Source organism: Lolium perenne, chromosome 4, assembly GCF_019359855.2.
Source record: "Lolium perenne isolate Kyuss_39 chromosome 4, Kyuss_2.0, whole genome shotgun sequence".
In the NCBI taxonomy this organism is placed as follows: Eukaryota; Viridiplantae; Streptophyta; class Magnoliopsida; order Poales; family Poaceae; genus Lolium; species Lolium perenne.
In genome coordinates this window covers 38,876,154-38,948,242 of record NC_067247.2, presented here as the reverse complement: position 1 = coordinate 38,948,242, position 72,089 = coordinate 38,876,154, and the positions used below count along the sequence as shown (strand labels likewise).

At 43.5% G+C, this 72,089-nt stretch overlaps 2 protein-coding genes and 1 non-coding gene across 3 annotated transcripts; 1 reads left to right on the top strand and 2 right to left on the bottom strand.

Annotated features, from left to right (window-relative positions):
• Nucleotides 1-43,430: 43,430 nt before the first annotated feature.
• Nucleotides 43,431-44,307, top strand: LOC127348311 (dirigent protein 15-like). Its single transcript, XM_051374378.2, has one exon. It carries the CDS (start codon nucleotides 43,462-43,464, stop codon nucleotides 44,122-44,124), a length of 663 nt encoding a protein of 220 aa, XP_051230338.1. The 5' UTR covers nucleotides 43,431-43,461; the 3' UTR covers nucleotides 44,125-44,307.
• A 17,901-nt stretch (nucleotides 44,308-62,208) lies between these two features.
• LOC127297833 (U2 spliceosomal RNA) lies at nucleotides 62,209-62,405 on the bottom strand. The gene has a single exon (XR_007849521.1). It is a non-coding gene; the product is annotated as a U2 spliceosomal RNA (small nuclear RNA).
• Nucleotides 62,406-63,059: 654 nt separating this feature from the next.
• LOC127292223 (calcium-dependent protein kinase 8) lies at nucleotides 63,060-67,469 on the bottom strand. The gene is made up of 8 exons (XM_051321576.2): nucleotides 66,503-67,469; nucleotides 65,863-65,986; nucleotides 65,141-65,284; nucleotides 64,908-65,060; nucleotides 64,579-64,694; nucleotides 64,275-64,442; nucleotides 63,961-64,194; nucleotides 63,060-63,505 (listed from the first exon to the last, which is right to left on the bottom strand). The coding sequence occupies exons 1-8, from the start codon at nucleotides 67,001-67,003 to the stop codon at nucleotides 63,353-63,355; spliced, it is 1,593 nt and encodes a 530-aa protein (XP_051177536.1). The 5' UTR covers nucleotides 67,004-67,469; the 3' UTR covers nucleotides 63,060-63,352.
• Between the last annotated feature and the right edge of the window lie 4,620 nt (nucleotides 67,470-72,089).

Genomic DNA, 72,089 nt, shown 5'->3' with positions numbered 1-72,089 from the left:
GTAGAATCATGTAATTTCCAAAACAGAAACACATTTATGTAGTGAGAAAAATAAGAAAAAGTGCATAAGAAATTCCATGACTGTTAAAAGTAGTGTATGAGACATGCCTCACTAAAACTGTTTTCGCATCGAGGTTTATATGGTGTTGCATTTCCTTCGTTAAGTGAGACATAAACTATTATCAACGGAAGATAAAGTAGAGCACTTCTTTGTTATTTCAAAGGTTTAAAGTTGCTGCATATCATTAGAATACAACTATATCACGAAGAACAACTACCTTTTTTTTTTGTTTGGAATGGAATATAGCCTGCAATTAAAAGTTTGGTTGTGTCAGAGTCCTCCCCTTCCACGAAGGCAGCTGCCACGGCATCGCCAGCTTCCGTATAGGTGGGTAGCGCTCGCCCGCCAGGTTGGTGAGCTTGGCCCAGGTCGTGGTTTTGTGGCGAGGCATGACTGCTAGCTAGGGTGTGCCCTCCAAAGTCCGAGTGTTTCTGTGGAGGTTGGTGAAACAGTCATTGCCTACCAATGAGCTCCGGCATCACAAGTCCATGGCAACCTCAGATCAGTGCGCGCTTGGCGGTGCACGGGACTCCTGGAGGCATGCTCTACTGGACTATACGATGAGCAGTTGTGTATGGGCTATGGTAAATGAACACATTACAGAACACATGCAGCAATCAGAGGAGGTTTGCGCGTGAAAGTGGCCGGCCCAGATGATGGACACGCTACCGCATGATGAAATTCATCGTCTTTGTTACTCTTTTGGCGGTTTGGCACGCCAGGAGGAAGACAATTCACGAGTAGATTTTTCAGAGCCCGCTATCTATCCATCATTTTGTGCAGAAGGGATTTGGACCTAAGCAGAAGGACGGTACAACAGCCTTCCGTTGCTACGTTGGTTCAGGCACCGGCTTGGATTCCTCCACCGCCGGGTATGGTGAAAATCAACGTCGACGCGGCTGTTGGGAAGAACCTGAGGAGGGGTGTAGTAGCGGTGATAGTGAGGAGCAGCGACGGTGTCTACCTGGGAGCCTCGACACTCATATACACTGGAGTTACTGATGCTGAAACCTTGGAGGCGCTTGCATGCCGCGAGGCGTGGTCTCGCCAGGGACATCTATGCATCCAGGGTGCGTGTTGCATCGGATTGCAAGACGGTGGTTCAAAATCTGGAGCAGGCGAACCAGAGGGGTTTATTCCCATATTGTCTCCGAGATCACAGAAGCTCGACAGATTTTTAATTTTCTTGAGTTTAAGTTTGAGAGTAGAAAGTCAAATAATGAGGCTCATAAGTTAGCTAGGAGTGCTTTGTTTGATGTTCCGGGCCACCGTGTGTGGCTGAATACCCCGCCTGAGGGCATGTGTATCCCACTTGTTATCGAATAAAAGGACGGTCTTTTTCCCCTCAAAAAAAGCTAGGGTGTGCCTGTCCACCCTGCTTCGGTGTGGGCGGTAACACGAGTGACGTGGGCGGAAATGATCTCCCGGAAAACATGGACGACGCCCCGAAGTGGCCGTGGCCGTCAGGAACATGATGTACGTGCTTACGCCGGATGGCGGAGCGGGAGGCCTGCAATGCATTACAACGTACTGCGGCGATGACGATGAGAAGCCGTGGAGGTGGCGGCCCTTCTACGGCTCCTCGAGGTGCTTCTGGGGTACCGAGTTTTTCCACGACAGTCCTCTGTTCGGCGGCCTCGAGGCCAGGGCGCACGCGGTGCACCCGCAGGGGTGCGCCTTCTTCGTGTCCTCCGTGGACAATCGGAGCCCAGACGACGCCAGCTTCTCCTACGACACGGTGAGCAATGACTGGACACACGTAGGCGACTGGAAGCTGCCGTTCAGAGGCAGCGCCGGCTACGACCGCGAGCTGGACGTGTGGGTCAGGCTCCACGTGGACAAAGACGATGAGGAAGATGTTGGATAATTAGGCACAATTTCCATGATTAATTCCATACTATTAAGCATGACGACAGTAACTACTAACATGCGAAACTCGAACATACTAGATGTATTAATCAACATGAATAGTAACAGGGCAAACGGTACAACATCCATCGCTAAACATATCGAGATATGTCGCACGTACCGATCTGGTGGAGGTTGCGGTGGTGGTGTAGCAGATGATGTCGCAGCAGTAACGTTGTTGATGACAACGTTGTTGACGACGGGTCGAAGTAGACGGTAGGCAGCACCGCCCGACTTGGATAGAAGGCGGCCCGTGATGAAGAGCTTAAGTAGTCGCGCAGAGCGCTTCCTAAAAACCTAATTTTCCCTCTCCCGTACAGGATCGCAAAGGCGAGCGGTTCCGGAGACCTGCTCTCCCGTTCGCCGGTGCACGCCGGCGGGCGGGATGGAGTAGGCTACGATGGCGGCGCAAGCAGAGAGAGGTGGAAACCCTAACTCGTGTATTAGATTTTTTTCTGCAGTAGCCGGGCAAGAGATTATATAGGCTCAGAAAACCCTAGACAACGTGGGCCACGCCCACGTCACACGCACATTTCGAGTCGATTACAGATAGTCCACGGTCCGGGAGCGACTCGAACGGACTAACTACAACACGTCCGTCTAGGCATCTATTCGTTTTCCTGAACTGCAAAAAGAAAGGAAAGTTTTTTTTTAGAAAAACAGGGGGCTGAAACCCCCAGCTCCATTTTATTATAAATGAAGCAAAGTTTTTGACAGTGTAGCATGCGATGGTAAAAACAGAGTTTGTAACCCTAGCTATGTTCCAGCACTACCTAATATACCGAGTCCATCCAAATGCAAAAAGGGAGGCATACATGCTGAGTTACATTCAAACTGCTGAAAACCAGTTTGTGTTTTTGATGAAGAACCGCTCCCGCTCTCCATCTATGTACCAGTGTCTCGGCTCGAGGCTCAATCCACTCACCACGATCGCGACGCGCGTCATGACGTGCCGTGACGTGGGAGACGAGCGAGCGAGGAGAAGGAGGAGCGCGTGTGTTCCACTCCTATTCTCACTCACTTACTAGTGGTGGAACAACCCACCTTATAAGGTGCTCTAACTTCCTCCCAATTTTCCATGTGAGACTAAACTTCCAACCTCTTGCCACTCCCTAGTGAGCTGCCACCAACTTGGGCTCAAACTCACAAGGCTGCCACTATATGCGCTTTGAGATTTATAGGAAAATCTGAAATCTAGTATGGGGAAATTTAGTATGGGCTACTAAATGTGAGCCCAATATTTCAACAATCCCGCACCAGATCTCAAATACCTATTTAGAGATTTACCAATACTCGCTGCTTGTTTATATACCAGTGTTTCAGTAGAGACTGTTAAGTTGAACTTCCGCCTAGAACTTTAAGCTACATCCATTCACACTTTGAACAATGGATTGAGCCTTGAATTGCAAGTTTTGCGTGAACATGTTTCACTCAAAGCCATAACTAGCATATGGCTTCCAGTAGCCTACCCCGTGGGTGAAGCATATGCATCGTACTTCGTGGTTTCTTCATGAGTTTACTAGAGATCACTCAAATCTCAAAGATTGCGACGTTTAACAATCAGACTTATATAAGTGTGTTATTTCAAGAATGCTCTGTAGGACAACATCTTTGCTACAATAGCCAACATAAACACATTAAGGCTTGTTGCCAACCTGTCTTACATCAACTGAGAGTTGTGCATCTTCACATTGAGAGGATTACATAATACTCTCCTCAATGAAACCACTAGTTTGTTCTTCCCAGGTCCTAATTCACGGGATCTCCAATCACAAAGGTTGCTTACCACTATGATGTAACATCAACGGATCTCAAACCCATCTCCGTCGATGCACTTTCTATCACATTACGTGATAGTCCATTTGTAAAGGGATCTGCCAGGTTTTTGTCTGTTTGAATATATGTAACAGTAATTACTCCGAAGTTTCGCAATTTCCTGACAGACTTCAAACGTCTCTTTACGTATCTTGATGACTTCGCGTTATCCTTGGAATTGTTCACCTTGACAATTACAGTTTGATTGTCACAATTCAAAAGGATCACCGGAACAGGTTTTTCAACCACAGGCAAGTCCATCAAGAGCTCACGTAGCCATTCTGAATCAACATCGACTGTTTCTAAAGCAGTATGTTCTGCTTCCATAGTTGACCTCGTCAATATGGTTTGTTTGCAAGATCTCCATGACACTGCGCCACCTCCAAAGGTAAATACATACCCACTAGTGGCATAGAGATCAGCTACATCAGAGACTCATTTCGAATCACTATATCCTTCAAGCACAGCTGGGTGCCCTGAATAGTGAATCCTATAACTCATTGTACCACATAGGTAGCGCATGACCCTATCAAGTGCATGCCAATGATCAGTACCAGGGTTTGATATGAACCTACTCAACTTCCTAACAACAAAGGAGATGTCAGGTTTAGTCGCACTCGCTAAGTATATGAGTGAGCCAACGATATGAGAATATCTCAATTGATCTATGACAATCCTGCGGTTCTTGAGTAGTGTCACACTGGGGTCATAAGGTGTTGGAGAAGACTTTCTATCAATATAGTCGAACCGGCTCAAGATCTTCTCAACATAATGGGATTGCGTTAGAGTAATCCCACTCTCGTTCTTAATCAGCTTGATGTTCAGGATCACATCAGCTTCTCTCATATCTTTCATATCAAAGCTATTTGACAAGAAAGACTTGACTTCATTGATTACTTCCATGTTTGTACCAAAGATCAGAATATCATCCACATACAAACATACTATAACCCCTTCGCTCCCACCATGGCGATAGTACACGCACTTGTGAGCCTCATTAACAGCAAAGCCGACAGAAATTAAAGTTCTGTAAAATTTCTCATGCCATTGCTTAGGTGCTTGTTTCAGGCCATATAAATATTTCAGCAACTTGCACACCTTTCTTTCTTCAGCTTTTACTATAAACCCATCAGGCTGATCCATATAAATTTCCTCTTCCAACTCTCCATTAAGAAAAGCTGTCTTTACGTCCATTTGATGAAGGATAAGACCATAGGAGACAGCCATGGACAGTAGTACTCAAATGGTGGTAAGTATAGCGACAGATGAATAGGTGTCGAAGTAATCTTCGCCTTCTCTCTGTGTGTAGCCTTTCGCTACAAGCTGCGCCTTGTACTTCTCAATAGTACCATCAGGTCTTAGCTTCTTCTTGAACACCCATTTGCAGCCCACAGGCTTGCATCCATGGGGTCGTTCTGATAGCTCCCAAGTTCCATTAGAAAGAATCGAGTCCATCTCATTATGGACAGCTTCTTTCCAGTCATCTACATCTGGAGATGCATATGCCTCTGCAATGGACGCGGGAATATCATCCACAAGGTACACAATGAAATCATCACCAAAGGATTTTGCAATCCTCTATCCCTTGCTCCGTATAGGAGCTTCATTGTCATCCTTCTCAGTAACATTCTCATGTGATTGCTCAAAATACTCATTAGATGTACTAGATTCAGGAATTATCTCAGTAAAAATTCTAGCAATGCTATGCATATCTTTCATAGGAAACATATTCTCAAAAAATGTTGCATCACGAGATTCCATAATAGTATCAACATGCATATCAGGTACCTCAGATTGAACTACTAGAAATATATAGCCTACACTCCGCGGAGCATAACCTAGAAAGTTACAATCCATTGTCTTTGGTCCAAGTTTGCGCTTCTTACTAATTGGAATATTGACTTTCACCAAACATCCACATGTGCGCAAATACGAAAGTGATGGTTTTCTCCCAACCCACTCCTCGTAAGGGGTTTTATCTTTATTCTTGTTAGGAACTCTATTCAGGACATGACATGAAGTCAACAAAGCCTCCCCCACCATGCGTTTGATAAACCAGCAGTGGCTAACATGGAATTCACCAAGTCATTCAGCGTACGGTTTTTTCTCTCGGCAACCCCGTTTGATTGGGGCGAATAGGGATGCGTCCTCTCATGAATAATGCCATGTTCCTCACAGAATTCATCAAAGATTTTAGGAAACTATTCACCACCATGATCCGACCTAAGACGCTTGATCTTTCTCTCTAGTCGATTTTCAACTTCAGCCTTATAAATTTTAAAGTAGTCTAAAGCTTCATCTTTAGTTCGTGATACGTCCAAAACGTATCTACTTTCCCGAACACTTTTGCTATTGTTTTGCCTCTAATTTGTGTATTTTGGATACAACTAACACGGACTAACGTTGTTTTCAGCAGAATTGCCCTAGTGTCTTGTTTTTGTGCAGAAACTCAACTTTCACAAAAATCTCCGGGATTAATTCCAATGGGCCTATTTTCACAGAAGATTAACGGAGCCAGAAGACCAGAAGGAGGGGAGCCACGAGGTGCCCACCCCACAAGGCGGCGCGGTGGGCCCCTGGGCCGCGCCGGCCTATGGTGGCGGCGCCTCGGCCAGCCTCCGACGCCCCCCTTTCGATTACTTAAGGGTTTCGACCTAAAAACGCACTGGGGCTAGACGAAATCACCAGAAGACATCCAGAACACCGCCACCATCGCGAAACTCCGTCTTGGGACCAGAAACTCCGTTCTGGCACTCCGCCGGGACGGGGAATTGGAGGAGATCATCGCCGTCATCACCACCGACGCCTCTCCATCGACCAGCCATGTTTCCCCCATCCATGTGTGAGTAATTCCCCCGCTGTAGGCTGAAGGGGATGGTAGGGATTGGATGAGATTGGTCATGTAATAGCATAAGATTGTTAGGGCATAGTGCCTAGTATCCGTAGTTGGTACTTTTATGATATTGTTGCAACTTGTTATGCTTAATGCTTGTCACTAGGGCCCGAGTGCCATGATCTCAGATCTGAACATGTTATCAATTCATGATGATATTCATTGCTTTATGATCTTACCTGCAAGTTGTATACACATATTGCTGTCCGGAACCCGAGGCCCCAAAGTGACAGAAATTGGGACAACCGGAGGGGAAGGCAGTGATATGATGATCACATGTGTTCACGGAGTGTTAATGCTTTGCTCCGGTGCTATATTAAAAGGAGTACCTTAATTACCAAGTATATTCCCTAGAGGCCTGGCTGCCACTGGCTGGTAGGACAAAAGATGTTGTGCAAGTTTCTCATTGCGAGCACGTACGACTATATATGGAACACATGCCTATAATTGTTTAGTACTTGGATACTGTTTTATTACTATCTGCAAATGCCCTACCTTGATTGTTACATGAGTTCTCTTATCCATGCAGCGCCCGTTCATCCATCCCTGTGCCTACAGTATTTTAATCCTGTTGTTTACTATAATCATTACTGCTGTCTTTGTTGTTTTACTGCTTATATTTCACTACTGCTACTGCTATAAAACTGTTGCTACTGATAAACTCTTGCGAGCAAGTCTGTTTCCAGGTGCAGCTTAATTGACAACTCCGTTGTTAAGGCTTACAAATATTCTTTGGCTCCCCTTGTGTCGAATCAATAAATTGGGTTTTACTTCCCTCGAAGACTGTTGCGATCCCCTATACTTGTGGGTCATCAAGACTATTTTCTGGCGCCGTTGCCGGGGAGCATAGCTTTATTTGCAAGTTCACTTGGATTGATATTGTTCGCTGCAAATTCTCCATCATGGGTAAACCTCGCGATACTAAAGTTGCCATATTACCATCCACTACAAGAAAAGGTACAACTCTGAGTACCTCTGCTGCTCTTGATTCACCATCTGTGATAAGTCAACTTGTTTCACCACCACAAGCTTCACGTGTTGGTACTTCTACTGAAACTGAAAATTCCTCTGATAATTTTGATGATGCTTCTTCTGTGCTTGATGATAATGGTTCATTAGGTCCTTTTCTAGATGCTACAATTGCTAGGTCTAGACAAATTGAAAATACTGAAATTCCTAATGAAAGTACTGTTACACCTGTTAATTCACCTGAGTCTGTTGAATACTCTAGTGATGATCTTGATGAAGATTATGTGGAACTTGATGATGATTTTATTGATAAATGCAATGCTACTACTGGTACAAGTAACCTTAAAAATCTTATTGCACAACGTGCTGTTAGATATAAACTGTCTCCTGATCCTAAATTTGTCACACATCTCCTATAAACATTAAGGATAAGAATTATGATTTTTCTCTTGATTTTTCTCATATATCTATTATTGAGAAAACACCTTTTTGTGGTACTGAAAAAGAAAGTGCTGTAGAGCACATGAATGAGCTTTCTACTTTGAGTAGCTTGTTTTCTGATGATATTAAGAAGCGTACTTATTTTGTTGCTAAATTTTTTCCTTTCTCATTAAAGGATGATGCTAAAATTTGGTATAATAGTTTGCCTCCTGATTCTATTGATAGTCCAAGTGGTTTGCTTGATGTTTTCTTTCGGAAATACTTTCCTGCTAGTGCTCAACATATTGCTTTGCAGAAAATTTATAGTTTTGACCAGGAAGATGGATAGAAATTGCCTGAAGCTTGGGCAAGATTTTGCTCTCTTATCAGAGCTCGGCCTGGACATGATTTGGAAAAGCATGATTTACTTGATATATTTTATAGTGGACTAACCATTGAGTCGAGGGCATACCTGGATAGTTGTGCTGGTTGTGTTTTTAGGAAAAGAACTCCAAATGAAGCGGAAGAATTATTGGCTAAAATAGGTCGGAATCATGATGATTGGACTACACCTGAACCAATTCCAACGCCAATATTGAAGAAGAGGGGTATGATTAAATTAAATGATGAAGATATGAGGGAAGCCAAGAAATCTCTTAAGGAGAAAGGTATTAAATCTGAAGATGTGAAGAATTTACCTCCCATAGAAGATTTATGTAAGATAACTCCCCCTTCATCCATGATTGAGGTACATTCTCTTCAACGCTTTAGTAGGGAAGATATTCCGTACTCAAAACCTCCTGATCAATGTTTAGATGAGTTTGATAATTATGTTGTTAAGCAAGATAATTTTAATATGAGAGTAGAGAATCATTTAATGAGAAATTCTCAAGCTATTAGTGAATTGCATGATATTGTGGAGAGAACCTCCAATGATGTTAAGATGCTTGTTAAACATTTTCATATGGTTCAAACTCAAATTGATCAACTCACTAAAGTGCAAAATGACTTGTTGAAAAATAGTTCTAAAGAAAAACATGCTTATGAAGTAACAACTAGAGGTGGTGCTTCTACTTAGGATCCTCTATATCCCGAGGTGCATCCCAAAAGAGTTGAACAAGATTCTCAACGAACTGAAACTAGTGCTCCTTCTAAGAAAAAGAAGAAGAAACATAAAACTGTTGTAGAATCCTCTGAACCTGTTAATGATCCTAATAGTATTTCTATTTCTGATGCTAAAACTGAAAGTGGTAATGAACATGATAAAGATAATGATAAGAATGATGCTTCTGATAAAGAAAAGGTTGAAGATGAACCTGAAAAGCATGCTAAAAATAAAAAGTACACTAAAGAAGATTTTATTGCTAAGAAACATGGTAATGAAAGAGAACCTTGGGTTCAAAAGCAAATGCCTTTTCCTGCTAAGAAACTAAAATCAAAGGAAGAGGAACACTATAATAAATTTTGTGATTGGATGAAACCTTTGTTTTTGCAAATCCCTTTGACTGATGCTATTAAATTGCCTCCTTATTCAAAGTATATGAAAGATATTGTCTCTAACAAGAGGAAAATTCCTAATGAGGAGATTTCCACTATGCTTGCTAATTACTCTTTCAATGGCAAGGTTCCAAAGAAGCTGGGCGACCCAGGTATACCGACTATTCCTTGTTCTATCAAGAATAATTATGTTAGAACTGCTCTATGTGATTTGGGAGCAGGAGTTAGTGTTATGCCTTTTTCTCTTTACAAGAGACTTGATTTAGATAAATTGATACCAACTGATATATATTTGCAAATGGCTGATAAATCCACTGCTGTTCCTGTTGGTGTATGTGAGGATGTTCCTGTTCAAGTTACTCAAAACTGCTTAATATTAACTGATTTTGTTGTGTTGGAAATGGCTGAATATGATAATATGTCTATTATTCTTGGAAGACCTTTTCTTAACACTGCAGGGGCTGTTATTGATTGCAATAAAGGAAAAGTTACTTTCAATGTTGATGACAAGGAACATACTGTTTATTTTCCCAAGAGGATTGATAAAGTATATGGAGTTAATACAATTTCTAATTTGAGATCTATCAAAGTGGGAGATATTGATTGTCCAATATATGAGCCTAAAGAAGAATATCAAACTCTTGTGATTGGATCCATATCAATACAATATAAGGTAACATGATTGATTTGAGGTTTATTTCTTCTTATGACATGTAAAAATTATTTGGTGGCAAGACTTGATCAACCTTGTTAACAAGTATATTTTATATGCATAGAAGAGCTAAACAACTTTTTTTTCTTTCTCCACTTGTTTTACTCGTTGTAGCACTACTTGTTTTGCAAGATGCTTAGTTGTTTAGAGGTTTGAAAAATCTTTTTCTGTCCTATAATAATAATTTTAACACCCAGAAATGTGCGTTTTTCGAAATTCTCAAAAATTTACAAAAATTATACCGTTGGTCTTATTTTTCGAAGGGCAACCTGGGAGTGTCTGGGGCTGACCAGTGGGGCACCCCAGGGCTGCCCCCCATTAGCCGGCGCGGCCAAGGAGGGGGGTGCGCCACCCTGTGGTGTGGGCCCCTCCTTGCCCCACTAAGTCATCTCTTCCTCCCATCCTACTCTCTCTCCCGAAAAAACTCGTACCAACTTTCTCTCACTCGCGTTTTTGCTCAAGAGCTCAGGATTCTTCGATCTCTTTGCTCAGCCCAGATTTCTGTCTGAAATTTGGCACATTTGCTCTCCGGTATGTGACTCCTCTGATTATCCAAATAGAATTTTGATTGGTTGAGTATATCTTGAATATTTTGCTGCTGTAGGTAACATGATAAGTGAGCTTGCATGCTTGTTCTAAGTTGTGAAAATTAGTTTTGATGCATGTTTAGTACTCAACCAAGTTCCTATAGTAGTTTCCCTCATTTATATGTCTCCAAATCAACTTTTATATTGTTTGTTGAAAAATTTCAGAAAATGGAGTGGAATAGGCACCAACTGAACCAACAAGAATTGGAGGTGCAAAGAGTTAAGAGAGTTCACCGCGAAGAGGGAGTATACCCCTCCTATTACCCATGCACTGATTTTATGAGAAGTGCAGGAATCTTGCAAGATGTTCAAAATCTGATTTCCAATGCAGGGTTGGAAAGTTTTGTTGTTGGTGAACCTTACCAATATGCAAAACTAACCATGTCAGTGGTGCAGGATTTTGAATTCCATTGGTCCCAACCTAACCCCATGGTTCAATATAAAATTTACAATAAAACTGTCAACTTGCCCTTTGATGATTTTTGTGCAGCTATTAAGGTGCCACAGTGGGGATCGCGTGAGAAGATCAGGGTGCTGCCATCGGAACTCTTGAAACTTTACGAGATGATTTGTCAAGGGAGAAGTTTCTCGGATGAGAGTGGTAAAATTCGTAGCATTCAACTCCCAGCTATTCGCTACTTTGCTCACTTCATCACCAAGTGCGTTCTTGCTAGAAGGAATGCAAATAAGTTATCTATCCAGTATTTGGCTTTCCTAGCTGCTGCATTGCAATGTGATAGGACTTATAATTTGGGAGCTTTGATAGCCTTTAGACTTGCAACTAACCGTGATAAAGGAAGAATTTGTGGAGGTCTCATCGCCTCTCGTTTGCTAGCTATGCATGGTGTAGAACCTCACCCTCTTGATGTTCAGCTCTCCATAAAGAAACTTGATATTGTTTCCATGATAAAACATGACTTTGTTTTTGATTGGTCTAATTTGAGTAACCTATCTTATAAGATAACATTTTACAAGAAAAATTGGAGAACAACTAAAAAAACTGGAAAGCTAGTAGTATTGCCTGCACCTGCTTTGTTTAACCTTGATTCCAGGAAAAATTGGTCGGTCACGGAAGATGAACTAAATGCATACATAGAGGGGGATGGCCATCATGCAAGGGACGGCACGGAGGAGGCCGAGGAACACCTCGACTTGTCATCCGATGCAGCGAGTTCTTCACATCAACATTTTGGGCATGTGGAGCCTTCACCCTTTTCTTCTGCACAGGGACCTTATTATGACCACACCATGTATGATCCACCGGCGTGGAACCCTGACCCACGCTGGGGTTGATCTCCACTTAGGCCAAAAGCCTAAGCTTGGGGGGAGGTATGTCGGCATCACTCATTCATTGCATATTACAACTTCCGGATACTTGTACATACTTGTTTAGCTTCTTAAAGTGGTTTCTAATAAGGGGGAGATGATATTTTGGGAAGTGCTGTTTGAAAACAGATTCTGGACAGATACGAAAAAAAATTCCAAAAACATCCAGAACAATATTTTGCAAAGCCAATTTTTGTGCATGTTCCCCAGGTTATTATCTAACTTTCATTAGTTGAGCACTTTTTGAGTTGAGCAGCGGATGATTTTCGTAAAAATAGATTACTGTACTGCTGTCAAGTTTGACGAATTTCTGCTACTTTGTGTTTATGTGAGTCTTTTAGTTTTCATTTTCTTGTTTTTGCTTTGTTTCTTTCCTAAAACACAAAAAGACCAAAAATATTTCCGTTGTTTCTCTTTACTATTTGTTTATTTTGGTTTCTTGCTCTTATTTTGCTTTATTTGCTATCGTTAGTTTGCTATGAGAAAATCCAAAAAGATTTTGCTTTGTTTGCTTGTTTCCTTTTTGTTCTTGTTTCCAATTCGAAAACATCAAAAATATTTGTTGTTCTTCTTTGGTTTTGTAAAGTTCATTATGGAGTTCAGCGGTCTCTGGTGGCTGGAGCTTGGTTTTCATTCCATATTGTTCAAGCTACACAAGTGAAAGGCAATAATGACGATCTACAACAATTTGACTGTGGTGAGAGGCTGGTATGCACTCTATTTGTTTTCATTTTTGTACATATACTCATCCATGTGAGCATGCTTAGTTGGTTCATATGAGGTATATTTCATTTAAGAAAGTCTAGTAGTTCATGATCTCTCATGTTTAGCTCCAATTTATTAATATGAGTAGCATGTCATAAATATTTGCTTGTATTGTTTTATTCATAGATAGATATGACATTGTGATATCCTCCTCCGAATAATTCACTTGAATCGACTTGGCACATGCTCACGCATGCATATGACTGAACAAAAGTCAATTAAGCCTCGATGATTTACTTTGCCTCAGAGTTCTTGTATCACTTTTATGCCTCTGATTAATTTATTTTGTCGCAAGCATGATTATGACAGTTATTGCTCTCTTGATTGTCGCTTTCCAGTCTATTGCTAGCCTTCACTTGTACTGAGCGGTGATACGTTCCAAACGTATCTATAATTTCTTATGTTCCATGCTACTTTTATGATGATACTCACATGTTTTATACACATTATATGTCGTTATTATGCATTTTCCGGCACTAACCTATTGACGAGATGCCGAAGAGCCAGTTGTTGTTTTCTGCTGTTTTTGGTTTCAGAAATCCTAGTAAGGAAATATTCTCGGAATTGGACGAAATCAACGCCCAGGGGCCTATTTTTGCACGAAGCTTCCAGAAGACCGAAGAGGATAAGAAGTGGGGCCACGAGGCGGCCACACGCTAGGGCGGCGCGGCCTGGGCCTTGGCCGTGCCAGCCTATTGTGTGGGGCCCTCGTGTGGCCCCCTGACCTGCCCTTCCGCCTACTTAAAGCCTCCGTCGCGAAACCCCCAGTACCGAGAGCCACGATACGGAAAACCTTCCAGAGACGCCTCCGCCGCCAATCCCATCTCGGGGGATTCAGGAGATCGCCTCCGGCACCCTGCCGGAGAGGGGAATCATCTCCCGGAGGTCTCTTCATCGCCATGATCGCCTCCGGATCGATGTGTGAGTAGTTCACCCCTGGACTATGGGTCCATAGCAGTAGCTAGATGGTCGTCTTCTCCTCATTGTGTTATCATATTGTTGCGGTCAGAAACCCACCGGCGAGCAGCGACGGGCAACACAGTAGAGCCGGGAGGCTCCCAGGACTGCGGCTGGCCCTGGTCCCTCCGAGCGACGGCCCGCAAAGACTCGGCACGCACGTCCGATGCTGATGCAAGGGCGTGCCACCTGACCTATACCTGGTAAGGAAGGTGTTGGATTTGCCTCGCTTAGTTTCCTGCATGGCATGCACGTAAACATTAAATACGAGCCTCGATCGGCTCTCAGGTTGTCCTGTGAATCGGCTCAAGGAGCCGATCCTCCCATGATCCGTACGAGGTGTACGATCAGATGGTGGTCCTGCTTGATCAAAATAAAGCTAAAATGACCTACTACGATTTAGGGTTTTCACCACATAATCGGAACATCCTACTCGTGATTGAGCCTGGCGGCCACACACGGTGATCGTAAACCGACCCTAGACAAGGCCTAAAAACCAACATAAAGCTGATCCCCGGAACATCCTGTCTAGGGCTAGCAAACTACACCCTACGCGTCACTGGATCCTTCAACCCGTTTGTAAGGCCTAACTATGTAGATATTAAACTAATCCTTGAAGAACAAGGAGCAATCATAACGGATCGGATCTACTAAATAACGATCAAGCGGGGTGCCGCCCTTACACCTAAGATAGGTGTAAGGGCAGCTAGATGTCTAAGGGTTGCACGGACGAAAGCATATGATACTATGAAACAATGCTAACCCTAACACATCTATGATAACTACGTTGCTCGCCATCAAAAAGGCTTCAGCACGAGCAACGCATGAACAACGAATAAACGTATACTGCCTAGATCGCAAGATGTGATCTAGGCAGCATGATGCTTACCCGGAAGAAACCCTCGAGACAAGGGAGTTGGCGATGCGCCTAGATTGGTTTGTGGTGAACGTGATTGTTGTTTATTTCATAAACCCTAGATACATATTTATAGTCCGTAGACTTTCTAACGTGGGAATAATCCCAACCGGGCACGAGCCAAACTCTATCTAACCGACACGTATCCTACTATATTACAGATACACGGGCAAACTAGCCCAAACTTTGCACATAAGGCCGATTCATGTATTTCTTCCATGTATATTCTTCAAGCCCATCTTCAATCGCGGCCCACCCCTGATCCGGTCAAATTCTGGTGATAACACATGCCCCCCTGGTTTTGGAAATGACAATTCCAAAATCACTCTGCTTTTTCTTCGTCGGGTCATGTCGTGGCAGAGCAGAACCGTCGCAGTATCCTTCATCATGATGCCTTGCCTCTTCCACTTCTCCGCGTGACCTGGCAAATTTTTTTTCTTTTGTTGGGCACCACTTCCTCGGAAACCGCTGTGGCATTGAATCTCCACTATATCCCCTTTTATTTAACCGCTCCAAACAGTTTGCTTCTTCATCCCCTTCGCATTAGCACTCCAAAAGCCCTCCTGCGCCACCATGTCTTCTTCCTCCTCTGCCTCATCGGGTCTTTCCACCCAATCCTCCTCCTCCCGCGAGCCGACGCCGGAGTGGGACCCGGAGGAGGCCCATGTGGCCAACATCCGCCGCGCCATCGAAGCCGGGGAGGAGTCCAGTCACGACTTCTCCGTCCGGTCTGAGGACGACAAGTCCTTGACCGACGGGGAAAGTGACCTCCGCTTCCTTGCCGACGGGGAAACGGAGGAGGAGAGCGATGACGATCGCTTCTCCTGGGATAACTTCACCTCCTCCGAGGAGGAAGAGGAGGAGGAGGAGGAGGAGGAGGACGACACCTCCTCCGACGAACCGCCGGCCAAGCGCTTCTGCCCCTGGCCGGGGAACCTCAGCGACTTCGACAGCGACGACGACGATGCTGACGAGGAGGACGAGGACAATGAGGGCCCTGCCGGCGGCCGCTGCAGCAGCGACGACGAGCCCGCCGGGAGTAGCGCCGATAGCGGCGACGACGGCGACGACGAGGGCAGCGACTGCCCGTAGATAGGACCCTTAGCATAGGATCAGTAATAGTAGATGGGGCAATGTATCCCCTAGTACTTCCTTTTGAGAGCAATCAGCTCTTTATGTAAGAAATCCTGTTTATCAATGAAGAATTTCCCCCAATTTGATTTTGCCGATTTCCTTTAAGCTAATTTAGCCGATTCCCCTCATACTGCCTTTGCCGATTGTCCACTTAGCCAATGCTCAATGAGCCGATGGCAACGCATCGGTCCTTCACAATCTATCTTTCAACTCTTCGACTGATGACTTTGAGATCTGGTGGATAATGTAGAAGACCCTTGCCTTCAAGAGAGCCCTTAAATTCCTCCCACCAGCTCCAGTGATCCTCTTTTGCAAGAACTCATCATCTTTGAAGAAGGTTGCGACGCAGGACCAACCGATGATACCCCGATCGGCTTCTAAAAATAGAGCATCTACCAGGTCAGCTGCCCCCGAGCCTCAGTCAAGGCGAGAATAGCGGTGAGGACGCCCAGTTCAGACAAATGGACCCAAGCTCGAGCAAATCTGAGAAAACCACCATGCAAAGCCAGCTAGAGCCGATCACCTTTCTCCCGTTGAAAGCCGATGTTGCAGATGATCACCAACGGCTGTATGAGCAAAAAGCTGCCTTGTATGCTAAAAACACCTCTGACGGCACTGCTGAACTGGCGACCTTACGCACAGAGTTGGAGGTCCTCGAAGACCGACTTGGTCGAAATCCGCGTCTTGACCCGTGTAATTTGTACTAGAGTCGATGGCTGTGCATCGGCTTTGTTCCTCAGCTCTAAAGTCGATGCCTGTGCATCGGCTGTACATTGCGAGAAGCATCGTGAAAATTTTTTACTGGCCGATTTTTTATCGGCCCCAACTATTTTCCTGCACATGTATCGCACATGTTCCTCTGCTGGACATGTATCGCACATGTTCCTCTGATTAGGTGCCCCCCGAGCCGATTCTGTCAGGTAACTGCGGATATCGGCTCTGTAGTTAGCCAAGGCATTGTATTTGAACGTCGGCTCTGTTAAGACCAATGTTGACTTCTTCCAATTCATCAGCCGACGTAAACCCGTTGCCCATTAGATTGACGTTGAACACAGGCAGAACGTATGGTGAGGATAATTTTGGCCGATTGCTGGAATCAGCCTCCATGTTGATTGACTCGCTTAATGAAGGTTTTGCGACGTTCGTCCATAGATCTTTGGGGCCGATCACAAGGATCGGCCTCGCCACGTTTGCTCATAGACTTTGCTCTTGTTACACGGACAGACCGGTGGATAAGACCAGCCTCACCCCGTTTCTCGTCACGTCGATGCGCTCGCAGTCGTCCAAAGTGATGCCTGAGAGTGGCTCTTGGCCTGCCGTCTCCCAAACATTCATGCCAGCCGTTGAAATCTCGGCTGAATCATCTGTGTGGACGACCTCTACTTCATCTCCATCCCACTGTATTAAACACTGGTGCATCGTGGATGGGATGCAACAGTTGGCATGGATCCAATCTCTTCCCAGCAGGACAGCATATGTGCTCTTGCTATCGACAATAAAGAACGTCGTAGGGATGGTTTTCCTTCCTACGGTCAGATCCACATTCAGAACACCTTGTGCGTCAGATGCTTGGCCGTTGAAATCGCTCAGTGTCACGTTGGTCTTGATCAGATCCGAGCTAGAGCGTCCCAACCGACGTAGCATGGAGTATGGCATAATGTTGACTGCCGCTCCGGTGTCCACCAGCATCTTGTTGACAGGCTGCCCATTGATATAGCCTCGCAAGTACAGGGCCTTCAGATGCCTGTAGCTTCTTTCTCGTGGCTTCTCAAAGATAACCGGCCGTGGGCCGCAGTCGAGTTGTGCCACAGGTGCTTCGTCTAATCCTGGAGCACTAAACTCTGTCGGAAGGATGAACACCATGTTTGTGCCAGCCGATGTCTCATCATCGGCTTTCTTTTGTCTGGGGCGCCACTCTTTCCTTTGTGGCCGCCCTTCTTCGTCCAGGGTTCGCTGAATTTTAGCGGCCAGATCAGGCCGCGCCTTCCTCAACGTGTGCAGGTATAACCTTTCGGCTTCCTCCAAACCACGTAGTCGCTGTACCCTACGCTTTTGGGAACGGCTGAGTCCATCAGGGCACCACCTTGGCCGGTGGTACTTATCTTCTTCTTCTTCATCGTCTTCCAATTCCTCGAGATCTTCCACCCGAGAGGACTCAGCGTGCTTGTTCCGAGGCGGGAGAGGCCCTAGATGTTTGAACACGGACACGTTAGCTGCATCCTTCTTCTTCTGTCTACACTCTGGGCAGTTGCCAATTGTAGGCAATCGGCTCATTCCTGAATCTCAGCAGTGTCTGAAGAAGGGACAGTCCCAGTGCCTATCCTCATCGTCTTGCTCTCTCGACTTTTCCTTGGCGTGGCGCTCATATCTCTCCTCGTCGCGATCATGCCGACGGTGTCTCCTGGCGTCCCTAGCCAGACGCTCTCTTTCATCATCGTCGTTGAATCGTCGGCGTTGGTCGTATTGACACACATATTTGTTGAGGAGGTGATCAGAGAGAGGTCGCTGATATCGCACATTCCTCACTTCTCCCTCTGTGACGTAGCGCTTGCCATCGTGCCGGAGCCGATCGCGTGGAGCGGCTTCCTCTTTGTCCTTGTTATGAGAGCAGCTGCCCTCGTCTCCGTCCTTACCAGTGTGGTGCCCCGGTCCTACCATGTTGATGTTGAACGAGAATCCTGGCTGGCACCCTCCAGGGTAAGTGCACTCCACCATGTTAACGGCGGGGAAGGGGTGTGTGTCGACCTTCATGGCGTACTGGCTGAAAATTAGACGTCCTTGTTCTATCGCCATTTGGACCTGCTGACGCCACACCATGCAGTCGTTGGTGGCATGGGTGAACGTGTTATGCCACTTGCAGTATGGCTTTCCGTTCAGCTCCTGAGCCGTGGGGATCTTGTGGCCTTCGGGTACCTTTAGCTGTTTCTCCTTAAGTAAGAGGTCGAAAATTTGCTCAGCCTTGGTGACATCGAAGTCAAACCCTCTTGGAGGACCTTGTGGCTTAACCCACTTACAGGACACGGGGCTTGCCCCCCGAGTCCATTCAGCCACTGCTACCTCTTGATCTCCCGCAGAACCTTCATCTTCATCTGCCTCAACCAGGACCACCGCACGTTTGAATTTATCCTGGTATACATCTGGGTGGCGATGTTCATATACTGACAGCTTCTGCACCATGTGCGCTAGTGAAGGGTAGTCTGCTTGGGAGGCCACGTCCTTGATCGGTGATGCGAGACCCACCACCGCCAACTCGACTGCTTCTTTTTCAGTCACACGAGCCGAATGGCATCGGCTCCTAACGGTCCTGAAGCGCTGGACATATTCTGACACTGTTTCTCCGCGCTTCTGTCGTACTTGTGCTAGATCGGCAATGCCAGCCTCGGAAGCCTCTGAGTGATACTGCATGTGGAACTGCTCTTCCAACTGCTTCCAAGTCCGGATTGAGTCTGGTGGCAGCGATGTGTACCACCCAAAAGCCGATCCTGTGAGGGACTGTGCGAAGAACCTCACACGCAGCTCATCTGATGCTGAGATCGTGCCTAGCTGTACCAAATATCGGCTCACATGCTCGATGGAGCTGGAACCATCTGATCCATTAAACTTGGAGAAATCAGGGAGCCGATATTTGGGTGGTAGCGGGATCAATTCGTACTCGTTGGGGTACGGCTTGGAATAGCCGATTGTCCTCCTTTTCGGCACCATGCCGAACTGGTCTTTTAAGATGGTACTAATCTGATCCGCGGTACTGGCTGTAGGAATCGAACTCTGAAGATTCGCCGGAGTGGCATACTTAGCCAGCCATGCTTGCTTTTCCAGCTCTGAGCCAACTGCAGGAGCTGAGCTCTGGAGGTTTGTCGGAGTGGCATACTTAGCTAGCCACGTCTGCTTCTCAAGATCTGTTCCCGAAGTCCCTCCCCGCTGTTAAGTCCCTCTTTGTTGCGATCTGGTTTGTGAGTGCCCGATTCAGTCTGGCACGTATGTGCACGTGTATCTGTGAGGGATCTCCTTAGGCGCCTCATGCAAGAACTGGTAGTCACTAGGGTCACCACCGATCTTGTAGACGACGTATGCCGGTGAACTCGGCACTTCTGGCGCTGCCAACACGAATGGCAGCGGTGGTCGGGACTGGAGTGGAATCTCTCCTTGGTGAGTCCCTAGAGCTGGTCCTGACGGAGAATACTGATGGCTCATGATTTCCTGGATCACCCGAAGAGCGACACGCTCCAAAGTGTTCACCAGGCTCTCAGAATGGCGGTGCAGCGAATGAGCCACCATGAAATTAATCTCCTGACGCAGCGACCTGGTGCGTTCTTCTGAAGGGGTAGACGGTCCACTCCATCGAGCGCGCCTTCAGGCGAGAACCCCTTCCACCTGATGCCGTGTGAGCGGGTTCTCTGGAAAGAGCCGATGAGGTCGGCTTCGAGGATAACTTTGACCTCGTCATACTTCTTCTTGAGCTCGTCAGTCAGATCCTCGTACGTGACTGGGGTGCCTTCCGCCATCTCAGATGTAGATGGCGATGCGGTTGATGTCGAAGATTGTCCCACCGGGCGTGCCAGAATGTGTTGCGGTCAGAAACCCACCGGCGAGCAGCGACGGGCAACACAGTAGAGCCGGGAGGCTCCCAGGACTGCGGCTGGCCCTGGTCCCTCCGAGCGACGGCCCGCAAAGACTCGGCACGCACGTTCGATGCTGATGCAAGGGCGTGCCACCTGACCTATACCTGGTCAGGAAGGTGTTGGATTTGCCTCGCTTAGTTTCCTGCATGGCATGCACGTAAACATTAAATACGAGCCTCGATCGGCTCTCAGGTTGTCCTGTGAATCGGCTCAAGGAGCCGATCCTCCCATGATCCGTACGAGGTGTACGATCAGATGGTGGTCCTGCTTGATCAAAATAAAGCTAAAACGACCTACTACGATTTAGGGTTTTCACCACATAATCGGAACATCCTACTCGTGATTGAGCCTGGCGGCCACACACGGTGATCGTAAACCGACCCTAGACAAGGCCTAAAAACCAACATAAAGCTGATCCCCAGAACATCCTGTCTAGGGCTAGCAAACTACACCCTACGCGCCAGTCACGATGGCAATTTTATCCACGGATCCGGGTATTCACGGATATCCGGCCCGTCGGGCACGGGTATGGAAGGTCGATTGTGTCCACGGATTTCATGGGGCGGATATCCAATAATTAATGGAGCGGGCACAGGCAAAGGTTTTGCCCCATAGATACTCGATGGATATTCGGGTAATATGTCGGACCCACATGTCAGTGATACGTAGGATTTTAACTAGTCTAGCTACCCCTCATTTATAAGGCCCAACTCACCAGAAGCCCTTAATTTAAGCATTACGATTTTATACTCTAGTAATCTAGTTGTACCAACAGCCGCATGCCTTAAAAAAACAGCCGCACGAGCATGACTTCATGAGGCACGAGTCTCCCGTGAGAGTCCCCTCGATCTCCCTATCGGTAATTGCTCCGCCTCCTCGATCTCCCTAATCCTTAAACCGCTCAACCTCCCTCATCGTTAAGTCGATGGATTCTCCTCCCGTGAGAGTCTCCTAGCAAATACTCTGCCGATCCTCTCCCACGCCGCGAGGGATGGTGTGATCATGTGAGATTTGATATATTATAAGTACTATGTGATTGATATATTGTGCCTTTGATATTCCTATGAATTTTCGACAAAATTATTGCTGAAATGCTACTGAAATAATGTCGAAATGCAGCCAAAATATTCATATTAGCCTATTATTGCTGAAATGCAAGTGAAATATTGCTGAAATGCTACTGAAATTTTATGGGCATGGATATCCATGGATATCCAGGTATCCAGCGGATTTGGATTTGGAGTGACATCCATGCCCATGGATAATTTCATGGGCGGAGCAGAACGAGGTTGATGGATTTGGACATGGATATGGTTTTTCTATATCCATCCAAACCCGCTCCATTGCCATCCTTACGCGCCACTGGATCCTTCAACCCGTTTGTAAGGCCTAACTATGCAGATATTAAACTAATCCTTGAAGAACAAGGAGCAATCATAACGGATCGGATCTACTAAATAACGATCAAGCGGGGTGCCGCCCTTACACCTAAGATAGGTGTAAGGGCGGCTAGACGTCTAAGGGTTGCACGGACGAAAGCATATGATACTATGAAACAATGCTAACCCTAACACATCTATGATAACTACGTTGCTCGCCATCAAAAAGGCTTCAGCACGAGCAACGCATGAACAACGAATAAACGTATACTGCCTAGATCGCAAGATGCGATCTAGGCAGCATGATGCTTACCCGGAAGAAACCCTCGAGACAAGGGAGTTGGCGATGCGCCTAGATTGGTTTGTGGTGAACGTGATTGTTGTTTATTTCATAAACCCTAGATACATATTTATAGTCCGTAGACTTTCTAACGTGGGAATAATCCCAACCGGGCACGAGCCAAACTCTATCTAACCGACACGTATCCTACTATATTACAGATACACGGGCAAACTAGCCCAAACTTTGCACATAAGGCCGATTCATGTATTTCTTCCATGTATATTCTTCAAGCCCATCTTCAATCGCGGCCCACCACCCCTGATCCGGTCAAATTCTGGTGATAACACATATTCGATCTTGTGAGCTGCCTATCATGATCAAGATCGTTTATTTGTAATCCTACATGTTGTGTTTGTTGGGATCCGATGGATATTGAATACTATGTCAAGTTGATTATCAATCTATCATATATGTTATTTATGTTCTTGCATGCTCTCCGTTGCTAGTAGAAGCTCTGGCCAAGTTGATACTTGTGACTCCAAGAGGGAGTATTTATGCTCGATAGTGGGTTCATGCCTCCATTAATTAAATCTGGGACAGTGACAGAAAGTTCTAAGGTCGTGGATGTGCTGTTGCCACTAGGGATAAAACATCGATGCTTTGTCTAAGGATATTTGTGTTGATTACATTACGCACCATACTTAATGCGATTGTCTGTTGCTTGCAACTTAATACCGGAAGGGGTTCGGATGATAACCTGAAAGTGGACTTTTTAGGCATAGATGCATGCTGGATGGCGGTCTATGTACTTTGTCGTAATGCCCTGATTAAATCTCATAGTACTCATCATGATATATGTATGTGCATTGTTATGCCTTCTTTATTTGTCAATTGCCCAACTGTAATTTGTTCACCCAACATCTGCTATCTTATGGGAGAGACACCACTAGTGAACTGTGGACCCCGGTCATATTCTTTACATCTGAAATACAATCTACTGCAATTGTTCTTTACTGTTCTTTGCAAACAAACATCATCATCCACACTATACATCTAATCCTTTGTTTACAGCAAGCCGGTGAGATTGACAACCTCGCTGTTACGTTGGGGCAAAGTTCTGTGATTGTGTTGTGCAGGTTCCACGTTGGCGCCGGAATCCCTGGTGTTGCGCCGCACTACACTCCTCCGCCATCAACCTTCAACGTGCTTCTTGACTCCTACTGGTTCGATTAAACCTTGGTTTCTTACTGAGGGAAACTTGCTACTGTGCGCATCACACCTTCCTCTTGGGGTTCCCAACGGACGTGTCAACTACACGCATCAAGCAAATTTCTGGCGCCGTTGCCGGGGAGATCAAGACACGCTGCAAGGGGAGTCTCCACTTCCAATCTCTTTACTTTGTTTTTGTCTTGCTTTATTTTATTTACTACTTTGTTTGCTGCACTAAAACAAAACACAAAAAAATTAGTTGCTAGTTTTACTTTATTTACTGTCTTGTTCTCCATATTAAAAACACAAAAAAAATTAGTTACTTGCATTTACTTTATCTAGTTTGCTTTATTTACTATTGCTAAAATGAATACTCCTGAAAATACTAAGTTATGTGACTTCACAAACACTAATAATAATGATTTCCTATGCACACCTATTGCTCCACCTGCTACTACAGCAGAATTCTTTGAAATTAAACCTGCTTTACTGAATCTTGTTATGAGAGAGCAATTTTCTGGTGTTAGTTCTGATGATGCTGCTGCCCATCTTAATAATTTTGTTGAACTATGTGAAATGCAAAAGTATAAGGATGTAGATGGTGATATTATAAAATTAAAATTGTTTCCTTTCTCATTACGAGGAAGAGCTAAAGATTGGTTGCTATCTTTGCCTAAGAATAGTATTGATTCTTGGACTAAATGTAAAGATGCTTTTATTGGTAGATATTATCCTCCCGCTAAAATTATATCTTTGAGAAGTAGCATAATGAATTTAAAGCAATTGGATAATGAACATGTTGCTCAAGCATGGGACAGAATGAAATCTTTGGTAAAGAATTGCCCAACCCATGGACTAACTACTTGGATGATCATCCAAACCTTCTATGCAGGATTGAATTTTTCTTCGCGGAACCTATTGGATTCAGCTGCTGGAGGTACCTTTATGTCCATCACCTTGGGGGCGGCTACAAAGCTTCTTGATGATATGATGACAAATTACTCTGAATGGCACACGGAAAGAGCTCCACAAGGTAAGAAGGTAAATTCTGTTGAAGAAACTTCTTCCTTGAGTGATAAGATTGATGCTATTATGTCTATGCTTGTGAATGGTAGATCTAATGTTGATCCTAATAATGTTCCTTTAGCTTCATTGGTTTTCCCAAGAAGAACATGTTGATGTGAACTTCATTAAAAATAATAATTTCAACAACAATGCTTATAGGAATAATTCTGGTAACAACTATAGGCCATATCCTGTTGTTAATGGTAATAGTTATGGTAATTCTTATGGGAATTCTTAAAACAATAATAGGAGTGTACCCCCTCGTCTTGAAGCTATGCTTAAATAATTTATTAGTACACAAACTGCTTTTAACAAATCTGTTGAGGAAAAGCTTGATAAAATTGATATTCTTGCTTCTAAGGTTGATAGACTTGCCTCTGATGTTGATCTTTTAAAATTGAAAGTTATGCCTAATAAGGATATTGAAAATAAGATTGTTACTACAGCAAATGCCATCCAAGTTAGAATTAATGAGAATATAAGATTGATGGCTGAATTGCATGCTAGGTGGGAAAGAGAAGAAAATGAAAAACTTGCTAAAGAGAATAATGTAGCTAAAGTTTGGACTATTACCACCACTAGTAATGATAATGATTCACATGTTGCTACACCTCCTACTATCAATGGTAAAATAATTGGTGTTGGCAATGTTTCTACTCCTAGTGCAAAGCGTGCAAAATTACCTGAAATTGCTAAAACTGCTGAAACTGCTTGTGATAAAACTGCTGAAATTTTTTCCAACATTGGGGACAATGATCCCATTGCTGTAGGTCATAATGATTTAGACTTTGATGATTGTCACATCTCTGAAGTAATAAAGTTCTTACAAAAGCTTGCTAAAAGTCCCAATGCTAGTGCTATAAATTTGGCCTTTACAAAACATATTACAAATGCTCTCATAAAAGCTAGAGAAGAGAAACTAAAACTTGAAACCTCTATTCCTAGAAAGTTAGAAGATGGTTTGGAGCCCATCATTAAGATGAGGGTCAATGATTTTGATTGTAATGCTTTATGTGATCTTGGTGCAAGTATTTCTGTTATGCCTAAGAAAATCTATGATATGCTTGACTTGCCACCATTGAAAAATTGTTATTTGGATGTTAATCTTGCTGATAATGCTATGAAGAAACCTTTGGGGAGGATTGATAATGTTCATATTATGGTTAATAATAACCTTGTCCCCGTTGATTTTGTTGTCTTGGATATTGAATGCAATGCATCTTGTCCCATTATATTGGGAAGGCCTTTTCTTCGAACTGTTGGTGCTACCATTGATATGAAGGAAGGTAATATTAAATATCAATTTATTCTCAAGAAAGGTATGGAACACTTCCCTATAAAGATAATGAAGTTACCTTATGATTCTATTATTAGAACAAATTATGATGTCGATGCTTCATCTCTTGATAATACTTGATTCACACTTTCTGCGCCTAGCTGAAAGGCGTTAAAGAAAAGCGCTTATGGGAGACAACCCATGTTTTTACTACAGTACTTTGTTTTATATTTGAGTCTTGGAAGTTGTTACTGCTGTAGAAACCTCTCCTTATCTTTATTTTATTGCATTGTTGTGCCAAGTAAAGTCTTTGATAGCAAAGCCAATACTAGATTTGGATTACTGCGCAGAAACAGATTTCTTGCTGTCACGAATCTGGGCAGAATTCTCTGTAGAAAAATTAAAAAAATCTACCAATTTACGTGCGTGATCCTCAGATATGTACGCAACTTTCATTAAATTTGGGCATTTTCATCTGAGCAAGTCTGGTGCCACTTTAAAATTCGTCTTTACGGACTGTTCTGTTTTGACAGATTCTGCCTTTTATTTCGCATTGCCTGTTTTGCTATGTTTGATGGATTTCTTTGTTCCATTAACTTTCAGTAGCTTTGTGCAATGTCCAGAAGTATTAAGAATGATTATGTCACCTCTGAATATATGAATTATGCACTGACCCTCTAATGAGTTTGTTTCGAGTTTGGTGTGGAGGAAGTTTTCAAGGGTCAAGAGAGGAGGATGATACAATATGATCAAGAAGAGTGAACAGTCAAAGCTTGGGATGCCCCCGTGGTTCATCCCTGCATATTTTAAGAAGACCCAAGCGTCTAAGCTTGGGGATGCCCAAGGCATCCCCTTCTTCATCGACAACATTATCAGGTTCCTCTAGTGAAACTATATTTTTATTCTATCACATCTTATGTGCTTTACTTGGAGCGTCTGTTTGTTTTGTTTTTGTTTTTGTTTGAATAAATCGGATCCTAGCATTCTTTGTTTGGGAGAGAGACACGCTCCGCTGTTTCGTATGAACACATATGTTCTTAGCTTTATCTTTAATGTTCATTGCGAAATTTGAACTATTTCATTCATTGATATATGGTTGGAAACGGAAAATGCCGCATGTGGTAAATGGGTTAATGTCTTGAATAATGTGATACTTGGCAATTGTTGTGCTCATACAGATCTTGTTTAAGCTCTTGCATCATGTACCTTGTACCCATTAATGAATAACTACATAGAGCATGTTAAAATTTGGTTTGCATGATTGTTCTCTCTAAGTCTAGATATTTTCTGGTTGAGGTGTTTGAACAACAAGGAGACGATGTAAAGTCTTATAATGCTTACAATATGTTTATATGTGAGTCTTTCTGCACCATTTCATACTTGAGTTTGCTTCAAACAACCTTGCTAGCCTAGCCTTGTATTGAGAGGGATTCTTCTCGTGCATCCAAATCCTTGAGCCAAAATCCATGCCATTTGTGTCCACCATACCTACCTACCACATGGTATTTCTCCGCCATTCCAAAGTACATTACTTGAGTGCTACCTTTAAAATTTCTATTCTTTGCCTTTACAATACATAGCTCATGGGACAAAATAGCCTTAAAAACTATCGTGGTGAAGAATATGTACTTATGTGTCTTATTTCTTAGTAAGTTGCTTGTTGAGAGGTAACCATGTTTTCTGGGGACGCCATCAACTTTTACCTTTGTTGAATATCATGTGAGTTGCTATGCATGTTCGTCTTGTCTGAAGTAAGGGCGGTTTTCACAATCAAATGGGTTGAGTATGCATACTGTTAGAGAAGAACATTGGGCCGCTAACTAAAGCCATGATTCATGGTGGAAGTTTCAGTTTGGACATAAAACCTCAATCTCTTATGAGAATATTAACTGTCGTTGAATGCTTAAGCATTAAAAGAGGAGTCCATTATCTGTTGTCTATGTTGTCCCGGTTTGGATGTCTAAGTTGAGAATAATCAAAAGCGAGAAATCCAATGCGAGCTTTCTCCTTAGACCTTTGTACAGGCGGCATAGAGGTACCCCTTTGTGACACTTGGTTGAAACATATGTTATGCAATGATAATCCGTGTTAACCCAAGCTAATTAGGACAAGGTGCGAGCACTATTAGTATACTATGCATGAGGCTTGCAACTTATAAGATGTCTTATACATAACTCATATGCTTTATTACTACCGTTGACAAAATTGTTTCTATGTTTTCAAAATGAAAAGCTCTAGCACAAAAATAGTAATCCATGCTTCCCTCTACGAAGGGCCTATCTTCTACTTTATTGTTGAGTCAGTTTACCTATTCTTTCTATCTTAGAAGCAAACACTTGTATCAACTGTGTGCATTGATTCTTACATGTTTACCTATTGCACTTGTTATATTACTTTGTGTTGACAATTATCCATGAGATATACATGTTAAAGTTGAAAGCAACCGCTGAAACTTATATCTTCCTTTGTGTTGCTTCAATTCCTTTACTTAGAATTTATTGCTTTATGAGTTAACTGTTATGCAAGTCTTATTGATGCTTGTCTTGAAAGTATTATTCATGAAAAGTCTTTGCTATATGATTCATTTGTTTACTCATTATCTTCATCATTGCTTCGAATCGCTGCATTCATCTCATGTGCTTTACAATAGTATTGATCAAGATTATGATAGCATGTCACTTCAGAAATTATCTTTGTTATCGTTTACCTACTCGAGGGCGAGTAGGAACTAAGCTTGGGGATGCTTGATACGTCCCAAACGTATCTATAATTTCTTATGTTCCATGCTACTTTTATGATGATACTCACATGTTTTATACACATTATATGTCGTTATTATGCATTTTCCGGCACTAACCTATTGACGAGATGCCGAAGAGCCAGTTGCTGTTTTCTGCTGTTTTTGGTTTCAGAAATCCTAGTAAGGAAATATTCTCGGAATTGGACGAAATCAACGCCCAGGGGCCTATTTTTGCACGAAGCTTCCAGAAGACCGAAGAGGATAAGAAGTGGGGCCACGAGGCGGCCACACACTAGGGCGGCGCGGCCTGGGCCTTGGCCGCGCCGGCCTGTTGTGTGGGGCCCTCGTGTGGCCCCCTGACCTGCCCTTCCGCCTACTTAAAGCCTCCGTCGCGAAACCCCCAGTACCGAGAGCCACGATACGGAAAACCTTCCAGAGACGCCGCCGCCGCCAATCCCATCTCGGGGGATTCAGGAGATCGCCTCCGGCACCCTGCCGGAGAGGGGAATCATCTCCCGGAGGTCTCTTCATCGCCATGATCGCCTCCGGATCGATGTGTGAGTAGTTCACCCCTGGACTATGGGTCCATAGCAGTAGCTAGATGGTCGTCTTCTCCTCATTGTGCTATCATGTTCGATCTTGTGAGCTGCCTATCATGATCAAGATCGTTTATTTGTAATCCTACATGTTGTGTTTGTTGGGATCCGATGGATATTGAATACTATGTCAAGTTGATTATCAATCTATCATATATGTTATTTATGTTCTTGCATGCTCTCCGTTGCTAGTAGAAGCTCTGGCCAAGTTGATACTTGTGACTCCAAGAGGGAGTATTTATGCTCGATAGTGGGTTCATGCCTCCATTAAATGCAGGACGATGTGTGAGAAAGTTCTAAGGTTGTGGATGTGCTGTTGCCACTAGGGATAAAACATCGATGCTTTGTCTAAGGATATTTGTGTTGATTACATTACGCACCATACTTAATGCAATTGTCTGTTGCTTGCAACTTAATACCGGAAGGGGTTCGGATGATAACCTGAAAGTGGACTTTTTAGGCATAGATGCATGCTGGATGGCTGATGTCTACGGGAGCTTCTATTCTTGTAGACAGTGTTGGGCCTCCAAGAGCATAGGTTTGTAGAACAGCAGCAAGTTTCCCTTAAGTGGATCACCCAAGGTTTATCGAACTCAGGGAGGAAGAGGTCAAAGATATCCCTCTCATGCAACCCTGCAACCACAAAGCAAGAAGTCTCTTGTGTCCCCAACACACCTAATAGGTGCACTAGTTCGGCGAAGAGATAGTGAAATACAGGTGGTATAAATAAGTATGAGCAGTGGCAACGGCACCAGAAAAGTGCTTTGCCCAGGACAGTAAACAAGCAGTAGTAACGCAGTAAAACAGTAAACAAGCAGCGATAGCAGTATTTAGGAACAAGGCCTAGGGATTAGACTTTCACTAGTGGACACTCTCAACTTTGATCACATAACAGAATAGATAAATGCATACTCTACACTCTCTTGTTGGATGATGAACACCACTAATTGTGTAGGATTACACGAACCCTCAATGCCGGAGTTAACAAGCTCCACAATATTCAATGTTCATATTTAAATAACCTTAGAATGCATGATAGATCAACACAACTAAACCAAGTACTAACATAGCATGCACACTGTCACCTTCACACTATGTAGGAGGAATAGATCACATCAATACCATCATAGCAATAGTTAACTTCATAATCTACAAGAGATCATAATCATAGCCTACGCCAAGTACTAACACGGATGCACACACTGTCACCATTACACCGTGCAGGAGGAATAAACTACTTTAATAACATCACTAGAGTAGCACACAGATATATTGTGATACAAAACACATTGCAATCATAAAGAGATATAAATAAGCACTTCACTATGCCATTCATAACAGTGAATAAGTATTCTGTGAAATATAGCCTAAGAGACCCACACGGTGCACACACTGTCACCTTTACACACGTGGGACAAGGAGTCTCCGGAGATCACATAAGTAAAACCCACTTGACTAGCATAATGACATCTAGATTACAAGCATCATCATATGAATCTCAATCATGTAAGGCAGCTCATGAGATTATTGTATTGAAGTACATAGGAGAGAGATGAACCACATAGCTACCGGTACAGCCCCGAGCCTCGATGGAGAACTACTCCCTCCTCATGGGAGACAGCAGCGTTGATGAAGATGGCGGTGGTGTCGATGGAGGAGCCTTCCGGGGGCACTTCCCCGTCCCGGCGGCGTGCCGGAACAGAGACTCCTGTCCCCCAGATCTTGGCTTCGCGATGGCGGCGGCTCTGGAAGGTTTCTCGTACCGTGGCTTTTCCGTCTCGTGTTTTAGGTCAGGGACCTTTTTATAGGCGAAGAGGCGGCGTCAGAAGGTCAACGAGGTGGTAACACGCTACGGGGGCGCGGCCCCCCCTCTGGCCGCGCCAGGCTATCGTCTGGGGCCCACAGGGCCCCCCTCTGGCGACTCTCGGGTGTTCTGGAAGCTTCGTGGAAAAATAAGATGCTGGGCCTTGATTTCGTCCGATTCCGAGAATATTTCCTTACTAGGATTTCTGGAACCAAAAACAGCAGAAAACAGGAAGTGGCCCTTCGGCATCTCGTCAATAGGTTAGTTCCGGAAAACGCATAATAATGACATAAAGTATGTATAAAACATGTAGATATCATCAATAATGTGGCATGGAACATAAGAAATTATCGATACGTCGGAGACGTATCAGCATCCCCAAGCTTAGTTCCTGCTCGTCTCGAGCAGGTAAACGATAACAAAGATAATTTCTAGAGTGACATGCCATCATAACTTTGATCATACTATTGTAAGCATATGTAATGAATGCAGCGATCAAAACAATGGTAATGACATGAGTAAACAACTAAATCATAAAGCAAAGACTTTTCATGAATAGTACTTCAAGACAAGCAATAAGTCTTGCATAAGAGTTAACTCATAAAGCAATAATTCATAGTAAAGGTATTGAAGCAACACAAAAGAAGATTAAGTTTTAGCGGTTGCTTTCAACTTGTAACATGTATATCTCATGGATATTGTCAACATAGAGTAATATAACAAGTGCAATATGCAAGTATGTAGGAATCAATGCACAGTTCACACAAGTGTTTGCTTCTTGAGGTGGAGAGAGATAGGTGAACTGACTCAACATAAAAGTAAAAGAAAGGTCCTTCAAAGAGGAAAGCATCGATTGCTATATTTGTGCTAGAGTTTTTATTTTGAAAACATGAAACAATTTTGTCAACGGTAGTAATAAAGCATATGAGTTATGTAAATTATATCTTACAAGTTGCAAGCCTCATGCATAGTATACTAATAGTGCCCGCACCTTGTCCTAATTAGCTTGGACTACCGGATCATCACAATACACATGTTTTAACCAAGTGTCACAATGGGGTACCTCCATGCCGCCTGTACAAAGGTCTAAGGAGAAAGCTCGCATTTTGGATTTCTCGCTTTTGATTATTCTCAACTTAGACATCCATACCGGGACAACATGGACAACAGATAATGGACTCCTCTTTAATGCATAAGCATGTGGCAACAATTAGTGTTCTCATATGAGATTGAGGATATATGTCCAAACTGAAACTTCCACCATGATTCATGGCTTTAGTTAGCGGCCCAATGTTCTTCTCTAACAATATGTATGCTCCAACCATTAAGGTGGTAGATCTCTCTTACTTCAGACAAGACGGACATGCATAGCAACTCACATGATATTCAACAAAGAATAGTTGATGGCGTCCCCAGAAACATGGTTATCGCACAACAAGCAACTTAATAAGAGATAAAGTGCATAAGTACATATTCAATACCACAATAGTTTTTAAGCTATTTGTCCCATGAGCTATATATTAAAGGCGAATGATGGAAATTTAAAGGTAGCACTCAAGCAATTTACTTTGGAATGGCGGAGAAATACCATGTAGTAGGTATGGTGGACACAAATGGCATAGTGGTTGGCTCAAGGATTTTGGATGCATGAGAAGTATTCCCTCTCGATACAAGGTTTAGGCTAGCAAGGTTATTTGAAACAAACACAAGGATGAACGGTGCAGCAAAACTTACATAAAAGACATATTATAAACATTATAAGACTCCACACCGTCTTCCTTGTTGTTCAAAACTCAATACTAGATATTATCTAGACTTTAGAGAGACCAAATATGCAAACCAAATTTTAGCAAGCTCTATGTGTTTCTTCATTAATGGGTGCAAAGTATATGATGCAAGAGCTTAAACATGAGCACAACAATTGCCAAGTATCACATTATCCAAGACATTTTACCAATTACTACATGTAGCATTTTCCGTTTCCAACCATATAACAATGAACGAAGCAGTTTCAACCTTCGCCATGAATACTATGAGTAAAGCCTAAGGACATATTTGTCCATATGCAACAGCGGAGCGTGTCTCTCTCCCACACAGTGAATGCTAGGATCCATTTATTCAAACAAAAACAAAAACAAACAGACGCTCCAAGCAAAGTACATAAGATGTGATGGAATAAAAATATAGTTTCAGGGGAGGAACCTGATAATGTTGTCGATGAAGAAGGGGATGCCTTGGGCATCCCCAAGCTTAGACGCTTGAGTCTTCTTAGAATATGCAGGGGTAAACCACCGGGGCATCCCCAAGCTTAGAGCTTTCACTCTCCTTGATCATATTGTATCATACTCCTCTCTTGATCCTTGAAAACTTCCTCCACACCAAACTCGAAACAACTCATTAGAGGGTTAGTGGACAATAAAAATTAACATGTTCAGAGGTGACACAATCATTCTTAACACTTCTGGACATTGCATAAAGCTACTGGACATTAATGGATCAAAGAAATTCATCCAACATAGCAAAAGAGGCAATGCGAAATAAAAGGCAGAATCTGTCAAAACAGAACAGTCCGTAAAGATGGATTTTATTGAGGCACCAGACTTGCTCAAATGAAAATGCTCAAATTGAATGAAAGTTGCGTACATATCTGAGGATCACTTACGTAAATTGGCATAATTTTCTGAGTTACGTACAGAGAATTAGGCCCAGATTTGTGACAGCAAGAAATCTGTTTCTGCGCAGTAATCCAAATCTAGTATGAACCTTACTATCAAAGACTTTACTTGGCACAACAATGCAACAAAATTAAGATAAGGAGAGGTTGTACAGTAGTAACAACTTCCAAGACTCAAATACAAAATAAAAGTACTATAGCAAAATAAACACATGGGTTATCTCCCAAGAAGTTCTTTCTTTATAGCCATTAAGATGGGCTCAGCAGTTTTAATGATGCACTCGCAAGAAATAGTACTTGAAGCAAAAGAGAGCATCAAAAGGCAAATTCAAAACACATTTAAGTCTAACATGCTTCCTATGCATAGGAATCTTGTAAGTAAACAAGTTCATGAAGAGCAAAGTAACAAGCATAGGAAGATAAAACAAGTGTAGCTTCAAAAATTTCAGCACATAGAGAGGTGTTTTAGTAACATGAAAATTTCTACAACCATATTTTCCTCTCTCATAATAACTTTCAGTAGCAACATGAGCAAACTCAACAATATAACTATCACATAAAGCATTCTTATCATGAGTCTCATGCATAAAATTATTACTCTCCACATAAGCATAATCAATTTTATTAGTTGTAGTGGGAGCAAATTCAACAAAGTAGCTATCATTATTATTCTCATCATCAAATATAGGAGGCATATTGTAATCATAATCAAATTTATCCTCCATAACAGGCGGTACTAAAAGACCAATATCATTATAATCATCATAAATTGGAGGCAAAGTATCATCAAAGTAAATTTTCTCCTGAATGCTTGGGGGACTAAAAATATCATGCTCATCAAAGCCAGCTTCCCCAAGCTTAGAACTTTCTATATCATTAGCAACAATGGTGTTCAAAGCGTTCATACTAATATGTTCCATAGGTTTTTTAATTTTCGCATCAAACCATCCATGTCTTAAATCAGGAAATAGAATAAGAAGCTCATTGTTGTCCATTATGCCAAACTAGTGTAAACAAGAAACAAAAAGATGCAATTGCAGGATCTAAAGGAAATAGCTTCGAGTACTTACAACGGCGAAAATAGCTTAGTAGCCGAGATCCGGAGTGTGAGTACCTTTTACCTTTCCTCCCCGGCAACGGCGCCAGAAAATAGCTTGATGTCTACGGGAGCTTCTATTCTTGTAGACAGTGTTGGGCCTCCAAGAGCAGAGGTTTGTAGAACAGCAGCAAGTTTCCCTTAAGTGGATCACCCAAGGTTTATCGAACTCAGGGAGGAAGAGGTCAAAGATATCCCTCTCATGCAACCCTGCAACCACAAAGCAAGAAGTCTCTTGTGTCCCCAACACACCTAATAGGTGCACTAGTTCGGCGAAGAGATAGTGAAATACAGGTGGTATAAATAAGTATGAGCAGTGGCAACGGCACAAGAAAAGTGCTTTGCCCAGGACAGTAAACAAGCAGTAGTAACGCAGCAGTAGTAACGCAGTAAAACAGTAAACAAGCAGCGATAGCAGTATTTAGGAACAAGGCCTAGGGATTAGACTTTCACTAGTGGACACTCTCAACTTTGATCACATAACAGAATAGATAAATGCATACTCTACACTCTCTTGTTGGATGATGAACACCACTAATTGCGTAGGATTACACGAACCCTCAATGCCGGAGTTAACAAGCTCCACAATATTCAATGTTCATATTTAAATAACCTTAGAATGCATGATAGATCAACACAACTAAACCAAGTACTAACATAGCATGCACACTGTCACCTTCACACTATGTAGGAGGAATAGATCACATCAATACCATCATAGCAATAGTTAACTTCATAATCTACAAGAGATCATAATCATAGCCTACGCCAAGTACTAACACGGATGCACACACTATCACCATTACACCGTGCAGGAGGAATAAACTACTTTAATAACATCACTAGAGTAGCACACAGATATATTGTGATACAAAACACATTGCAATCATAAAGAGATATAAATAAGCACTTCACTATGCCATTCATAACAGTGAATAAGTATTCTGTGAAATATAGCCTAAGAGACCCACACGGTGCACACACTGTCACCTTTACACACGTGGGACAAGGAGTCTCCGGAGATCACATAAGTAAAACCCACTTGACTAGCATAATGACATCTAGATTACAAGCATCATCATATGAATCTCAATCATGTAAGGCAGCTCATGAGATTATTGTATTGAAGTACATAGGAGAGAGATGAACCACATAGCTACCGGTACAGCCCCGAGCCTCGATGGAGAACTACTCCCTCCTCATGGGAGACAGCAGCGTTGATGAAGATGGCGGTGGTGTCGATGGAGGAGCCTTCCGGGGGCACTTCCCCGTCCCGGCGGCGTGCCGGAACAGAGACTCCTGCCCCCCATATCTTGGCTTTGCGATGGCGGCGGCTCTGGAAGGTTTCTCGTACCGTGGCTTTTCCGTCTCGTGTTTTAGGTCAGGGACCTTTTTATAGGCGAAGAGGCGGCGTCAGAAGGTCAACGAGGCGGTGACACGCTAGGGGGGCGCGGCCCCCCCTCTGGCCGCGCCAGGCTATCGTCTGGGGCCCACAGGGCCCCCCTCTGGCGACTCTCGGGTGTTCTGGAAGCTTCGTGGAAAAATAAGATGCTGGGCCTTGATTTCGTCCGATTCCGAGAATATTTCCTTACTAGGATTTCTGGAACCAAAAATAGCAGAAAACAGGAACTGGCCCTTCGGCATCTCGTCAATAGGTTAGTTCCGGAAAACGCATAATAATGACATAAAGTATGTATAAAACATGTAGATATCATCAATAATGTGGCATGGAACATAAGAAATTATCGATACGTCGGAGACGTATCAATGGCGGTCTATGTACTTTGTCGTAATGCCCTGATTAAATCTCATAGTACTCATCATGATATATGTATGTGCATTGTTATGCCTTCTTTATTTGTCAATTGTCCAACTGTAATTTGTTCACCCAACATCTGCTATCTTATGGGAGAGACACCACTAGTGAACTGTGGACCCCGGTCCTATTCTTTACATCTGAAATACAATCTACTGCAATTGTTCTTTAATGTTCTTCGCAAACAAACATCATCATCCACACTATACATCTAATCCTTTGTTTACAGCAAGCCGGTGAGATTGACAACCTCGCTGTTACGTTGGGGCAAAGTTCTGTGATTGTGTTGTGCAGGTTCCACGTTGGCGCCGGAATCCCTGGTGTTGCGCCGCACTACACTTCTCCGCCATCAACCTTCAACGTGCTTCTTGACTCCTACTGGTTCGATTAAACCTTGGTTTCTTACTGAGGGAAACTTGCTACTGTGCGCATCACACCTTCCTCTTGGGGAACGCTGCTCGTGCTTCCAAACCCCTGAAAACCAAGTTATTCCAAAGTGTCCACCATAAATACCTATTCATGGCATTTCAAACCATTCCAAGTAAATTCTCATGTGCTACCTTTAAACCTTCAAAATACTTCTCAATTTGTGTCGATGTTTTATAGCTCATGAGGAAGTATGTGGTGTTTTATCTTTCAACCTTGTCATTTACTCCTGACAGACTTTCACCAATGGATTAGTGGCACATCCGCTTATCCAATAATTTTGCAAAAAGAGCTGGCAACGGGGTTCCCAGCCCCGATTAATTAACTTTCATCAATAATTCTCTTCACATGTTTTGCCCTGATTATCAGTAAGCAACTTAATTTGCAAATAGACACTCCTCCAAGGTATGTGAATGTTGGAAGGCACCCGAGGATTCGGTTAGCCATGGCTTGTGTAAGCAAAGGTTGGGGGGAGTGTCATCCATAATGAAACTAAAATACATGTGTAAACAAAAGAGAAGAGGGATGATTTACCTTGCTGGTAAAGATAACGTCCTTCATGGGAGCCGCTCTTGAAAGTCTGGTTGATGAGGTAGTTAGAGTGCCCACTATCATTCGTTGACAACAACAAACACCTCTCAAAACAATTTTTACTTCTGTCTTTAAAAAAAAATGAAAAGCTCTAGCACATGTTAATCCCTGCTTCCCTCTGCGAAGGGTCAATCTTTTACTTTTATGTTGAGTCATCATCCTTTCTTTGAGCACTTTCTTGAGAGCACAACAGTCATTCTTAGTATAATATGCTTGTCCCAAAATGTGATTAACTGTGGTATAACTTTGATGTTTTTATCTTTGATAATCTCTACTTCCAGTCTTTCCATGAACTTCAAAGGTGTCCGGGCATTTATGTTTTGCTGTACAAATACGGGCAAGCGAGATACCACTTTATCATATCCTTTTATGAACATTGCAATCTTGCTGATAGACATGATTCATGATACTTATTATTAATTTGTTGGTACCTTTTCCATGATTGACATAGCTATTAGATGACTTTATTTGCATGTATCTTATTATGAATTGCCTAAGTACTTGTCCATATCATGAGAATATTTACATCATATGAACAAATGTGTTCGTGAAAGTTCTTTTATCGCACTCAGTTGTTAACTGAATTGCTTGAGGACAAGCAATAAGCTAACCTTGGGGGGAGTTGATACGTCCAAAACGTATCTACTTTCCCGAACACTTTTGCTATTGTTTTGCCTCTAATTTGTGTATTTTGGATACAACTAACACGGACTAACGATGTTTTCAGCAGAATTGCCCTGGTGTCTTGTTTTTGTGCAGAAACTCAACTTTCAGGAAAATCCCCGGGATTAATTCCAATGGGCCTATTTTCACAGAAGATTAACGGAGCCAGAAGACCAGAAGGAGGGGAGCCACGAGGCCCCCACCCCACAAGGCGGCGCCGTGGGCCCCTGGGCCGCGCCGGCATATGGTGGCGGCGCCTCGGCCAGCCTCCGACGCCCCCCTTTCGACTACTTAAGGGTTTCGACCTAAAAACGCACGGGGGTTAGAAGAAATCGCCAGAAGACATCCAGAACACCGCCGCCATCGCGAAACTCCGTCTTGGGACCAGAAACTCCGTTCTGGCACCCCGCCGGGACGGGGAATTGGAGGAGATCATCGCCATCATCACCACCGACACCTCTCCATCGACCAGCCATGTTTCCCCCATACATGTGTGAGTAATTCCCCCGTTGTAGGCTGAAGGGGATGGTAGGGATTGGATGAGATTGGTCATGTAATAGCATAAGATTGTTAGGGCATAGTGCCTAGTATCCGTAGTTAGTACTTTTATGATATTGTTGCAACTTGTTATGCTTAATGCTTGTCACTAGGGCCCGAGTGTCATGATCTCAGATCTGAACATGTTATCAATTCATGATGATATTCATTGCTTTATGATCTTACCTGCAAGTTGTATACACATATTGTTGTCCGGAACCCGAGGCCCCAAAGTGACAGAAATTGGGACAACTGGAGGGGAAGGCGGTGATATGAGGATCACATGTGTTCACGGAGTGTTAATGCTTTGCTCCGGTGCTCTATTAAAAGGAGTACCTTAATTACCAAGTAGATTCCCTAGAGGCTCGGCTGCCACCGGCTGGTAGGACAAAAGATGTTGTGCAAGTTTCTCATTGCGAGCACGTACGACTATATATGGAACACATGCTTATAATTGTTTAGTACTTGGATACTGTTTTATTACTATCTGCAAATGCCCTACCTTGATTGTTACATGAGTTCTCTTATCCATGCAGCGCCCGTTCATCCATCCATGTGCCTACAGTATTTTAATCCTGCTGTTTACTATAATCATTATTGCTGTCTTTGTTGTTCTACTGCTTATATTTCACTATTGCTACTGCTATAAAACTGTTGCTACTGATAAACTCTTGCGAGCAAGTCTGTTTCCAGGTGCAGCTGAATTGACAACTCCGCTGTTAAGGCTTACAAATATTCTTTGGCTCCCCTTGTGTCGAATCAATAAATTGGGTTTTACTTCCCTCGAAGACTGTTGCGATCCCCTATACTTGTGGGTCATCATTTCGCAACAAATAAACATAGCAAAATCTAGTCGCATCATCAATCAATGTCATGAAATATCTCTTTCCACCTTTTGTCAACAAACCATTCATCTCACATAGACCAAAATGTATGAGTTCTAGAGGTGCCAAGTTTCTCTCCTCGGCTGCCTTGTGAGGCTTCCGAGGTTGCTTTGATTGCACACAAATATGGCACTTAGAACCTTTGGCAATGGTGAAATTCAGAATTAGACTTAAACTGGATAGCCGAGACATTAAACCAAAATTAATGTGACATAAACGAGAATGCCAAACACTGGTATCATCACTAACATTGCCACAAATATGGTTCACAGACTTATTACTGAAATCAGAAAGCGAAAAGCAGAACAAGCCTCCGCACTCATAGTCTTTACCAATAAATTGTCCAAACTTGAAAACAACTACTTTATTCGACTCTAAAACAACCTTAAACCCATCTCTGCATAGAAGGGAGCCGCTAATGAGATTCATGTTCATAGTAGGGACATGCTGCACGTTCCTCAGCTGCACGATCTTCCCCAAAGTGAACTTCGGATCTACCGTGCCAACACCACAAACAGAAGCATGTGACCCATTCCCCATCAAGACGGAAGAATCCTGGGCGACCTGGTAAGAAGTGAACATGGATATATCAGCACACACATGAACATTAGCACTCGTATCAATCCACCAACATGGAGATTGAAATACCGAAAGAACAGTAAAGAGATTACCATACCCATCAGCATTGCTGGTGGTCACCGTGTTGACTTGCTTCGCCTTTTTCTTGCGGCCTGCCCTCTCTAGACAGTCCTTAGAAAAGTGGCCAGCCTCTCCACATGCAAAGCAGCTCAGATCTGCTTTGTTTATCATCATCTTCTTCTTGAAGGTTGTAGTCTTCATAGGCTTATTGAAGGAGGGCTTGTCATTACCTTTGTTCTTGCTTTCGGGTTTCTTCTGCACCATGTTGGCGTTAGACTGACCCTCTCCTTTCTCGGTAGTATCCTTAGCCCGAGCTCTCTCCTGAACATCAAGAGACGCTATCAGATTTTCAACTGATATCTCCTGTCTCTTGTGTTTGAGAGTTGTGGCAAAGTTCCTCCATGAAGGTGGCAACTTACCAATAATGCATCCAGCCACAAACTTGTTAGGTAAGGCACACTTAAGGAGTTCAACCTCTTTCGCAATGCACCGTATCTCATGATCTTGTTCGACTACAGAACGGTTGTTCACCATCTTGATGTCATGGAAGCTCTCCATGATGTACAGTTCATTGCTTGCATCGGTTGTACCGAATTTAGCATTCAGTGCATCCCAGAGCTCTGTACCGTCCGCGACCCGTGATGAAGAGCTTGAGCAGTCACGCGGAGCGCTTCCCAAAAACCTAAATCGCCCTCTCCCGTATAGGATCGCAAAGGCGAGCAGTTCCGGAGACCTGCTCTCTTGTTCGTCGGTGCACGCCAGCGGGCGGGATGGAGTAGGCTACGATGGTGGCGCAAGCAGAGAGAGGTGGAAACCCTAACTCGTGTATTAGATTTGTTTCTGCGGTAGCCGGGCAAGAGATTATATAGGCTCAGAAAACACTAGGCAACTGGGCAAAAGGAAAGGAAAGTCTTGGCTCGAGGCTCAATCCACTCACCACGATCGCGACGCGCGTCGCATCGTGTCGAGACGAGCAAGGAGGAGGAGCGCGCGTGTACCACTCCTATTCTCACTCACTTACTAGTGGTGGAATGACCCACCTTACAAGGTGGTCTAACTTTTTCCCAACTTTCCATGTGGGACTAAACTTAACACCTCTTGCCAGTCCCTAGTGAGCTGCCACCAACTTAGGCTCAAACTCACAAGACTGCCACTATGTGAGCTTTGAGATTTATAGGAAAATCCGAAATCTAGTATGGACCACTAAATGTGGGCCCAATATTTCAATAGAAGGAGCCAGATGCATCGACGGGCACCTCTGCGCTTGCCGCGTTCCGTCCGGCGGCTGGCCTCTGGAGTGGAAGGTCGGCAGGGAGAAGATGGTCCTGGACGACACGGGCTGGAGGCACGTCGACATCAGAGCCGAGTACATGGGTGAGCCAGTTGACATAAGCTAGTGCACATGGCGGAGCGCCGAGAGTACTGCCTCATCGAGCGTCTGCGACGGCGCGAAGGTCCCGACGAGAAGGAGTGCCTGCGTGAAGGTGACAAGTGCCTGCTTCACTTGACCTCCTTCCGCGTCAAGTACGGGGACGACGGTGAGCTAATAGTGGCCCATCGGCGTGCTTGCTCTTACAGAGTGCCCAGGTAGCGCCAGCATTTTGTGCCTCAGGCGTTCTGGATATACATGGAAAAAATAGCGTGCTATTTCGACGTTTTAGCGACACTATAGCGAGTATTAGAAAGTGAAAGCTACGTTATGTATAATTTGCTCGCTATGGTGCTAATCTCGCTATTAGCGACGCTAAACTCGCTATTTATTATAATGTTATAGTGTTATGCGGCAACCAACGGGCTCATGATTTCAACCTAGCTCAACTCAATCCTAGCCTGGCAACCAACCAGTCGTCACTATCAACTCCCCACGAGCCGCGGTGGTGGCGGTGCTACAGTAGCAACACCACTCTCATCCAGCTCTACCCGTCGCCTCCGCGTGGCACGTGCCGACCAGAATCAATAGGAGGACGCGCGCCGATCTGACGTTGGTCTTCGTCACCAAGCCACCACCTCTTGCGTAGCATGTATATCTCGTTTCATCCTTGCAGATTCTCTTCCAATTTGACCAGTACAGGAAGGTAGTTTAGTAATGGTATTTGACTATTCGTAGCCCGTGGATATCATGGTTTAGCTTTGTAGTTCTTAGTTCATTTTAGCTATGTACTTCTTAGTGCAGTCTGGTTACGTAATTCTTGTCTTTGTCGTTCATGTTTTGTGTCTATGAGAGGAAGGAAAAACATGTTGATATAATCCAGTCAAAACTGATTAATTAGCTATGCATGTACTCGGCAATTTTTTAGCTGACGAAATCCTAGATATACATGATATACTTGTCAATTTTCTATTATTTTTCGAAACACTATTTTAAAAAATAGCGTGCTATTAGCATGTTATAACTTGCATAGCGTTTAGAGAAGAACCACTCTATTTCATTTAGCGCGCTATTTTTTTTCCTTAGATATAACAGCCGTACGGGATGGTTCCTAGCCGTTCGTGTAATTCTGAAGATTGGTGCTAATTGTTAGACTGAATTTTCGTTGTTTCAGCAGTGTAATTGAGCTATTCTTCAGGTGTTGCTTGGTCTCAGTTATCCTTGCAAGATGCACGCACTAGCACCGTACGGCTCCAATCTCCACAGTTGTAGTTGTAGGATAGATGGTTGAGCATGTAACCTGTATTCTCTCTCCCCCCCTGCGCAGTCCCTATTTAAACACCCCATGGGGATGAATATATTGTGTGCTGTGTGTTCCAAACTCGTTCTCACTCTTACATGGTACTCTTACACTAATTATCACTCTGCTTTCTGATCTCAGTGTCTCATTCCTGCTGTTGCATGTTAGTAATTTTCAGATCTGAATTTGGATTCCTTCTACTAGAAAGACCTCTGAATTTTGGTCGCAGGCTAGAACCTCGCTCTATGATCTGTGTGGGAAGAGGTTGCGAATCTACAAATTTTATACTGTGATCTCCTATCGATAGGCTGAAATTTGGGGCTAGCAGAGTATGATTTGTTTCCTAGATCGTCGCCATTCAAACCGATCCTAATCTGGCACCGTTTCAGGCCCCTTGACTCGGAAGCCAGTAATGCCCCTATGATTCCGCTCTCCTCATAGTACTACTAAATGATCATACTGCCAGCGTTTTACACCTTCTCTCTCTTTATTGCGAATATATCCACCATTACTCCTTTAAATAAATTCCAAAACGCATGCATTTGATCTTCGCATACCTACAAAAGCTGCGTATCAAACCTTGTTTTTATCCATTCCACCAAACCAAGATTCAGTTCAAAGCAAACGACACCATGGGAACTCCATCCCTGCTCGCCGTTCTGATCCTCATCGTCCTCGTCTCCCTCCAACGCGACGCCGCCGCTGCCACCACTCGCGTCCACCACCACCACCCGTTCGGCCGGGAGAAGATCACCACCCTCCGCTTCTACCTGCACGACACCCTCAGCGGCAAGGACCCGACGGCCGTCCTTGTGGCGCACGGCGCCAACGCCACGTCGAGGCCCGGCGACCCGACGCCCTTCGGCTCCGTGTACGCCACCGACGACGTGCTCACGGAGGGGCCCGAGAGGGCGTCCAGGGTGGTCGGGAGCGCGCAGGGCCTGTACGTGTCCTCGGGGAAGGACGGGCGGCTGTCGCTCGTCATGGGCATGGACTTCGAGTTCTCGGACTACAACGGCAGCTCCTTCGTCGTCTTCTCGCGGAACCCGGTCACCAACGACCACAGGGAGCTCGCCGTCGTCGGCGGCCGCGGCAAGTTCCGCATGGCGCGCGGCTTCGCGGTGCTCCGGACGCACTACCTCGACACCGGCAACGGGGACGCCATCATAGAGTACAACGTCACTCTCCTGCACTACTGATCGATCTATAGTGTTCTGTTTGTTCGTTTTGGGTCTCATTCTTCTGCGGTGCTCGCATGATTGAGCTGCCATTTTATTTCTCTGTTTGTGTACCGTTTACAGAGGCGATGTGTAATCTATTCCTATCATTAAGCAATCCATTAAGACCTCGTTGATTCAGTGTATCGTAAAATGGCAGAAATAGAAAAACATAGTACAATCTTCTTTACTAGTAATTATTGTATCAATCCAATCGTCACAATCAAGGAAATAGAAGTCCCGGTACCAAACACTGACGACCTCCAGCATCAATCAAATGGCAACAATCCCCGGAATGATCATGGTTAATGCAAACGGGGAATTTTGTCGTCATCCCACCTCCCCTTCCTCTCAGTTCGTTCTTGCAAGCGCTGCCTCCCCCAGGTCAGCATCGATGGAGGTTAAACTGGCTACGACTACGTCTTCCTTGTCGCCGCTTTTCTGATGGCAGACGGTGCATGCTTGCGGAGAAGATTGTCTAGGCTTAACAACACCAGCGTCATCATCGTGTTCAGTGTGAGGCTGTGCCATCATGGACATGGTGGGAACGACACCAACGACGAAGGTTCAGACCAGCATCCCGCTTGATCCATCCTTACTATCATGCGAGACCTCAATAAAACATTTGAATATACTTATCGTGATCTTCACTTTTTTATGTTGTCTCGTTGAGTGAGGTGGTTCCGGGCGTCGTGGCGATGGTTGAGACTCCGAAGGAATGTCGATAGATGACCACCATGCGAGGAGTTCGTCGTTGAGAAAGTTTGCTCATCGGGGCTGCAGACACCTAATGTCACTAGTAGAAAAAGGGGATTCCATCTCGGTTGGTAATTGCCTCTCTGCAGAAAATCGGGACTAAAGCCCTCTTCCCCCTTAGTTTCGGTTGTGCTAAGAAACGGGACTAAAGGCCCCTCCACGTGGGCTGCAGGTGCGCCGGGGCGAAGGAATTTTACTCCCGGTTTGCAACACCAAACGGAACTAAGGGCCATGATGGCTATTTTGTTATTTAATTTTTTCCCACTCCCTTTTTTTTTTCTTACTATCATGCGAGACCTGAATAAAACATTTGAATACTTATCGTGATCTTCACTTGTTTATCTTGTCTCGTCGAGTGAGGTGGTTCTGGACGTCATGGCGATGGTTGTGACTCCAAAAAAAGGTGGGGGGGGGCATGTCGATCGATGACCACCATGCGAGGAGTTCATCGTTGAGAAAGTTTGCTCATCGGGGCTGCAGACACCTAATGTCACTAGTACAAAAAGGGGATTCCGTCCCGGTTGGTAAGGGCCTCTCTGCAGAAAATCGGGACTAAAGCCTCCTTCACCCTTAGTTTCGATTGTGCTACGAACCGGGACTAAAGGCCCCTCCACGTGGGATGCAGGTGCGCCGGGGCGAAGGGATTTTAGTCCCGGTTTGCAACATCAAACGGAACTAAAGGCCATGACGGCTATTTTGTTATTAATTTTTTTCCTAATTTTTTTCCACTCCCTCTTTTTTTCTTTTTTTCAGAATTTCTAGTATTTCAGTCATTTGACTAGTTTATACTCAAACTACACTTAATCTTAGCTCATTGCTCACTTATGGTTAAACTTACCGCTCGTTCACCCATCCCCAGACTGCTCCAACACTAGCACACTTAACTTCTCAGTTCCTTCCGTCCCGCTTCCAAGTGCTCTGTGCATGTTATTGATACTAGTATCATATCAATCCTATTAACCTATTGGTCACGATGTCGCACTTCTTTATTGTTTGAATTCTAAATAAAAAAATTTAATAAACAAAATAATGATGTAATAATAATTTTTAATAAATAAATAACGATAAATTTTAATTTTGTTTTTTGCAAAACCTAAAACCTGAAAAAAAATTATACTTCCTTTTGGCAGTTTGAGAATCTAAAAATTGGCTAACCGGGTAAACCGTTTTTTAGTTTGTATGCGAAAGATATTCCCATTGTACCAAAAAATACATTGTTTTGTAAAATAAAGTAAAAATTCATGTTTGTTATTTTTCATAATAACTAGATCACCTAACCTACCTACATGTAAAAGGATTTTCATTTTAAGTTTTTTTATCATTTCTTTTGTATTTTACAAAGCTAAAGAAGGCGATGGGGGTGTGAAGCCAAAAAAACACCCTAGAAAACCTTTAGTCTGGGTTGATGTTACAAAACGAGACTAAAGGGTAGACCTTTAGTCCTGGTTTGTAACACAACCCGACACTAAAGGTTTTCGCACCAGAAGCAGCCCGCCGCAAACCTTTTAGTTCTGGTTGGTGTCTCCAACCGGAACTAAAGGTCTCATTTGAACCGAGACTAAAATCCTGCGGTCGTCCTAGCCATTCGAACTGAAATTAATGCTCACACCCCACAAGAGTTTTGACAGGAGTATTACAATGTACATCTAGCAAAATCTTACTCTTTTTTTCCATTTCTTTCTTCCCAAAAAAACTTGGCACAATCATATTGTCTGCCGAACTCTCACAATCCTCTTTTGCCAGATTGAGTATATCCATTAGTGTATGGTCAGTAACATCTGGCTGGTTGTCCATCACTATGAACTCTCATGGCTATCATCAACTTTTTTGCTATTTAAACAAATATTGATCCTAGTTTGTTCTTGTACTCTTATCAAACCTAAATTATTATCAATCATGTCCAGAGAGGGTACCTAAATCAATCCCCACCTTACTAGCAATGTCAAGAATACAATAATTAGATGTGCTAGCCAGGGTGGGTAAAGATGTACCTTCCGATGCCTAAAGATTCTTCATCATTACCCTGTTTTTTGCTCTATCCATAGTTGGTATATCACTCATTGGAGCCAACCTGTTATTGAATCTGTTTCCATTAGCTTCCTCTATTTATTCCAGGATCCCAACATTCCTTCCTCTGCTTTTTCTTGCCATGGTTAGGTGATTATTCAGCTTTAACATTTGTAATTTTGGTGTTGATGCTTGATGAGCACAGATTGCACACCGTTGGGGAACCCCAAGAGGAAGGTATGATGAGCACATCAGCAAGTTTTCTCTCAGTAAGAAACCAAGGTTTAATTGACCAGTAGGAGAAAGGCGTGACTTCTGAAGGTGTTGCTAGCAGACTATTGGCAAGGCGCACTACCGGCATCAGCAACAACATGGAACCTGCACACAACACAACCAAGATACTTTGCCCAACTTACAGTGAGATTGTCAATCTCACCGGTTTTGCTGAACACAAAGGATTAGATGTATAGTGTGGAAAGATGATGATTGTTTGTAGTAGAATTAAAGAGAACAGTGCTTGCAGTAAGTAAACAGAACATGTTGATTGTATCGGAGTGAAGGAAAGGATCGGTGTCCACAGTTCACTAGAGGTGTCTCTCCATAAAGATAAATAACATGCTGGGTGAACAAATTACAGTTGGGCAATTTACAGAATAAATACCATACATAACAAGATGATTACTATGAGATTCGTTTGGGCATTACAACATTATACATAGACCGTAATCCAACTGCATCTATGACTAATAATCCATCTTTCGGTTATCTCCCGAACCCCTTCCAGTATTAAGTTGGAAGCAACATATTATCGCATTAAGCAATGTGTATAAATTAAATAATAGAATTACCCTTGTATAAAACATTGTTGTTTTCTCTTTAATAGCAACATCACAACTACAATCTTCTAGAAAATTAGAGGCATGAACCTACTATCAAGCATAAATACTCTCTCTTGGAGTCACAAGCATTTACTTGGCCAGAGCAACTACTAGCAACGGAGTGCATGCAAATATATATAGTCGATTTGAACATAGTATTCAATATTCATCGGATCCAAGAAAACACAACATGTAGCATTACATAAAGATGATCTTGATCATGATAGGCAGCTCACAAGATCTAAACATGAGGCACAAATTGGAGAAGACAATCATCTCGCTACTGCTATGGACCCATAGTCCAGGGATGAACTACTCACGTATCACTTCGGAGGCGGGCATGGCGATGTAGAGGCCTTCGGTGATGATCTCCCTCTCCGGTAGGGTGTCGGGAAGAGCTTCAGAACTCTCCCGAGCTAGAGTCTGTGATGGCGGCCGTGACGGAACTTTTCGTGGATGGAGGCTCGGGTGTTTAGGTTTTTCCGGAAATCGTGAATAAATAGGCGGAAGGGCGAGCTCGATGGATGCCAGGGGGCCCACACCATGCCATGGCGCGGCCAAGCCTAGGCCCGCGACATGGGGTGGTCTGGCCGCCCTTGTGACCTCTCTACGTCTCTCCTCCGGACTTCATATTCGTTACGGTAAAATATTGACTTCGGATTTGGTTTCATCCAATACCGAGAATATTTTCTGTACAACTTTTCTGGAATACAAAACAGCAGAAAACAGGGAACTGACACTGTGGCATCTTGTTAATAGGTTAGTGCTGGAAAATGTATAAAAGTGCAAAGAAAGTGTAAGCAAATCATATATAAATTGGTGTAAAACAAGCATGGAGCATCAAAAATTATAGATACGTTTACGACGTATCAAGCATCCCCAAACTTAACTCCTGCTCATCCTCGAGTAGGTAAGTGATAACAAAATAATTTTTGAGGTGACATGAAGCCAACACAATCTTGGTCAAGTTATTGTAAATCATTGTGAGCTGGGATCAAAGTACTCTAAACATAGGCATGATAGATATAATTCTAACAGTACAACTTAGCAACTATGTTATAACATGAGAAGTAACTCAAACAAAGGATCATGAATAATTGTGCATTGAAAGCAACTGTTTATTTATGAGCATAGAGAAAACATAGCAAAGTGGTACTCATCATGTCCTTTATAAAGTAGCAAAACATAAATGATAGGACACCTTTAAAATTCAAAATGTGACTAGATACAAGTAATCTGAGAACAAGCAATATCATAATCATGAATCAATCAATAATAAATTTTTGGACTATGCATATTATACTCAGAATGATAACTATTCTCTCTTAATTGGTGCATAAAGAAGAAGATGAAGTCTCAACTTAAAATTAAAAGAGAAGTTCTTCGAAGAAGGAAGCAAGATTAACAAGTTTTATAAATCTTCCAAAAATTATGGTACTCATTAGCTTTGAGCTCTCATTACCCCTATCATAAGCATTTTGAATGGTTAAAGTTAATGTGAGGGAAAATATGAGTTATATGCTTGACAAATCACAAGTTTAAAATCTCGTGCCCCTTGAATACGAGTACCTAAACCTCATGCTACTCAACTTAGGTCCCAAATAAGTTCTTGTCATTGTAAGTATACATGTATCATTGAGAACGCCAATGGGGTACCTCTTGCCCCATGATATAGAAGTACTCCTGCAGATATAGGAGCAATCCCATGCCAAAATGACAAGACAAACAGACAATGAGCATCTCAACAATCCTTTTATTTACTATGGGCATAGCTTTTTATTGAAGATGCTTTATAGAATGTTCACTATGATTCGCTGTAAATTTCCACCATGAATGATGCATGGCTTAAATTGGCCGCCCAGGCGTTTCTCTAACATATATACAAACTTCATGTACTTACAAGTTTCCATTTTATTTCGCACCGCTAGGCATCCATAAACAAAAAACATGACATCAACTAAATAGGAATAAGTGCAATGTTGAAAGCGTTCCCCATGAAAGCATGGTTGTGCTAACTCCCAACTCGTAATTTGCAAGCATATAATCTTCATAAGATAGTCACAATGGCTCAAGTTTATTAAGTGCAAGAAAGTAAATGTGCCATCAAGTTCGTGGGAGCTTTACTAACTAATTTTATCATGACAAAATTTAATTTGAAAGATAAATAAAATCATGATGAATATACTTGGAATAGCAATAATGCTAATAGGTAGATATGGTGGACTCAATTGTCAACTTTGGTTTTTAGGAGTTGGATGCATGAGTAGAGCTCATACTAAGTACGGGCGAAGGCTAGCAAAAGACTGTGAGTGACCAACTAAGAGAGCAATAATAGTCATAATCATGCATAGCGACAAAACATTATTAATAAAACCATAAAGTGATATTAAAAGTCAAAAAATAAATGATCATAGAGGCTTTAGTTGACTGGTTGTATTCATAACATGATGTAAACATGTGCCAAGTCAACCCAATAAAGCATCAAAGGAGAATACCACAATATTATGCTTTTATGATGAAAACAACACATGATTCTTTCAATAGCACATTGTGCACTCTCAGCTATTTGAGACAAGTCATGCTACAACAATAAATACTAAGCATATAACAAGAATAACATCCAACATAACGTGCCAAAGTCTACCACAGTCTAGACAAACTTTCTTTTGCGTCACTATAAGCATGAAACATTTTACTCGTCTCCAACACCAATCAACTTATTTGAAATAACTATCATAAATGAAAATCAATATGGACCAGAGAGCTAATCATACATGAATAAAGAAAACTAACAAGCTCTGAACAAGATAGGAATAGAAAACCAAGAGCTAAACGTGGTACTAGCAAACTAGAACACTCGCAGAACAATAAGAGTGAAAACTAGAGTGTTATATGCAATCAAAACGGAGTGTGTCATTCTCCAAAAAAAATATGCTAGGATCCAACCATATGCTACAGAAAAAAAACTAAACTAAAAAATATATAAAGACGCTCCAAAAACAACACATAGCGTATGAAGCAATAAAAATATAGCGCGTAGAAAGATGACATGATGCTTCGTTGATGAAGAGGGGATGCCTTGGGCATCCCCAAGATTTGACGCTTGTACCTCTTGGATATTTCTCGGGGTAACATGGGCATCACCAAGCTTGATATTTTGTCCATACTTCATCTCATTACATCATTCTTCTTTCCCTACACTTGAAAGCTTCCTTCATACAAAACTTCACACAATTCTTATTAGAAGCATTAGTGCAATCAAAATAACAAATCCACTTGAATTCAGTTCTAACATATATAAAACATCTATTAAAGAATTAGCTACTGTAGCTACTTCTTCAAAAAGCTCTTTTCTCAAGAGCACTAAAAAAGAAAGAGATTAAGAGGAAAATGCAAATAGTGGTAGAAATCTATCAAAACATAACAGTAGGTAAAGATCGATTTTTCCAAAATCTTCTATTACTCGGATCAAAAAGTGTTAAAGTAAAGAAAGTTAGACAATAACCTGGGGCATATACTCAAAAATTGGTAGCTCAAAATTATGTTCTGGCTGGGAATACGAATTTTATGGTGACAACAAGAATCTGTTTCAGGACAGCAACTTCCCCAAATATTACTTCCTCTCTATTAGAGGCTATTCCTAGCACAAAAATGAAATAAAAATGATAAGGAGAGGTTATTACAGACGTAATAACTTTCAAGACTCAACAAAAGAAAAATTACTTAAATAAAACATGGGTTATCTCCCAAGAGTGATTTTCTTTAACTCCTTTCAGCTGGGCGCAGAAAAAGAGCTACCTTCAAGTATTATCAAGTGAAGAAGTATCAACATCACAACCTGTTCTAATAATAGAATCATAAGGTGAATTATTTCTTTTTCTAGGGAAGTGTTCCATACCTTTCTTGAGTGGGAATTTATATTTAATAATCCCATCTCTCATATCAATTCCAACACCAACAGTTCTAAGAAACGGTCTTCCCAAAATAATTGGACAAGAAGCATTGCATTCAATATACAAAACAACAAAATCAACGGGGAAAAAGTTATTATTAACCATAATAAGAACATTATTAACTCTCACCAAAGATTTTTTCTAGCAATATCAACAAGATGAACATCCAAATAACATTGTTCCAACGGTGGCAAATCAAGCATATCATAGATTTTTCTATGCATAACAGAATACTTGCACCAAGATCACATAAAGCATTGCAATCAAAGTCATCTACTTTCATCTTAATGATGGGCTCCCAGCCATCTTCTAATTTTTTAGGAATAGAAGTTTCACGCTTTAATTTCTCTTCTCTAATTTGCATGAGAGCATTTCTAATATGCTTTGTAAAAGCCATATTTATAGCACTAGAATTAGGACTTCTAGCAAGCTTTTGTAAGAAATTATTACTTTAGAGATATTGCAATCATCAAAATCAAAGTCAATATGATCAAAGGTAAAAGGACTATTGTCTCCCGTACTCCGAAAAAATTTCAGCACACTTATCAGAAACAATTTCAGTGGTTCTAGGCAATTTTGTAGAAGGAGTGAGGACTTTTCCTACACCAATTATTTTACCATTAATAGTAGGAGATTTGCTAGCATTTGAGACTTCATTACTACTGGTGGTGGTGATGGTACTATTGTTTGTCAAATTATTAATTCTAGCAATTTCATCTTCTCTTTCCCACCTAGCATGCAATTCCGCTAACATCCTAACATTGTAATCAATTCTAACTTGAATGGTATTTGCCGTAGCGAAGGGATTTTCATCCATAGTTATAGGTTTAACAGCCATTTTATTAATCAAAGAAGTTTGTGCTTCAGACAAGGATGAAATACAAGTTTCAGCATTTGAAATTTTGACTTGCAAAGCAGAAATCTCCCTATTTAAATTCTCAAGTTGATGGTTAATATTTTTCAACATAGAAGATTGTTCTTCCATGGTTTTAGTGAACACTTTATTTTTCTCATATTGCATTGCATAAAGTTCTTTGGCCTTTTCAACTTCTAAAATCTTTTCCTCACTAGGCATAGATCTACCATAATAACCATTGCCACTATTAGAAGGATATGACATATAATTGTTGCTACCAAAATTGTTCCTATACGCATTGTTGTTGAAATTATTGTTTTTAATGAAGTTCATATCAACATGCTCATCTTGAGCAACTAAAGAAGCTAACGAAATATTATTTGGATCAACATGAGCTTTACCATTAACAAGAATATACATAATAGTATCAATCTTATCACTCAAAGAAGAGGTTTCTTCAACAGAATTTACCTTCTCACCTTGCGGAGCTCTCTCGGTGTGCCATTCAGAATAATTTATCATCATATCATCAAGAAGTTTTGTTGCAGCCCCAAAGTAATGGGCATAGATGTACCTCCAGCAGCTGAATCCAGAAGGTTTCTTGAAGAAAATTTTAGTCCTGCATAAAAAGTTTGGATGATCATCCAAGTAGAAAGTCCATGAGTGGGACAATTCTTTACCAAAGATTTCATTCTTTACCAAGTTTGAGCAACATGTTCATTATCAAATTTTGTCACTTCTCAAGGATATATTCTTAGCGGGAGGATAATATTTTCCAATAAAAGCATTTGTGCATTTAACCCAAGAATCAATACTACTTATAGGCAAAGATAGCAACCAATCTTTAGCTCTCCCTCTCAAAGTGAAAGTAAACAATTTTAGTTTTATAATGTCACCATCTACATCTTTATACTTTTGCATCTCACAAAGCTCAACAAAATTATTAAGGTGAGAAGTAGCATCATCAGTACTAACACCAGAAAATTGCTCTTTCATAACAAGATTTAACAAAGCAGGTTTAATTTCATAAAAAGCTGCTTCAAGAGCAGGTGGACCAATAGGTGTACAAATAAAATCGTTGTTGTTTGTGCTAGTAAAGTCATACAACTTAGTGTTTTCAGGAGTATCCATTCTAGCAAAATTAAAGTAGAACAAAAGAAATAAAGCTGTAATAGACACTATTTTTTTGTGTTTTTTATATAATGAAGTAAACAAGACAAAGTAAAATAAACTAAGCAAAACTATAACAAAGTAAAGAGATTGGAGATGAGAGAATCCCCTTGCAGAAATCCTCTTTCTCCCCGACAACGGCGCCAGAAAATCAGCTTGATGAGCGCAGATTGCACACCATTGGGGGACCCCAAGAGGAAGGTATGATGAGCACAGCAGCAAGTTTTCCCTCAGTAAGAAACCAAGGTTTAATCGAACAGTAGGAGAAAGGTGTGACTTCTGAAGGTGTTGCTAGCTGACTATTGGCAAGGCGCACTACCGGCGTCAGCAACAACGTGGAATCTGCACACAACATAACCAAAATACTTTGCTCCAACTTACAGTGAGGTTGTCAATCTCACCGGTTTTGCTGAACACAAAGAATTAGACATATAGTATTGAAAGATGATGATTGTTTGCAGCGGAATTAAAGAGAACTGTGCTTGCAGTAAGTAAACAGAATAGGATGTTGTATCAGTGTAAAGGAAAGGACGAGGGTCCATAGTTCACTAGAGGTGTCTCTCCATAAAGATAAGTAACATGTTGGGTGAACAAATTACATCTAGGCAAATTGACAGAATAAAGACCATACATGACAAGATGATTACTATGAGATTCGTTTGGGCATTACAACATAATACATAGACCGTAATCCAACTGCGTCTATGACTAATAATCCACCTTCCGGTTATCGTCCGAACCCCTTCCAGTATTAAGTTACAAGCAACAGATTATCGCATTAAGCAATTAGTGTAAACTAAACAATAGAATTACCCTTGGACAAAACATTGTTGATTTCTTCCTAGTAGCAACAACACATCTACAATCATAGAAGTTATTGTCACTTCCAGAAAACTAGAGGCAGGAACCTAGTATCGAGCATAAATACTCCCTCTTGGAGTCACAAGCATTTATTTGTCCAGAGCAACTACTAGTCACGGAGAGCATGCAAGATCACAAATAACATATGATAAGTATATATAGTTGATCTCAACATAGTATTCAATATTCATAGGATCCCAGCAAAAACAACATGTAGCATTACAGAAAGATGATCTTGATCATGATAGGCAGCTCACAAGGTCTAAACATGAGGCATAAATTGAAGAAGACAACCATCTAGCTACTGATATGGACCCATAGTCTAGGGATGAACTACTCACACATCACTTCAGAGGCGGGCATGGCGATGTAGAGGCCTCCGGTGATGATCTCCCTCTCCGACAGGGTGCCAGGAAGAGCTTCAGAACCCTCCCGAGCTAGGGTCTGCGATGACGGCCACGACGGAACTTTTCGTGGATGGAGGCTCGGGTGTTTAGGTTTTTCCCAAGATCGTGAGTAAATAGGCGGAAGGGCGAGGCCGTTGGAGGCCTGGGGGCCCACGCCATGCCATGGCGCGGCGAGGCCTGGGTCCGTGCCATGGGGTGGTATGGCCGCCTTGTGGCCTCTGTTCGTCTCTCCTCTGGACTTCGTCTTCGTTATGGTAAAATATTGACTTCGGCTTTTGTTTCATCCAATTCCGAGAATATTTCCTGTACAACTTTTCTGAAATACAAAACATCAGAAAATAGGGAACTGGCACTGTTGCATCTTGTTAATAGATTAGTGCCGGAAAATGTATAAAAGTGCAATGAAGTGTAAGCAAATCATATATAAATTGGTGTAAAATAAGCATGGAGCATCAAAAATTATAGATACGTTTGTATCAATGCTTAGAGAAGACTCAGATTCTCCAACCCTATCACCCTCATCTCTAGATAAATCAAGCTTGTATTTCCTATCTATTCCTTCAGATTGATCTCTCATGTCTAAGTCAAATCCCCCTCCATTATCTCCAGTTTCCTCCACATTCCCAGCTTATTCCATTCCTGCCTTCTTCCCTTCAGCATTTATCCATGCCTCTTCAACTCCGTGTGCCCTCACATTTGGTGGCTTGTTTGTCTCCATTGATGAAACCATTGCCTTCTTCTTTACTAGAGTAGCCACATCAAGATCATTCTACTTTTTTTTATTTCTTCTTCTCTTGCCTCCAGAGCTTTCCTAGTTTGTTCACTTGCTTGAATGTTTAGTTCTTTGTCTATCTCTCGGCCATTTGTATCATTCCTCTGCCTCTTAGCTCATTTGTCTCCCATTTCCTGTGACAAAGTGTCCTCCATCTCATCAAAGTCTTGCATGTATTCTTCTTCTGGCCTCAGCCATCCTACCTCCACCACCTGCTCTACTTGGATATAGATGTAGTAAATCATCAATTTCTTGGTAGTGATCTTGGCCATGGCAGGTATGTTTTTATGGTCCACTACTCCAACCAAGATTATTATGTTTCCATTCTTCCTAAAAGTATCCATATCAACCTCAATCACATGTCCTAAGGTAGAACCCACTTCACGGATCACTTGGTATTTTTTTAGTGTGCTTGGTACTCTTTTAGCCCTGACCCAAACTATATCAAGTTTCCCAGCTGCCAAATTCTCATATGACCACTCTTTGTGACCCATTCATAGGTTGCCACTTCACGAATCATTGCAGCTTATGGAAAGTTGACTAGGAAACTGATATCTACGCACGCTTCTATTCTTGTAGATAGTGTTGGGCCTCCAAGTGCAGAGGTTTGTAGAACAGCAGCAAGTTTCCCTTAAGTGGATCACCCAAGGTTTATCGAACTCAAGGAGGTAGAGGTCAAAGATATCCCTCTCAAGCAATCCTGCAATTAAGATACAAGAAGTCTCTTGTGTCCCCGACACACCCAATACACTTTTCAGATGTATAGGTGCACTAGTTCGGCGAAGAGATGGTAAAATGCAAGTGATATGGATGAATATGAGTGGAAATAACAATCTGAAATAAATATGTCAGCAAGTAAACATGCAGTAACATAGTAAATAAACAGTGATTCGATGTTTGGAAACAAGTCCTAGGGATCATACTTTCACTAGTGGTCACTCTCAATAATGTAATCATAAAGGAATATAAATATAAGCACTTCACTATGCTATTCTGAACTACTCTCTGGCTGGATAACGAACACTAATTCACCGTGTAGGGCTGCAAAAGCAAACCTTAAAGATGTATTCCCAAGTACTAATAAACACCCCGCGCTATACTTTGAGCATTCGTAGGTGGTACTAACACACCACAATTTCATAGAGACATCCAACTCAAATCATAATTCAATGAACAAGTATTCTGTGAAATATAACCTAAAATACCCACACAGTGCACACACTCCACCTTTACACACGTGGGACAAGGAGTCTCCAGAGATCACATAAGTAAATTCACTTGAATAGCATAATGATATCTATATTACAAAGCTCATCATACGGAACTCAATCATGTAAGGCAGCTCATGAGATCATTGTATTGAAGTACATGGGGGAGAGAGATATAAACCAGATAGCTACCGGTAGAGCCCTCATACCCGAGGGAGAACTACTCCCTCCTCATCATGGGAGTCAGCAACGGCGATGGAGATGGTGGTGGAGTCGATGGAGATGGCTCCGGGGGCAATTCCCCATCCCGACAGCGTGCCAGAACAGAGACTTCTGACCCCGGATATTCTCTGGACGATGGCGGTCGCGATGGAACTTTTCATGGACGGAGGCTTGTATATTTGGGGTTTTTGTGTCGAAGGCTTTATATAGGCGGAAGGGCGAGGTCGGTGGGCACCCGAGGGCCCCACACCATGCCTAGGCGCAGGTCAAGGCCAGCCCGCACCTAGGGGTGGTTTGGCCGCCTCGGTGCCCCCTCCTTCTCTGCTTTGGACTCCATCTTCGCTTCGGTAAAATAGGAACTTTGGCTTTTGTTTCGTCCAATTCCGAGAATATTTCGTGAACAACTTTTCTGAAATACAAAAACAACATAAAACAGGGAACTGGCACTGTGGCATCTTGTCAATAGGTTAGTTCCGAAAAATGCATAAAAGTAAACCAAACATATAGAAATTGGTGTAGAACAAGCATGGAGCATCAAAAATTATAGATACATTTGCGACGTATCAGAAACGTCCTGTAGAGACTTCTTTTGCCTACCAGGTCCATTTCCATGGGTAAGTTCTCCCCAAACACATCACCAGTAATTCCTCATCTACTTTAAAATCCACTTCCTGAACTTTAACAATTGCTATTTCCTTCCCTTTCTCTTCAGCTCCAAAACTCTCCTTTGCATGCTCAGCAACGAAACAACAGAGACCAGGTCCCCCAAAACCAACCAGATTTGCAGTTGTTTTCTTCTACTTCAGCCAAGCACATCTTGAAGAGAGGTGTCCTTTTCCACATTTAGCACACTTCACTTCCTCAGCACAATCCTTTGATACATGCCCTTTCTTCCCACACTTGTTGCATACAAGGCTATCTGTTGGCGTAGTTTTTTTCGCTGCAAAATCTGTTTCAGAGCTTGATCCAACCTGAACATGTTGAGTAGCACCTGAAGAAGCTACTATTGTTGCACAAACAGTGGATCTCTCATTAGTATTCATGTTCTATCCTACAGAGACTCCCTCGGACCACTTGATGCAGCTTTCTGAACATAATTCATGGCTTGAAATTACTCTCTTTCCCCAGCTCTTCCCTCTTGGAATTAATTTCCTCCAAATTGTCCTTGACCTTGCCCATATTGACCCCTGTTTGAATTGTTGAACTGTCCTTGTCCACCCCCAAAACGATTCTGCCCATTCTGAAACAGATTTCCCCCAAATTGACCTGGATGAGAGAAGGGGGCCCTGGAAGTTGTTACCTCTGTATCCCCGAACTGTTGTTTACTGCTAGGTCCACCACCTTCTCTGCCAAAATTTCCTCCACCTCCATTGCCCTCATAGCGCTCTCCCATCTCACCCGTGATTTCTGCCGTCTGTGTCGCCTCTGGAACCCTAATCTTAGGCTCCCGATCCCCTCGTAAAGGAGAGTGTCTAAGTGTCCAGGGACAAATATCTTCTCTATCGCAGGACATGTTGTCTTATGTGGGCACAAGTTACTCTGCTTTCCTGTCTTTGGCAGGCTAGGCCTTGGGCTTATATTGTTTTTCCCCTGTCCACAACATGGAATAGTTTTTATAGAAATTATAATCCCTACAAAACACTGAATATCGTCTCCCGGTTTCCTCCATGGACGTTGACAAGCATGGGTAACTGAGTTTCCTGCCCGTGGCCTAAGAAACACCAAGATAGTCTTCTCAATCCCTAACACTCGTCTTGATTCCAGGAGAGGGTCTATGTTCTGTCGCACCATCTTCCCTTTGCAGATCTTAAACCATCCTATTTCAGCCTCTTCCTTGGCAGGTTTTTCAACATGTTCTGCTGCTCTATGTTGCAAGGGAGCGTTGCCCCTCATGTTCTAGCTCACTAGGACCTGTCCCCCTACCAAAATATTGAAAACGCAATCTAAATTTCCTAATTCTATCCTCAATCTCAATCATTTTATTTTTTCCTAGTTTCCTTTTTGGAAGTGACACCTCTCCTGTCTTCTGCAATAGCAATAAAATCGTCAAAGCAGACAGGGGATGCAGCTTGACAGAAAACATCTTCAGACCCCTCTGAATCCTCACTCTCCTCATCACAGAAATGCTCGTGAACATGGAAACAATTTGTGCAGCTGGATTTAAAATTACACGCACCTTTCATAGAATTTCGTTGCAGCCCTCCTTGAATTCCCCTTCAAACTCCACCTTCTTCTTCCCCCTGAGCAGGTGCCTGGTGAACCTCTTGATCGTTGCCATTATGGAGATGGCTGTCAGATCCTCCACCTTCAACGGTGGCATCTTTCTCTCCTGGTCGTATGAACTGCTGATGTAGATCGAGTCTTCCTTGGGGGGGGGGGGGGACCATCCTGCTGGAGTTGGTGGCCTGGCAGGATTTGGCCCCAGAAGTTATGAAATCCTTCGATTTGGTGGAACAGATAGAGCTATGATCCCCACCGGTGTCTTCCTTAAGAGCTCCAAAGCCTCTGCCGCTTCCCTCATCGCCTTCTCGCTCTAGGTTCTTCTTTGGAAAACTCTGCGAGAACTCTCTGGATTCTCCTCCATTTTTGGTAATGGTGATCTTCCTGGTATTGGTCCCTTTTAAGGATTCTCCCTCAACACCTTGCGGCAGCAAAGGAACAGGGAACGTAGAAGCCTCCAAATCCCCCGTGACCTCAACAGGATCCACCGTGTGGGCCCAGTCATAGAGAATCGCAGCAATTCCTCCATGAGCGGTGGTGTTGTCACCCAACGATGACCAAACGCTCTGCTTCACGGCATCTCCTCCAGATCCGCAATCCCCTGAGCCTCCTCCATGGAAATACTTAGTGTGAAGTAGCTCATTAAGCATACCCACTTTTACAGTAGCAGCCAAGATGAAGCACACCTGAAAATGTAGCCGCGGGTAGTGCAAACAAGACATAGCCACACTGGCCTGGACCTCTTGGAGCAATGAGCAGAGCTGCCAGAATGAGACTGCCGGATCGGACTTGACTTGCCGATCGAGACATGTACACATTTCCTTCCCTTAATTACCTGCACGTCTGCACCCAGCACCCCTGCGCGTCCGCTTTGGCTTAACCGCACGCGACTCGATCGACCAGCGTGCTGTACGCCAATAAACCTTAAAAACCCCGGCCGGCCCCATCGACCTCGCCAACGGTGGCACCATCGAGATGTGGGCGTGGCGGTCGTTTCTCCGTCGACCCAACCGCCTCATCACCTCCCGTATCCAACCCGTCTGCCGCCACGACGCGACCCACGTCGCCGTTCCCTGCCGGAATCTGACTGCGAGACGCATCTCAGGGAATCCGATCATCAATGGGGATTCGCACGCGGAGGAGGTTCCAGCGTCTGCTACAACCAGCCGGCTCGGGTCGGATCAAGATCGCCAGTCAGGCCACGCGGCTGACCAGCAACATCAGCGGACGGCGGCCGCAGCGAAACGGCATCTGTACTTGGTGCTGGACGACCACGAACACGAGTACGGCATCTACAAGCTTGACATGGACGCCGCCGACGACGGCGTTGGGTCCGACTCTGCTCGGCTCCTGCCTCATCCTTCTGTAATCCGCATCGAGGTGCCAATGGCCGTAGAAGGCGTGGCCGCGCGGTTCACCGCCCTGGGCAGCTGCATCGTCACCACGGGATCCAGCCCCAACGAGTTCGGCCTGCGTCCCAAACTCCCAAGCACTGCGGCGTCACCTACGTCTACAACACCGACACGGCGGCGCTCTCCGTAGCGTGCGACGTCCCGGAAGGCCTGCACTACGGCTACGACGACGCCGTGGCCGCCGGCGGCAGGCTGTACGCGTTCGAGATGGAGTCCGAAGGGTCGGGAGGCATGCACTGCATGAGTCCGGATGGCAAGGACGGCAATGCGGGGTGGCCGTGGTGCTGGCTGCCTTTCTCCGGCTCCTCGCGGTGCTTCTGGAGCGCCGACCCTCTTCCGCCACCGTTCTACGCCAACTCCATCTCGGCGCTCGCCGTATGCCCGTCGAGGCGCGCCTTCTTGGTGTCCGCGTCCGCGTCCCTGGCGTCTGGGTGGCGCGACGAGGTCCGGACCTTCTCCTACGACACGACGACCGGCCAGTGGGCGTCCTGGGCCGGCTGGCAGTGGCAGCTGCCGTTCGCAGGCCACGCCGGCTACGACGGCGAGCTGGACGCCTGGGTCGGGCTCCACGCGCACGATGACGACCGCTACGAGACGGACGGGCGTCTCTGTGCCTGCCGTGTCCCCCTTCCATCGAGCGACCACCGCCGGCCTCCGGACTGGACGGTCGGCGAGGAAAGCATGCTCCTCGAGCATCCGGACTGGAGGCACGTCGACGCCAAGCTCGTGCACGCTGGCGAGTACTACTGCCTCGTCCAGCGGCTGCGACGCGAGGGGACCGACGAGACGGAGCGCCTGCCTGACGGCGACGAGTGTCTGCTCCGCGTGACCAGGTTCCGCGTCAAGTACGGCGATGACGGGGAGCTCGTCACGGCCGTGGACCGTCGGCAGTCTCGCTCGTACAGAGTGTCGAGGCATCGCCATGATTTCGAGGTGGGAGCGTTCTGGATTTGACTGTTTGATGCATGGTTGATCCATAATAACAATGTCGTGGTTACTGTGAAAAGTTTGTGGAATTCTGAGGTTAAACTCTGCATGCACCATGAAACTTTTGAGGAGGTCATCAATATCAAATGGTTGATTTCAGAGCAATTCAAGAGCGCGCGTGCGTTTGACTGCTGTGATGATTAAAGCTCACAATGGTACTGCCTCTGTTGTTTGGTTTGATCCCGGCATCATGAACTTGCATGAAAACGTCAGATTTGGCATTCAGTAAAGCTACCGACAGCAAACTAATTTATCGTGCGAAAAAAGAAGACAAAATCTGCCAGAATTCGAAAAGAAACCAGAGACCAACTACAATAGATATCCCATTTCAAATTTCAAAGTTCTGAACTGATTTGGTTGGGGTGCGCCAGGCCAGGCAGTAGTGCAACGCACTGGGCGACACGCGAGGGCCCCAGTGGCAAGCCACTGTGGTGGGCCCGCCCCCACAAAAAATAAATTTAATATCATTGTGGGCACATGGTCCACATATCAGATATTAAACTGATAAGAACAGATACTACACTTGATCTTAGCCAAAAGGCCGAGAAAGGTATGATCTGGACGGCTGCCCTCCCCCTCCTTTTATAGCCTCGCTCGACCGCCTCTTCCCTCCAGGCAGCGAGGTGGGACTAAATGAGGTCGCTGCCCTGCACAGCAGCTCTGTTCGGGGTTCGTTATTTCGAGTGGCTCCGTTCGGCTTATTGGGCTGCAGTTGAACCAAGCCAGGGTGTAGATGGGCTGCTGGATCCAGTAACATGGCCCGACAATGCAGCAGACGTCAAACCCTAATATTTTGTCCAAACATCTTTTCTTAGGATTTTTTTAGAAATTCATACAGGTATCTTAAAAACTACACTATACTATTGATTGCAACGCAACTAAACATCTTGTCCATGGTCTGTTCGTAGCAATTCTTTAGAGAATGCATCTCTTTGCACTCAATGACAACTTATGTTGTAAGATTGTCTCCTTCACTAGTAGAGAGAGGCTGTTTGGTTTGTTGGGTTAGAAATTGCACAGCATACCTCTGTCGATGATTTGACTTACAAAATTCCGAAATGCACGATCAGAAATTATATATACAAAATATTGTATTTGGGGAGTTCATGCGTACCCTGGGAAATGACGGCAAAACCATGTGCATCAAGAAAGGCAGCATCACAGGCTGGACGATACACACATGCTAAGAACGACAACGTCGACAACTCTTATCAAACAAATAATCTCCACGCCACTTTTTACATTACACTAGAAGGAATTTTACTTACAAGCTGGGCAAACATACACCTCTGCTCTCGCCGCCACATGGCGACGACACAAAACGCTAATCTTTACAAAGCCAAGAATTGAGAGTTAGCCGACTCATTTACTGTATGAAAAGAAAATAAAAACAAGCTGGGAAAAAAAACCCTGACAGACCAAACCCCGGCACAGAAGAACAACTATGTACTCTCACACTTGAGAAGATCAGCATCTTCCTATCTCTATATTTCTGTCCAGTCTACTTCCTATCATCATCGTTGATGGACCCATCCTTGTGAAGCTTCAGGCTCAGGTTAGTGAACCTCTGCCGCGAGTATTGCCGGGATGCCTTCCTCCAGTCTGTCCCTGCCTTCATCATCGCCGCGAACTCTTCGAAGCTTATCTTCCCGTCCTGTGATATCCAAAGAACACATATGCACATCGTTGTTAGGCTTGACCTTGGGAGGGGTTGAACAAGTCATATGTTGCTATTTTCAACTGCCAACTGCATTTCCTATTAAGTCATCCTTGTCTGGCTGGTATGTTGTTTACTTTATACAGTCTGGTACTATCCTTGACTATCTGGCAATGCCTTTGATTTCATAACATTATAATTATAGGTGCAGAGATAGCAATCGCCAATACTTTAGTTAGCTACAGGGAATCTCTATATAAAACCATCTCTTGCAGCAACTTTTGAAACCTAACCAGGGCCATGCATGTGGCAGTATTCCAGAAACAAATATTCAAAGCGATTTTTTTTATAGTTGTTTGGTTTCAATTTCGTTTCAGATAGCTGGGTCAATAGCATATATAATGTTCGGAGAAAAATGTACAATTTAGTGGGTTATGTAAGATTGAGCTGACCTTGTCTGTATCTACATCATGAATGATGCTACTGATAATGTCTTCATCAGCAGGTCCCTCCAACTCGTCAGTCAAAGCTTCTCTAAGCTCTTCAATTTCTATATAACCACTCTTATTTTTATCGAAGAACGAGAAGGCCTCCTGGATATGTTTTTCGCTGCTAATTTTTTTGACATGGACAGACACCGTAACAAATTCTCCATAATCTAGGGTGCCGTTTTTATCGACATCAGCCTGCAAAGCAGAGTAACAAACATCTCTCAAAACAAAGACTTGATTTCTATAGCGTGGACAATTTTTGTTTAGTAACTCACAGCATCCATCAGCATGCGAAGATCTGAATCATGCATTTTGTTTCCAAGTTTACGGAGCCCAGCCTTGAACTCCTCAAAGGTTAGTTTCCCGTTCTTGCCTACATCCATGTTATCAAACATTTCCTTTATGTCAGCTACTTCCTCTAACGACAAATGCTCAGCAATGACCTGCAAAGGTTAAAGCATAAAATAAGTTAATTTAACTAGAGAAATCCATGAATGTAACTCTTTTGTCACCAATTCAACGATTTTTTGGTCAAAGAGGATGCTGATGTAGTTGAGACCAACATGTAGCTAGTCTTACCCTCAAGGCTTTCTTCTTTAACTTGTTCATTGCAGAAAATTGCTGCAGCTTCGCTCGGACAGCATCACCAAGTTGAATGTCCGGATTCTTTTTGGAATCGTGTAACCATGGATGTTCTGCTCATAAAGTTAACAATGTCACAGTAGTAATAGGAAAATTGTCTCATAAATGCAACTGGTATAATCATGTGAGTTCATTATTCATCAATTGTTCATGGCTAATACATAACACAGGCATACCCTCATAAGATTCAATTCACCACCGAAGTGAGGGAGACAGCGTTCGGTATAATGTTATGCAATAGAAAAAAGTAATGTGGTAATGCTCACCAAGTACTTGTGCTGCAGTAAGCCGTGTCAATGGATTTGGATCCAGCATCCGCTTGACAAGGTCTTTAGCAGGCTCAGATACTCTAGGCCATGGTTCTCTTTTGAAATCTACTACAGATCGTATAATCGCATGTGCTACTCCCTGTTCAGTTTCTGCACAGTATCACAAGAATTTGTAAGGTCATCTATAATTTCTTCGACATACATTCTGTCTAATCAAGGAAGAAAAGTACCTGCCCAAAATGGTGGCACACCACAAAGAAGTATGTAAAGTATAACTCCTGCACTCCAGACATCAATTTCAGGCCCATAGTTGCGCTTTAAGACCTCCGGGGCCATATAGTATGGACTTCCTACAATTTCAGTAAATCGTTCACCTGCATATAGAAGCCCATCGATGAGATGAAAACCCTTCGGTTAGGCAAAATTATTTTACATATATTCTCAATAGACTGTATCAATGAAGTTAGCTCCATTTTGCAGGGCGTAAATCAAGCAAAATATTGTGGGTGATGTATTTATAGTCTTCAAAGGGCTTCCAAGTTTACAATGAGAGGCTTTAAATTACTACATAAATCCAGAGAAAAAAGAAAGATTGTATCACTTATTTTAGTGGTTTAGATTATAAGGTGCAGGACTGCAGGTTAACCATGTAATACCATTAAAATAATATGTTTATGCGAGATACACAGCTATATTTTGATTTCTTGTTTTGCTAACCAGGAAGAAGTAAGCGTGCACACGCGCGCACACACACACATCTACAGTAACATTTCCAAAGATAAGGAGTCATATGAGAAATACAATCACATTTCTATATCGTAGAATCTAGCCATGTCGAGCAGGGTTTTCGACTAGTTATATTTACCCTGCACTCGATTATCTTATGCAGGTAAGACAAATTCCTTTTATTGCAAAGTTATGTTCTTGAGCATCAGTTTTCTGCAGAACATACCAGGCCTGAAGAATACGGATAGCCCAAAATCAATTGCCTTTAGAGGAGAGCTCTCCTTCTTGCTTGCATATAAGAAATTCTCTGGTTTGAGGTCCCGATGGATGACGCCATTCCTGTGACACGTCTGTCACAATAAAGTGGCAACAATACATGTTAGATGCCACAAAACAATCCAGTAATGCAAGAAATTAAGATGCAAACACATGGTGCAGCATCGGCGGTGTACATCACAGAGCCTGCATGAGTATATGCTTAGAAATTGGGATACCGCCATTTCATTAATTGCCGGTTCAGTTAAACATTTAACACCAACAAAACCAAGGCCCGAGGTTTAGTAAGAGGCAGTCGATCCCTACCAACTGAACAACTAAATTTAAGTTCAGAAGCTTATCTGAAGCTCCGCTAAGCTGAAAGCTACCATGAGTTGCTCTTCCTTACTAAATCTAGAATATTCTCCCATCAGGAATCCATGACTGTCGGAGCTAGTGCTAGGAACTATTAACACAACTTGGGCAGTAGCAAAAAGTTCTTGGCAATTGAATCAATCTATGGGCACCAACTGCCAGTGCTAGGCTACTAGCAATTGTCACCAACTACCAGTGCTAAGCGACAGCCAGGAAAAGCAAGCAAGCGGCGTTACCTGTACCACCTCGACGATGGTGCGTGTGACGGCCGCGGCGGCGCGCTCGGTGTAGTGCCCCCTGGCGACGATCCTGTCGAAGAGCTCGCCACCCTCGCAGAGCTCCATGACGAGGTGCACGGCGTCCTCGTCCTCGTAGGCGGCGCTGAGGCTGACGATGTTTGGGTGCGGCGGCATGTGGCGCATGATCTCCACCTCCCGCCGCACGTCCTCCACGTCGATGGGGGTCCGCAGCTTGCGCTTGGAGATGGACTTGCAGGCCATCCGCGCCCCCGTGGCGGAGTCCGTGCAGAGTTTGGTGACACCGAACTCGCCGCGGCCGAGCTCCCCGCCCAGCACGTGGCCCGCCTCGAGGTCCCGCCCCGTCGGGTCCCGCAGCACCACCAGCCCCGCCCGCGGCGCGGCGCCGGTGGGGCGGTTGTAGGCGACCGTGAAGGGGTTCGCCTTCTGCTTCCGCCGGTTCTTGCCCTGCGACGACGGCGCGCCGCAGCAGTTGCCCATGGCGAGACGCTAGCTAAAGCAGGCTAATTTGGGGGGCAAATCCCGATTCCGGCCACGGACAAGAATGGATTCAACGAAGAAGAGGACGCCTCCGAAGAAAAATCGATGGAAATCAAATAGAATCCGGGAGGAAATCCTGCGCGTGTTGGACTGGGGGTGCTAGCGTGTGGGCTGCGTCGGGGAAGTCCACGCACGAATTCCGGCCGGCCGGCTAGATGCGTTCTAGAAGCGAGCCAGCGATTGGCACCAGCAAGCTGCGCTACTAGTTGCTAACGAAGACGAAATCTTTCTGGCTCTGGGGAGCGATGTGGGGAGGACCAGCGACTACTTCCAGTAATGATGGTGGTATAAAGATCCAATCTTTTTTGGTGGAAGTAGTGGTGAATTCTACCAGGTTTAGTACGGGATAATCTCGTGAGAAATGGGGCAGTTGGTGCGTGTTTCTAGACGTTGAGCAGTTATTGTCCGAGAAATAATACAACTGCCGTTCAATCCTTCTTTTGTGTTTCAAAGTCTACACGCGGAATTTTCGCATTGCTTTACTATCTATATATTCTGGTATTTTCATATATATAGCTTTACTGATTTATTATAGCTGCAAAATGTCGGCTAAAAAGATGCGCTCAAAAGTATTTTTCGTATGAGATAGAAGCTTTTAAAAGATCTTGTGAATGGTGTGAGATTAGTATGGGATTATTGAAAGTGTTTTTAAATATGTACTCCGTATCTCTTTTATAATTCGATTTATGTTTAGCTGTGAGATTAAGACCAGCACAACTCGATCGTGAAGTCAAGGTGTGAAGAAGACTTTAGACTTGGAGTTTAGCGGTAGTAGAAAATCGTGAGGAAGACTTTTTCCAACGGGATGAGATGGAGACAAGCGACCAAGAAAACGAGTTTGGAACTTTGCAAGGAAGGAGCGTTCGGTAAGCAGGAAAGAGATGGCTTCAGCCATAATAACAAGGGTTTGTCTATGTATCACTCAGTTAGATTTACAAATCTCGGTAGAGCGTAATCACACTTTAAAATGCAACTCATTATAGTTGCACTTTGTACTTTTCTATCAATGAAGTGCAACCGAAAGAGTGTACTTTAAAAAAAACAATTGTGGTTGCGCTTAGCAATCCGCAATAACAAAGATTTGTGAACTCTAGAAGCGTTGCTATCTAAAGTACTATCTAGTTGTAGATTATTCTAATATACTTCCTCCGTCCAATAAAAAGATATCACAAATTTAAACATAAAATACATTTAAATTTAGACAAATTTATAATATCTTTTCAAAATAGAGGGAGCACTATAATCCTGATTGACCGGTGGCATTGCTTCATTGCTTGACAGGATCAACACCAACAACAGACAGTGGAGAGGACAAAGAAAAAGAGAAGCTTCGGTCCACACTTGACTAAAGACAGCAAGATCAAATCAAAACCAGGAGAAAAAGAGCAAAATCAAAGGAATGACGCTTCGAAAATTCCTACATATCGAGTAACTTTTTCTATGATTTTTTCTTTGTGTTTCATCGAATTGACTATTCCTACTCACTCCATCCATCCATCGAGTGAACAACACGGCATGTATGTCTTTCAAGATTTGTCCCTAACCATAAATTAATACATGTATAAAATGAGTATTTAATACTATTTGAAACTCCAAATGACTATTCTTACTACATCTTCCAATTCATATTAACTATTGTTGCCGATTGATTGTGGAGAGTTAATATGGATTGTAGAGTACATTTTTTCTCTATTTTGTAATTCTTTGTTTGTGGCCTTTTCCTATTATTACCCTTTTTTTGTAATCTTACTCAGAGAAGGCCTAGCTTAGACTTCCTAGTTGACCTAGTTACAATGTGGAGAAAACTTCAACGAATAGTTCGCTAATTTTGTGTGTGGGGTCGTGCATGTGTGATCTAAGCTTCTTCCTTTCTTGAGGGGGTGAGATACCGAAAACATGTTGAATGTAGATGGGCTGCAGCCCAATAAGGCAGCCCATGTAGTTTACAATTTCTGAAATCTCAAGGTCCATCACGTTGGCAACTTGGAACAGCCTTAGGGGACAAAGTTTAGTCCCACATTACTAGTTGGGAGAGAGTTGGAGTGGTATATAAAGGCTGTTGTTCTAGTCCTTCCAAGTGAGTGAGAATAGAAAGAGCCCTCGCGCACTCCTCCTCCTCCGTCCGCCCTCCCTCGGCTCGTCACGCACGCACGTCGCATTTCGTGACTCGAGTTCGAGACACACTCAAGGAAGCCTAAATTTTTTCTTGGTGCACCAACTGAGTTGGGTACGTGTCGACCTGCATGTGCATGCTCGCCGCGTATCCCTGGCTTCCTACGCGTGGCAACGCGGTCGGGTCGGCTCTCCTCCCAGGCTATACAAGGAGACAGATCAGATCTGGAGAAAGACAGATCTCGTAGAACTCTCTAGTCCGTCTCTCTCACGAAGTTCCTTTTGTTGCGCTACTCTCTAGTCTTCCTCATCCCGGCGACTGCGTGCACAGCCGTCCGGGAGAGCAGGCCTCCGAAACCCCGTCCGTTGAGATCCTGCACCGGGAGACGGGCGATAAAGTTTTTGGGGAGCATCTCGGCGCGACTGCTCGCTGCTGTTCGTGCTCTTCTTCGCCGGTTCGACCGCTTCATCGACGACTCCGACTACACCATGGGCGACATCAACAACTCCCATGGTGGTGCTGGTGCTGTGATAACGCGTGAAGCACACGTCCGTTGGGAACCCCAAGAGGAAGGTGTGATGCGTACAGCAGCAAGTTTTCCCTCAGTAAGAAACCAAGGTTATCGAACCAGTAGGAGTCAAGGGCCACGTGAAGGTTGTTGGCGGAGGAGTGTAGTGCGGCGCAACACCAGTGATTCCGGCGCCAACGTGGAACCTGCACAACACAATCAAAATACTTTGCCCCAACTTAACAGTGAGGTTGTCAATCTCACCGGCTTGCTGTAAACAAAGGATTAAATGTATGGTATGGAAAATGATGTTTGTTTGCGAAGAACAGCAGAGAACAATGATTGCAGTAGATTGTATTCAGATATAAAAGAATGGACCGGGGTCCACAGTTCACTAGTGGTGTCTCTCCAATAAGAAATAGCATGTTGGGTGAACAAATTACAGTTGGGCAATTGACAAATAGAGAGGGCATAACAATGCACATACATATCATGATGACTAATATGAGATTTACTTAGGGCATTATGACAAAGTACATAGACCGCTATCCAGCATGCATCTATGCCAAAAAAGTCCACCTTCGGGTTAGCATCCGCACCCCTTCCAGTATTAAGTTGCAAACAACAGACAATTGCATTAAGTATGATGTGTAATGTAATCAACACAAATATCCTTAGACAAAGCATCGATGTTTTATCCCTAGTGGCAACAGCACATCCACAACCTTAGAACTTTCTGTCACTGTCCCAGATTCAATGGAGGCATGAACCCACTATCGAGCATAAATACTCCCTCTTGGAGTCACAAGTATCAACTTGTCCACAGCCTCTACTAGCAACATAGAGCATGCAAGATCATAAACAACATAATATGATAGATCAATAATCAACTTGACATAGTATTCCATATTCATCGGATCCCAACAAACACAACATGTAGCATTACAAATAGATGATCTTGATCATGATAGGCAGCTCACAAGATCTAACATGATAGCACAATGAGGAGAAGACAACCATCTAGCTACTGCTATGGACCCATAGTCCAAGGATGAACTACTCACACATCAGTCCGGAGGCGATCATGGTGATGTAGAGTCCTCCGGGAGATGATTCCCCTCTCCGGCAGGGTGCCGGAGGCGATCTCCTGAATCCCCCGAGATGGGATTGGCGGCAGCGGCGTCTCTGGAACTATTTCCGTATCGTGGCTCTCGGTAATAGGGTTTTCGCGACGGAGAGTTTAAGTAGGCTGAAGGGCAGAGTCGGAGGGCTGACGAGTGGCCCACACCACAGGCCGGCGCGGGCCCCTCCCTGGCCGCGCCGCCCTGTGTTCTGGCCACCTCGTGGCCCCACTTCGTATGCTCTTCGGTCTTCTGGAAACTCCGTGAAAAAATAAGACCCTGGGCGTTGATTTCGTCCAATTCTGAGAATATTTCCTTTGTAGGATTTCTGAAACCAAAAACAGCAGAAAACAGGAACTGGCGCTTCGGCATCTCGTCAATAGGTTAGTGCCGGAAAATGCATAATAATGATGTAAAGTGTGTATAAAACATGTGAGTATTATCATAAAAGTAGCATGTAACATAAGAAATTATAGATACGTTTGAGACGTATCAAGCATCCCCAAGCTTAGTTCCTACTCGCCCTCGAGTAGGTAAACGATAACAAGGATAATTTCTGAAGTGACATGCTATCATAATCTTGATCAATACTATTGTAAAGCATATGAGATGAATGAAGTGATTCGAAGCTATGGTAAAGACAATGATTAAACAACTGAATCATATAGCAAAAACTTTTCATGAATAGTACTTTCAAGACAAGCATCAATAAGACTTGCATAGAAGTTAACTCATAAAGCAAAAGATTCTTAGTAGAAAATTTTGAAGCAACACAAAGGAAGATATAAGTTTCAGCAGTTGCTTTCAACTTCAACATGTATATCTCATGGATAATTGTCAACACAAAGTAATATGATGAATGTAAATAAGCAAGTATGTAGGAATCAATGCACACAGTTGACACAAGTGTTTGCTTCTAAGATAGAAAGAAGTAGATAACTGACTCAACATAAAGTAAAAGAAAGGGCCTTCGCGGAGGGAAGCATGGATTACTATTTTTGTGCTAGAGCGTTTCATTTTGAAAACATAGAAACAATTTTGTCAACGGTAGTAATAATTCATAGGGGTTATGCATAAGACATCCTATAAGTTGCAAGCCTCATGCATAGAATACCAATAGTGCTCGCACCTTGTCCTAATTAGCTTGGATTTACATGGATTATCATTGCATAGCATATGTTTCAACCAAGTGTCACAAAGGGGTACCTCTATGCCGCCTGTACAAAGGTTCAAGGAGATAGATCGCATTTGATTTCTCGTTTTTCATAAATCTCAACTAAGGAC

Bases quoted from the DNA above. Each gene is read 5' to 3' on its own strand.
- LOC127292223 (XM_051321576.2), bottom strand. From the start codon at position 67,003: ATGGGCAACTGCTGCGGCGCGCCGTCGTCGCAGGGCAAGAACCGGCGG. The intron at 65,285-65,862 runs GTATGTTCTGCA...TTCTATATGCAG, and splicing joins ATCCGTATTCTTCAGGCCTG to GTGAACGATTTACTGAAATT. The intron at 64,443-64,578 runs GTAAGACTAGCT...TAACCTTTGCAG, and splicing joins TAAAGAAGAAAGCCTTGAGG to GTCATTGCTGAGCATTTGTC.
- LOC127348311 (XM_051374378.2), top strand. From the start codon at position 43,462: ATGCATTTGATCTTCGCATACCTACAAAAGCTGCGTATCAAACCTTGT.